This window comes from Bos indicus x Bos taurus, chromosome 6, assembly GCF_003369695.1.
Source record: "Bos indicus x Bos taurus breed Angus x Brahman F1 hybrid chromosome 6, Bos_hybrid_MaternalHap_v2.0, whole genome shotgun sequence".
In the NCBI taxonomy this organism is placed as follows: domain Eukaryota; kingdom Metazoa; phylum Chordata; class Mammalia; order Artiodactyla; family Bovidae; genus Bos; species Bos indicus x Bos taurus.
The window spans coordinates 45654241-45726329 of NC_040081.1; the positions used below are offsets into that span (position 1 = coordinate 45654241).

General features: G+C 46.1%; 1 pseudogene; it reads right to left on the reverse strand.

Annotated features, from left to right (window-relative positions):
* Positions 1-16286: 16286 nt before the first annotated feature.
* On the reverse strand, positions 16287-16363 carry LOC113894835 (annotated as a pseudogene).
* Positions 16364-72089: the final 55726 nt, after the last annotated feature.

The following is a 72089-nucleotide window of genomic DNA, read 5'->3' on the forward strand; positions in this document are numbered from 1 at the left end:
TCAATATTTTACTGGAGCTCCTTGCTAAGGCAATGACTTGAAAAATAAATAAGCAGTATACAAATTGGAAGGAAAAAGACAAAAGTCTTTATTTGCAAGTAGAACAATCATCTGTAAAGAAGTCCCAAGGAAAACCCCAAGAAAATCCACTGTCAAATTATTAGAATGAATAAATGAGTTTAACAAGGCTGCTGCATGTAGTAAACATTTTTAAAAATTATTGTTTTTATATACACCAATAATCAATTCAGAATTTTAATTGGAAAAAAAAAATCCCATTCATACCACCCAGGGTCACATCCTCACATCACCATGAAAAACAAAGAGAAAAGAATATTGTGCCAATAGGCTCCAGTTGGAGAAGGCAATGGCACCCCACTCCAGTACTCTTGCCTGGAAAATCCCATGGATGGAGGAGCCTGGTAGGCTGCAGTCCATGGGGTCGCTAAGAGTCAGACACAACTGAGTGACTTCACTTTCCCTTTTCACTTTCATGCATTGGAGAAGGAAATGGCAACCCACTCCAGTGTTCTTGCCTGGAGAATCCCAGGGACGGGGAAGCCTGGTGGGCTGTCATCTCTGGGGTCGCACAGAGTCGGACACGATGATTGGATCAATATGGGTTCTAGGAGAGAGACGGTCTCCCTCCTTCTGAAGGACCTTGGCTGGAGCAGATGGATATCTCCTTTTCTATGACGTGGAAAAACAGTGCCAGAGAATGAGCCCTCACAGAGGAAAACAAAGCTTATAGCTGCCTAGAGACAGTCCTGATTATATCACAGGAGTGCCCTGGATTCAGCCATGCCTGGAGCCAAATAGCTACATAATTCCAGCACTTGGGCCAGTCCATTTCCCTTTTGCTTCAACTCCTTTGAATTTGGGTTCCTATCACTTAAACCCAGAGTCTTGACCAACTCAGCCTCTAATTTCTAGGGCAGCTCGTTTGGCACGTAACATGGCAACCAGTGAGGCTGGTTGCTCTGAATGTCCCGCTTCTTCTCCAGAAAGCCTTGGCTCATGTCTGCTCTGTGTCAGGGCAATCAGACCAGGCTCCTGGTTTCTCTCAGAATAAGCCTTTCTTTTTTTGGCAAATTTTTCTCCCCATATGGTTGATCAGGCTTTGATGCTAAGATAATTTAGAGGCATATCAGTTAGCTAGAGGTAGCTTAAGCAGAATTTCCAGTACTTACAGGCTTTGTCTGAAGCCTTTCCCTGTACTGATATGTATGTGTCAACACTGTCTCCCTCCTCACCTCTCTATATAGGCCACAGGTACACACGACCTCACCACCCCATTCCCTGCCTCTCAGCCTGATGCCTCACTTGAAGACAGCTCTTGTAGGTTCAGGAGCCCTGCTTGCAAAGCTCTGTGTGAGGCACCAGGGGCCCCAGATGTCAGGCACCCCTGGGTGTTCTTTGGAGCCAGAGATGCTACCTCTCATCTGCGGTCATAGTTCAAGGAGCTGGGGTACAGGGATCTCTACCTTACTTAATCACCCCTTTCATCACACGAGTGGTCTCTCTAGAGGGCTTCCCGGGTGGTGCAGTGGTAAAGAATCCGCCTGCCAAGGCAGGAGACACAGGAGATGTGGTTTCAATCCATGGGTTGGGAAGACCCCCTGGAGTGGGAAATGGCAACTCACTTGAGTATTCTTCCCTGGAAAATTCCATGGACAGAGAAGCCTGATGGGCTGCAGTCCATGGGGTCACAAAGAGTCTGATACAACTGAGGGACATGGACACACACACATCCACTCCAAAACCCGCCATATTTCCCTAGAGCTACCCATAGAAACTGCCCTGCTTGAGGCTAGTTCCTTCCTGCACATTCTTTCTCTACCCTCCTCCATCCTGACTGGTTGGCTGACCTACTCCATTCCTTGTAAAAATGCCAAACTTGTTCTCCTCTCAAGGCTTCCACACTTGATGCTTTCCCTGTCTACAATATCTTCTTTCTTCCTCCACCTTCAATCCTACAAAGCCCACTATATGTTCCACCCCCTCCATGCAGTCCTCCCTGGTCTTTCTGAGTCTCCCAATCTACAGTGTACCTTTTTCCTGAATAATAGTTGTTCCATAATCAGAATCACACAGTTATTGTCTAATTGTATATATGGTGGGTCTGAATCCATCTGCCTTTCCTCCTAACTAAATTACATGCTCCCTGACCATCACTTACCCATCTTTTATTCCCCTCCCTCCATCTCGGCATCTGGCAGAGCTAGGTGTACAGTTTGGAGATAGTTTCTTACACTTACATGATCATAAGTATCACTTTGGGAATTTGTTTTAGAAATACAGATGTCTTGACTTGCCTCCTGGAGATTCTGACTTAGTAGGTGTAGGGTAAGATGCTGGAAACTGTATTTTCAAAAGCACCCTGTAGAGGCTTTTGTTGAGGCAAGTTTAGAACAGAAGCAGTTAGAGTGAGCATATTGTAAAACCCAGATCAAGACATATCTGAAAAACTCAAGTGTTTTTATGAGAACAAAGCATAGGATATTTGACATGTATGTGGGCCTGGAAATTCCAGGACGTGAGGTTCTCCTGGTGATGTCATTCCATTTTTGGGTTTATATTGTATGATGGCTGAGAGAATGGGCTTGGAGTCTGACAAGGGTTTGAATCTGCCTCAGCCACTCATTATGGGACTTTGGACATTACATTTAACTTTTCTGAGACCGTTTCCTTATCTTTTCATGGAAAATAACAATAGGAGCCACTTTCCAGGATTTCTATGAGAATGAAACAAGGTCTTATGTGAAAAGCACTCAACTCCACGCCTGGCACAGAGCAAATATTTGTCACATATTTGTAACAATTACAAGTATTGAAGCTGGGAGATATGCCAGGCTGGAGGTGGTTGTAAAATAGAGGAAACACTTTGTTGGTGGGGCACATTCTCTGCTCCTTTTGGGAGGGACCACTTGAAGGGAAACCTTAGTCCTAAGGCCAACGCTTACCCACCACTAGAGGGGGTGCAGGGGACCCCAACAGCATGAAGTAACTTCTCAGCAGACTGAGAAGTTGTGTTCCATTTATTTTGTTAACAATAACAATTGCAATAATAATATTATGCTCCCAGCTTTGTATCTTTGCTGAGTAAGAGAAAATTTCCTTCCTCAGTCTTTACGGAAAGGAAATTTGCTTCCTCAGCACAATTGAAAAGTATTCCTTGCCTTTGGGAGTTGTGTGTCCCCTTGTCCTACCTTTGATCACAGGAGATTGGGAGGGCAGAAATGGCTAGAAGACAGAAAGCCTGATCTTCTCTGCTCCTAAAGCCAGAGGAAGAGCTGTGACCAAGACTCAGGCTCCCAGGTGGTATCACATAAGACAGAAAAACCCAGGCTATTAAAATGTACTGACTGTGTCTTATGTGAGAAAGGGAGACAGGGAGACAGGATTGCAGTCGAGTGGGTTGGATGGGATTTCTTGTCCAAGCACTAGGTCAGTTGGTCAATGGATAAATGAATCGATGGGACAATTGATCAATGGGCTTTCTCCTACTGGCAATAGACACTTCCATTACCAATCATTCTGGGTCAGGAAAAGGACAGAGTCTTAGTGTAGGCACTGGGAAACTTTCCTTTTCTCTTAGGGGCCAAAGGGCAGTTAGACCTGTACTCTGATGGGAGAAGACACCAAGAAGTGCCATTCTGGGGGAGGTTCATGGCACCACTTTGGGAACAGCGGTGCCATGTTTCCATGTCACCTGGAGTTCTGCCAAGTAGGTGGGGGATGCCGAGATCAAGCAGTAGTCATAAAGCCCTCTCTGGTTTGTGACTCTGTTGTCCTAAACTTCAACAGAACTTTACATGAAGAATTTGGTGGTGGGAAACATTTAGCAGAAAAATCGTCCCCTCTTACTCTAGGGGTTTCAGCAGCAGCCCACCAACAGAGAAGCTAGTGGGGGGAGCCAAAGAGGCCTTCCTGGAAGAGGTGGTACTGGGCTGGATTGTCAGTAACCTTATGTCACGGAGCCAAATACTTCTGATTCGTTTTGGAGGTCACATTGACCCCACAGTCCATCTCAAGATCCTTAGAACTGACATCTCACAGTATCTCACTAGAATGATTTCAAGGACAGAATTGATTTCAAAAACTGCTGTGAACTGGGTCTCCTTCCCCTCCTCATGTAGGGCCATCCCTCTGGCCTTGACTCCCCCTTTGGCAAAACTGCATTCTCCCTCCACATACCCTGACACACACTCAGAAATAACAGGGTTCCTGTGGATCCAGCCTGCCAGGAGCAAGATTTGCCAAAGCGGAACTAGAGCCAAGTGGGTGGCCCATGAGTGAGCAATGGGGACTGCACATGACCCGGTTCCAGGCTGGAAAGGGAGGCAGGCTCCTAGCCATTTCCTCCAACCTCAGAAGCGAGTTGGCGATTGGCAGTTCATATGAGGTCCCCCTGACATCTCCGGTCAGGAATGCAACTTGCTGGTGATTCTGAAGCAAAAAGCAGAGAGAAGTGTTTAGCAGGCAAGACCATCACATGTGCCCATGGACCTTGGTCTGCTTAACAAGTGAAGGCTCTGCCCTCGCCCAGCTTTCAGCAGAGCTTCCTGAGGCTCATGTATGGGTGGACATGGGCCTTCCAGGACTCTTCGACCACCTGAGACCTGGCAGAGCAAGGCTCTGGCAGCCCAGCTTTGTTTTTAAACCCATAAATCCTTGAATCTCACAATAGTGGGAGGGAATGGTGGCTGGAGGCAGGTCCTTAGTTGCAGTTTTGCTGACTGTGCCAACATTTATGGTTTGGAAACATCGCTGGATAAAGGGATCCAAGGATGGGATGGAGGAAGGGCACAAGCTCTACTCTTAACCTCAAAGTACACTTGTTCCTGATGCTAGCTCCTAGTTCTTGACCTTGTGTCTTGCTCCATACATATTTTTATCTCCTCTAACATGTCCCTGCCACAGCCTGGCTGACAGCTCCTGTTGGTTGCTATCACCCAAACCAGGGCTGGCTTAGCTCAATGTGCAAGGGGTGCCCTGGGTTTGGATCGTGTGCTGAGTGGGAGTATATTCAACACATGGGTGCTAGAGGGCACTATAACAGTGCTTCTTAAACTTTAATGTGCCTTGGAATTAATCAGGACTGGTGGGCTGCCGTCTATGGGGTGCACAGAGTCAGACACGACTGAAGCGACTTAGCAGCAGCCGCAGCAGCCTGTTAAAATGCGATTCTGTTTCAGTAAGCGTGGATGGATCCCAAGTTTCTGCAGTTCTAGGAAGTCCCCAGGTAATGCCGATGCTGCATCAACATGACCACACATTGAGAATGAAGCACCAGAGGGCTCTGCAGCTATTGCCATGGGCTCAGGATTTAGAGGGCTTCCCTGGTGGCTCAGATGGTAAAGAATCTGCCTACATTGTGGGAGACCTGGCTTCAATCCCTGGGTCTGGAAGATCCCTTGGAGAAGGTAATGGCAACCCATTCCAGTATTCTGGCCAGGAGAATTCTATGGACAAAGGAGCCTGGTGGACTAGGTGGTTCAGTGGTAAACAATCTGCCTGCAATGCAGGAGCCACAGGAAATGTAGGTTCAGTCTCTGGGTCGGGAAGATCCCCTGAAGGAGGAAATAGTAACCCACAGTATTCTTGCCTGGAGTATTCCATGGACAGATGAGTCTGGTGGACTACAGTCCATGGGGTTGCAAAGAGTCAGACATGACTGAGTGACTTAGCATGTGTGCACAGGACTTGGAATTCCCAGGAACAGGGGTCCAAGTACTATCCCCGGTATAATGACCAGGTGATTCTCTACACAATCTATTGAGAGACACATAAGATCAATGTTTGTATGGGGCCTTAGGGAGTATGATTCCCTTTTACCTGCTCTGGCTTGTCCTCTAAGTGTTTGATTCCCCTTTGCATCTTCCCAGCTTTTAGGGCCAACCAGTCTCCCTGGAATGCCCGGTCCATTGGTAGCAGTACTAATGAGCAGAGATCTCCTCCCCTCCATCAGTCTCAGCTCCAGGGTCATCTTTTCTGGGACCCAACTGAAAAGAGTAAGCACCTCTTCTAAAGATACTACTCTGATCTGGATCATATTAATATAAGTATGATATTTGTCGTCATGTGACTGTGATGACGCATCTATGTAACTGCCATGTCTGCAATCCTTGAAGGCAGGGAATAATAACCCAGTGTCTGGTGCATATTTTATGTTTGTTGAATCAATTATGCCATTATTCCTGATCTCTCTTTCTCAGGAGGCCCCAACCTTACTTCCTTGGAGACATTTCTGTGTTGCTGCTGCTGCTGCTAAGTCGCTTCAGTCGTGTCTGACTCTGTGCGACCCCGTAGACGGCAGCTCACCAGGCTCCCCTGTCCCTGGGATTCTCCAGGCAAGTTTCTATGTTAAATAGCACCAATTTTATTCAACCTCCACTCTTTCTTTTCAGGGCAGTTGAAGACACTGATTGTCAACCTTGGCTTTGCTTTAGAATTAATAGGGAGTTAAAAATTCTGACTCTAACCCTCAGAGAGTCTGATTTATTTGATCTGGGCACCAGGATTTTTAAAAACTTCTCAGTGAGTCTCACGTGCAGACTAGTTTGAAAACCACAGGAGGTGGGAATTATAGGTTTAACACCCAGCACTTCAGTCTCAAGTCAGCACTGCCATCAGACCCCAGTGCTGCAGAGGAGGCTATTATCTTGGGCTTGAAACTAAGCTCCTTCTGATAAACAGAGGCTATAGAGCTACATGGATCAGGCTAACATAAGACTGATGTAGGTTTGAATCCCAGCTCCATCATTTAACTAGAGGTTTGACTTGAAGCAATTTTCTCAGTCTCCCTAAGCCTGATGTCCTAACCAGTAAAATGGGAAAAAGGCCTATTAGTCAGTTTCCAGTAGGTAATGAATGATCCCCAAAACTTAGTGGTTGAAAGCACAACATTTAAGCTTTCTGGCAACTATGCGGGATAGCTGGGCATTCTTCTGGTCTGGACTGGCTTTGCTGGGGTTGGATGGCCTAGGATGGCCTCCTCAGATGTCTGGCAGTTGACTTGATGTCAGCCAGGGTGGTAGGGGTGGCTTGTTGGGTATCTGCATCCCCCATCATCCAGCAGCTAGCCAAGGCTGGCTCACATGGTGACAGTCACGGCGTTCTTGGTGCTTCAGGAGACAGAGCATCACTTTACTTCTCATGCCTCTGTTTGCTAATGTTCTGTTGGTCAAGGCTAGACAAGGCCAGTTCAGCATCAGTGTGGGAGAAAATACCAATAAAGCTCACCTTACTATACCTGTTTATAATTTGAAGAAAAGGTATAAAATAAAAGTCCCGTTGGCACTCCAGTTCCAGCAACCAGGACTTCCCTGGTCTTTTCCTTAATACTCATGCACTCAGAATAATAATGATCACAATATATTTTGAGCCCCAGGAGTTTAGTCAATGACAACAATTTCTTTGACACACAGGCCATAATTTTTGTTGCAGTTATCTCCTTACAGGTTAGGTCATCAATTCATCTTGGTGAAAATTTTTTAAATGGGTGCAAATGCCAGTCCCCTTCTTCCCCCAGAGCTTTATTATCCACTGGGAGAGGCATGCAGGTAAATGGAATCCAGAAGTCAGCTTGAACTTCAGATTTATGTCTGTCTGCATGTGTTTTCTCTGCTTTTGCCTGTGTCGACCTGCACACAGAAATCCTTCCCCTTCAGAGTTCCACATCAGGCAAATGTGTTTGTGAGCAGTGGAGATTTTACTGGAGGCTTTACTAGGAAACGGCTTCCCGGGTGGCTCAGTGTTAAAGAATCCACCTGCTTGTCAATGCAGGAGACCCAGGAGATGTGGGTTTGATCCCTGGGTTGGGGAGATCTCCTGGAGGAAGAAATGACAACCCCTTCAACATTCTTGCTGGGAAAATCTCATGGATAGAGGAGCCTAGCAGGCTGCAACACGTGGGGTTGCAGAGTCGGACACGACTGTGTGACAAAGCACACACACAGTCACTGAGGAAACAAGAAAAGGGACATCTGGTACCCATCAGTCATCAGCTTAAACTTCCCATCTGGATGTTTCTGTTCATCAAAGCTCCTCTTCTGTTGCTCACCTCCAGGAGGGTTTTATCCCCCCATGGCCCAAAACCTTTCCTGGAGCAGCCCCCAGCCTCACCAGCAACTATCCCCAATTCCCAAATTCTCTACCACCTCTTTGAAATGCAAAGTTACCAGCTCTCTTTCAACTACCCTACATCAAAATATTTTCTCTTCCTCTATTTGCAAATTAAACCCACCCAGCTTAGAAGTCAGGGTAGGAACCATCTTAGGCTTCTCAACAATGCACTTTGAGATCTTATCCTTTTCCTCATCCCAAAAAAACTTACCGAATTATTTATTCTGATGATCTCCCCAAGGACACTTCTGTGAGGAAAAATTTTCTCCATCTTATTACAATTATTTCTAATATCAAATATTTTGAATTTTGTGCAAGAGCAAAAGGAAGGAGTGATACTTTCTAACGAAAACATGAAGGAAGGCTTCCTTGAGCATGCGACATTTGAACCAAACTCTGATGAAATTCCTTCAAGAGGGATAGCTAGTAATTTCAAAACTAATCATTTCAAAATGTGTTCATTCTTCTGATCACTTAGCCCAATTCCACAAATCCAGGTTATATCCCTTTATACTATCCCCTACCCCATCCTGATATTCACTCTTAATTGGAGATTTAGACTAAAGGAGTTAACATGACTTTCTTTTCTGGATAGTTATCAAGATGGGGTAAGAGGCCCAAGTTCCCCCTATTCATGTCACAAGAAACATGGAAAAAGCTTATTGGTCCTATACTTTCAATTGCTACCCGCAAATTGTCTATGTATCATTGGTTACTTTGGGTTTTGTTTGGCAGGGATTTATTGTTGTTTTTCACATGCTTTGGATCTAGACTAATCGTGGCACTTAGATGTCTCTGTGGCCTCACAGAATAAGATGCTTGGAATTGGTCATCAGAACAAGCCAAGGACTGCAAAGAAATTCCTTAGTATTTGCTACATTATTTGATTCTTTGTGTCAAAAATGAGTTAGGTGAAAGAATTCATTCATCTTTTACTACACTGAGAGATGAAGGCAATTTTTCTCATAGGACTCAGGGCTAAAGTAAATTGTCTCTTAGACTTCTCTGCCACATTTAGCTGAAACTGAAATTCATGGGGAACAGATCTTCCTCTTAAGAATGTTGCCTCCTGAAACAAAAAGATGAGGGTAACAGTCCACTTGGAAGATGCAAAATTTTAATTTCACACAGCTTTTTGAAAGAGGTGTGTGTGCACATGTGTGTTTTAGGTTTCTTTCAGTTGCAAGATGTAACAGCCCAATTGAAAATGAGGTTGTTCATATAACAGAAAAGTCCATAGTAGATTAGTCTTCAGTCATAGCTGGATCCAGGTGCTCAAATGATGTTGTGCAAGTTCTTTTCCCTCTCAATCACTCAGCTCTGCTTTTCTGGTCAGACAAGTTCTTCCCACATGGTGTCATTGTGACCACCAGCAGCTTTAGACTTAATTCTGCCAGTTTAAAAATGCTGGAGAAATAAGTGTGCTTCTTTCCCAGTAGTCTTTGCAAAAGTTCCAGCCTCTGTCTCAACAGCCTAACGGGATGTATCCATCCCCACATGAATTTTGGTGACACTGATTGGCCAGACCCTGATCACAAACTCCTGAAGCAAGGTCAGTGAGGAAAGCACCCCCCCCACCCCCGCAAAACTACAGGGACTAAAATTTCGGGGAGCACTGATTCTCCAAAGAGAAAATGGGTGGTATTACCAGAAAGGAAAATGACTGGGCAAAACCAAGAGATATCCATTACAATGGAATGCCCACTCAGTGGTGAAAAGTAGAAGAGGGGAAAAGGAAGGCAAGGGGTAGGGTGCAGGCAAGAGCAATGGATAGGTTTGTCCTAAGTGAATCTGGGTTGGCAGGCTTGCTTTTCAAACCAGTTGCTTTGACTTTTAGTAAAAACGATAATGTCTCAAGACCTGGATGTCTCTCTAAATTTCATCCGAGTGTCCAATAATGGCTGACATTTATGAATGTCACCGTCAATCAGGGTTGCTGGTCGACAACAGGCAGCCTGGTAAGCAGGCAGCTGTCCATCAAGACTGACGGAAAGAGGTTCAGAAACCAAGGCAGAGAGAAGTCAGGAACTTGGCCTGAGCGCTGCACCATGAGGGAAGGGGAGAAACCTCGGCAATTTGTTTTTAATATTTTGCTTGTTCTGGATACCAGGAAAGCTGCATATATTGGCTTCTGACTAATGAAAACAGAGGGGGAGCCAGGCTGGAAACCTGGCCGTGTTTCTGTGCACAATTAGGTTTGTTTGTTTAGGTCTCTTTTTATTTGTTTTCAGATGACTCAGATAGGAATACTGCAGGCCTTTCAAAGCGAAGTGTTCTTATGTGTATTTTGGGTCCAGGGCTTCGCCAACTGCAGAAAGCCTTGGCTCCCTGAGGTTATTTTCCTATCCAAGGGTTTTTTAAACTTTCAAGTGGAGCTGGAAGAATGCCGTTGCGAGCCAGGTTGTTTTTCTTAGCAGACCCCAGCCTGAGGTTGCAGGGGGGACAGGGATCACAAACATTTAAACACAGAAGTCCCCAAACGGCATACAGGGCACCCATTGTGCAGATCCTGGGCGCAGCCTCCACTGATGGTTTTACCATCTGCACACTTAGTCCTCTCTGGAAACCTCTTCATGAGTCTGCCTCCTTCTTTCCAGATAACTAGACCCAGAGATGGATTTTTCCTTCCAGACTCTCTGTATCTGTCTAAAAACCGCTCAGCTTTTAAGACTTTCCACTTTCATTGTCGCAGGTTGGAGTCTGCCACCTCCGGGGAAATGGAGAGATATTTACAATCTGGGAAGCTGCCAAACACCTGGTTGGGCTTTTCTATCTAAGAGGAGTGACTCCCAGGGATGGCTGACTCCTGGCCAGTTGACCCGGAGCCCAGGGCATTGGGAAGAGACTTGGGAAGCTCCAGGCAGTAGCCTTTCCCCTCCTGGAGGAGCAAGATATAAGCAGGCAATGGCGAGGACCACTCCAGGGTCCCTTCTTGAGGCTTCTTTCCAGGAGCCCTGCCTCCGTGGGATGAGTCAGAGGACAGAGACAGCCCTAGTGGTCCTGGTTGTTTTCAAATACTTAGAGTTTATGAAGGTGGCAGGAGCAGGTTTCCTAAATTCCTTGGAAGCTGGGTCCCAGCCTAAGAATCTGACAGTGAGCCTCCCCTGCTCAATTTGTCCATGCTAAAATGGAGGAGACCAGCCAACGTGCTGGCCAGAGAAGCACTTTATCCTGAGTCACTGTAATGAAATTTCTGTTAACTAAGATTTGCTTTTTCAATGCTCCTCTCCCTCTGAATAGGGCTTCCCAGGTGGCTCAGTGGTAAAGAATCTGTCTGCCGATGCAGAAGATGCAAGTTCAATCCCTGGGTTGGGAACATCCTCTGGAGTAGGAAATAGCAAACCACTCCAGTATTCTTGCCTGGAGAATCCCATGGACAGAGGAGCCTGGAGGGCTACAGTCCATGGGGTCACAAAAGAGTCAGACATGACTGAACGACTGAGTGACTGAGCATGCACGCTCCCTGTCAATGGGTCTATAAACTCTTCTGCTTCTAAGACTCTCCTCCTTCAGTGTTTGAAGTTTGAAACTTCCCCAAGCCTTTAGGAGAAACATTTGTTCTATTGAAATTCACACATTTCAGGAATTTCTTTTCAAACATTTTTAGAGCTATATCCCAGATCCAAACCATATTCTGCTCTATCTCCTGCACCTGCTCCTGCTTCTCTGCTGGGCCACAGCAGGTGGTGCTGGAACCAGGGTCTTAGAAGGTATGCAGGCAGCAGTTTAGCAGGGAGGTGAGCACGTGAGGGAGAGGAGAGGAGACTCTCGGCAGCTGGAGGTCAGTCCTGCAGGGCACCCTGGGAGAGACTGTGGAACAGGACTCCGATTGTCGAACTGATGAAGCGGTCCTTGTTGGCTGGTTCTGCTCTTGGTGTGCGCTTCCACACACACAGCTAGAGGATGTCCTTAGGCGGAGAGAGACATGGAGCCCCAGGCCAGCATGGAGTGCTCTGCAGGCCACTTCCGGGGTAGGCTGAGAGGATATGGAAGGGGCCCCATCTGTTGTTACAGCATCTGCTGTACCCTCAGGTGATGAGGAAGGACACAGTCATCAGAATGAGATGGGACTGTTCTCATTCAACTGTGTTTACTAAGGCAGGAAAGTGGGCTACTAGGAATACCTGTTAACAGTAGTTGAAAGGACAAGGGCTGAGAAGCAGAAGGTTTGGTTTCACTCGCAGTTTGCTGTTTATCCATTTTCTTAGCAGATATTTAGAGCTGGCCCACCTGGCTCTGCTTGCGGCTGGGGTTCAGCAGAGGGCAAACCAGGCTCTGGCTCTGCCTCGGGGGACCCAGTCTAGCAGGGGACACAGACAAGCAAGCAGTCAATGTAGGAGAGAGTGGCAGCAGGCCAGAGGGGCCCCTCCTCGAGGCTGGTAGGCTCAGGCGACCCTTCCTTAAGAAGGGAGGGGAACAGTATTACAGGGAGAAGGAACAGAATGTGAGAATGCCTAGAGGTCCCAGGGCGGTACAGAGTCGAGACTATTCTCTAGTCAGTGGTGAGTGGGAATGATGCCTGAAAAAAAGAACAAGACTCTATCTTATGGGACCTTGGCAGCCACCTCACAGCACTTATGTTGTATACTGAAGCAATGCTGCTGCTGCTGCTAAGTCGCTTCGGTCGTGTCCGACTCTGTGCGACCCCATAGACAGCAGCCCACCAGGCTCCCCCGTCCCTGGGATTCTCCAGGCAAGAACACTGGAGTGGGTTGCCATTTCCTTCTCCAATGCATGAAAGTGAAAAGGGAAAGTGAAGTCGCTCAGTCGTGTCTAACTCTTAGCAACCGCATGGACTGCAGCCTACCAGGCTCCTCCGCCCATGGGGTTTTCCAGGCAAGAGTACTGGAGTGGGGTGCCATCACCTTCTCCAACGAGGAACGGCTTAGTACTATTGTTGTTGTTATTACTCAATTAACATTTACTTAATTGTTTCATTGCCTCTCGAATCCTACCTCTTCCTTCTGAGTTCAGTTCCCTTCTTCTTGAAGAATGTCTTTTAGTAGCTCTCCCCTAACGAGTATGACCGGTGAACTCGCTCAGTCAAGGGTGGATCCAGTTTTCTTGGGGCCTAAAGCTTATGCAGTTTGGAGTCTTCTTTAAAAGAAACAACACAGCTATAAAAACAAGACTAAGAATGAAAGTAAATATTGACAATGAGAAAAGAAATCTCAACACAGTTTTAAAAGCTGACACCTAAAACAAACAGTATAAAATCCAGAAAAATAACAGTTTTTATTAATTAACTATAATTTTTTTCTAACTTCTTCTCATGGTGGTGGCATTGGAATGACCATGGGCCTTTTGGGGTTTGAGTAGGAGGAAGATGAGTTGGCCTACATTTATTTTGGGTTTCATGGATATATTAGGTGGTTTGCAGTCATTTCCATGTGTAATTTAGTTATTGCCGGGTGTACAGATTTTGGAATAGCTTCCAAAAACACTCCTACCATCCACATGCTGCCTTGCCTGGCACACAGTGTCAGAGGTTGGATGGAGATGTAAAAAACCCTACAATGCCTGGCACTAAAAATATGTGGATGGTTGAGAAACAAGGTTTAAGATGTATAGTTATATATATAATGTTCCAGCCTGTAGCAAATTCTTATAATATCAGAAATGTAAAACTATAAATGGAGGATTCATTCTTATTCAGTATCTAATCAACATAGAAGTTTTTTTCCATTATAAAGATATTTGAGACTACAATGTATACAATTACATAGTATATATTTACAACTTATATGTGAAAGAAATTTTGTAGTGGTTTTCCCAAAGTTGACCACAATCTTAAATGTTTATGTGACACTACCAAAAAGAGTTGTAAAGCTAAAAGAAAAAATTTAAACTATCAATAATAGAAAACAAATTTGATTAATCATGTTAGAGAGGAAAATGTATTATCTTTCTAGTCTATCTATAGAAAATGATAACATGAAATCATCACAGAAGAGGTGATTAAAGAATATGTAACTAAAAATAGAGTAAATCTAAATGGAGTATGGTATCCTGGATTGGATCCTGGAAAATAGAAAGGACATAAGTGGGAAAACTGGTGAAATCAGTGAGTAAATGGTTGGATACAATCACATGGTTACTGATGATGCACAAGTTCAAGGATGAGGCAGATATTTGAACATTTGACTTTCCAAAAGCCAAAGCTAAAGCCAGAGCTGAGGAGCAGATATTAGCCAAATATGGAGGTCAAAGTTTCACTCTGTTGCATCTCTTGATAAAATACAGCCCCTCACCACTAGGTTCCATTCAAGGTCTAATGATCACTCCCAGGACTGCCATGGCATCAACTCATGGGCTAGCCACCCTGGTTTTCAGTGTTTCTTTTTGTTTTTGATAGGAGAGCATTCATCTTTCTTTCCTATGAACTCAGTTATGTATTTAAATTTCTAGGTTTATATATATATATAGGAAATAGATGGGCAAACAGTGGAAACAGTGTCAGACTTTATTTTGGGGGGCTCCAAAATCACTGCAGATGGTGATTGCAGCCATGAAATTAAAAGATGCTTACTCCTTGGAAGGAAAGTTATCACCAACCTAGATAGCATATTAAAAAGCAGAGACGTTACTTTGCCAACAAAGGTCCGTCTAGTCAAGGCTATGGTTTTTCCAGTAGTCATGTATGGATGTGAGAGTTGGACTGTGAAGAAAGCTGAGCGCCGAAGAATTGATGCTTTTGAACTGTGGTGTTGGAGAAGACTCTTGAGAGTCCCTTGTACTGCAAGGAGATCCAACCAGTCCATTCTAAAGGAGATCAGTCCTGGGTGTCCTTTGAAAGGACTGATGCTGCAGCTGAAACTCCAATACTTTGGCCACCACATGTGAAGAGTTGACTCATTGGAAAAGACTCTGATCCTGGGAGGGATTGGGGGCAGGAGGACAAGGGGGCGACAGAGGATGAGATGGCTAGATGGCATCACCAACTCGATGGACATGAGTTTGAGTGAACTCCAGGAGTTGGTGATGGACAGGGAGGCTGCAATTCATGGGGTTGCAAAGAGTTGGACATGACTTAGCAACTGAACTGAACTGAACTATGTATATATGAGGGTTTCCAAGTTAGTTTAGCTCACCAAGTCACAGGCTGATTTTTCAGCAAGAGAGTGGCATGGTGAACATGATGACTTAGAAGATAATTGTAGCTGCAGTGTGGAGAATGGATTTCAGCTGTGGGGTAAATAAAAAAGACAGAAAGTTCTGATGGAATTCCACTACGGAGATGATAAACGGCAATTTGAATAATAGGAATCAGAGCAGAGGAGAGAAGACACTTTAGAGGTAAAGGAACAGAACTTGGTGATAGCACAGCTTTAAGAGCAGGAGAAAGGGAATCTAAGACGTGCCCAGTAGGGCTGTGTGTGTGTGTGTTTTAGGAGGGACTGGGAGCAGCTGGGTGGATGGTACTGCTCTTTCTTTTTTTGTTTTTCTTTTCTTTGCTGTTTCTTGAAATAGAAACAGAAGAGGAGACGAAGGAGAAGCCCTGAAAGTGCAAAGTTTTAGATGCCTGTGTATCATCTAAGCAAACGTCACAAATTTGCAGCATGAAATATAAGTCACAAGCATGGGAGAGGGATCTGATCGACCTGGCCATGTGGATTTGGGACTTGCAGTGGACATTAACTCTATATAAGTGTTTAGAAGGTAGCCTGGTGCACAGTGAGCGTGCACCTGTGATAGTGACCTGTCACTAATGGTCACGGGAGCAGAGGAGACAGGCATTGATGAAACCAATACAAATGTACAACTGTGCTGAGCAGATGCAGAGAAATACGTGTTGTCAGGAAGCCTGTAACAAGGAAATCTGACACAATCAGGAGAGTCAGGGAAGGCTTCTCTGAGGAAGTGGTACCTGACCAGAGGCCTGAAGGATGAACAGAAGGTATTAGGCAGCAAGGGGAAGAAGGAACATTCTAGGCGGAGGGAATAGCAGGTCCAAAGCTCTGCGGAGAAGGGATTTCAGGAAGGGACTACAAGAAGTTAATTAACTCTTATTACAGCTGAGGAAGACCCAGGGACTCAGGAAAGGACTGTCACCTTTCTGGGAGAACAGACTAAACAATTTACAAGGTTCTCTTTTTATATGGTCTCAAATTTCGGAGTTCTGTTTTCCTCTTTTTTTTTTTTTTAATTTGCAAGATGATACTGGGTGGTGCTCCACATGTTGAAAGAAACTTCTCTAGTAATAAATTGTAGAAATGATCCCTGATAATATAGTCTTTGTGACCCTTTCAACTTCTCATTTTTATAAAAAGAATTCTATAGAAAATTTACAAGAATAGAATAAAGAACTCCCATAAGTCTCCAGTAGGATTTGTCATTTGTTGAAATTTTGCCAATTTGTTTTCTCTATCATCTACCTATTAGTCAATACATTGTATATACACACTACAGTACATATTATTATTGCTGAGTCATTTAAGAGTATATTACAGACAGCACAATCTTCATCCTTAAATACTCCAACATGCATTTCCTAAGAATGAGGTTATTCTCTTATATGACTATGGTACAGTGATGAACTTCAAAACTGGGTCTGTATTCTAGGGTTCTATGACCTCTTTAAATATCCAGGGTCATCAACATCAAATCTATACTGAGCATCTGCTGTATGCAAGATGCCATCCTCTGAACTGAGTGTTCAGACTGTTATGAGAAGCAAATCAATAGGCAGATATTTACATTGAAATGTGGAAAGAGTGATAGCAAATGCAAGCAGGAATGCCAGGGGAATGTGGAGGAAGAAAATCTGGGCAGAGACATCTAGCTGTCTATCCCATCTATCCCATTTTCCTCTTCTTTCTCACTAACTGGGCCTTAGGGTTTCCAATGTACCCAACTCAAAAAACTAGATTCTCCAATTTCTCTTTCAAGACATCGAAGATGGATAAGCAAAAGTCATTGGTCAGAACTTCTGGGAAAGCTTATTAAAACAGTCTAGCCACCTGGGAGGCACACACTTTGGTTTTGGATACTTCTTCCTTCCTGCTGCTAGAAATATCATTGTGATAGCTAGAGCTGCAGCAGCCATCTTGCAGCCATGAGGTTGCATTAAAGCTGGAAACAAATGTTAAGAATGGTAGAGCATAAAGCCACAACAATCCCGGGTTGTTGGTGATAAACTAGAGCTACCATATAACAAACTTGAACTGTCAACTCCAAGCTCTTTAAGAGGAAGGAATTAAAACTATCTCATTTAAGCCATTAATTGGGTTATTTGTTACATATAGCTGAATTCAATCCTAATAAATTACCCGATACACTCTTGGAAATCCCAGGGACAATTCTTTGCAGATTATGAAGGATAAGTAAGAAAGAATTGGCTAGAAGGGTAGGAGGAGGCTCCAGAGTATAAATTGTAGTTTAAGAGTGGCAGGTGCAACTGAACAAATTTGAGGAGAGTCTCAGTACTGAATTTTAGTTTGGGGAAGCAATTCAGTTTTAGATAGCTACACTTTAAGGAGGTGAAAGAATGAAGTCAGGAAAATTAGTAAGAGAGTCAACGTGAGAAGCTCTCCAAGGAATGGTAGCATCCTGAAATAAGGCTGCACATCAGTGCTCAAAGAAAAAAAAAAATGGCTCTCCTGTCAGCACAACTTGGGGTCCCCTCTGGGCTTTGCTACTTATTAGCTATATGACCCTGAGCAAATGACTTCGCAATGCCTTGGTCCTCTCCTATTTCTATGAGATTGTTCAGATAATTCAATGAGGACATGCATGCACAGTGCTTAGAGCAGTACCTGGCACCAGTAAATTGTTGCTGAATCCATGGGAGTGAAAGATGGATTCTAAGCAATAACATAGAATAAGATGGACTCAACCTAATGCTGAGACCAGTTGGATGGTAGGAGAGGTGAGTGAGAGAAAGGAATTTAAAATGTCTCCCAGACTTCTATGGAAGAACCAATTTGGGGAGAAAGACAATGATTCTAGTTTCACATCTGCAGAGCTGGTGGTCTCTCTGGCCGTCCACCTGGAGATGACCTGTGTTCCCCTGAATGGGGTATATAGCCAGGCAAGGATCTGAGCTGGAGGCAGACTGGTGCAGATGGAGATGGGGTAGAGACGGATGAGACCACAGCCCGCAGGTGAGTGGGTAGAATGAAAAGAGAAGGTCAAGAGGGAGCCCTGTGGCTAGTGCTGGTGGACAATGGAGTCATCAAGGAAACTGAAGCGGACCAGGTTTGAGGTCATAGGAAAAGCAGAGGGAGTGCCCCAGAAGATTGAAGGGAGAGAACATTTGCAGAAAGAAGTATCAATAGGCTTAAATGCAGCTGCATGTTCTAAGTTACTTCAGTCATATCCGACTTTGTGCAACCCTATGGACTATAGTCTGCCAGGCTCCTCAGTCCATGGAATTCTCTAGGCTAGAATACTGGAGTGGGTTGCCATTTCCTTCTCCAGGGAATCTTCGCGACCCAGGGATCGAACCCGCGTCTCTTACATCTCCTGCATTGGCAGGCGGGTTCTTTACCACTAGTGCCACCTGAGATGGGCAGCAGAGCCAAATGCAGCAGAGCCATCAAATAAAATCTGAGAAGTGGGCTTGGGGTCGAGCAACAAAGAGGTCACTGGGGCCCCAAGGTTAACTGAGGGCCATCAGGGAGTCAGAACTCGGGGTTCTGATCGGGCTGGCAGGCAGAGTGTGGATAGTGGAGCGGGAAACGAGAATTAAGGATCAGGAGACCGATTGTGTGAAGAGAGAGAGTTATGTGGTCAGTAGTGGGAACTAATAAAGAGAAGATGTAAGGAAAGTAAGGTGCTAGAAGGAGCCTTAGGAAAATGAGAGGTGCGGGCTCGATGTCACTGAGAGGATCCAAGGCTGGGCCAGGGTCTTTGCCGCACGCCCCCCGAGCGTGGAAAACGGCCCACTGTGGGGCTGAGAAGCCGAGTGCCCGGCAGGGCTGGGCTGGGAGATGGCGCAGAGAATCTCCAGTCTGAGCAGCGATCAGAGGAGGGCAGAGAGAGCGGGAAGGGGACGGAGGAGAAGGCGGACACTAGTGACCCGAACTCCTCCTGTGGGAGGACCGGAGCCGCCGGCGCTTTGACAAGCATCTTCAGGGAGCACCAGAGACTCAACGACTAGCCGGGCCTGGTACGCCCGGCTGAGCCCGCGGCGGCACCCTCATCACCAAGTTCCACCGTGTGAGGGTCAAGACATTGGAGCCGCCAGAGCAGACGCGGGGATGCGGCCCGAGACGGAGGACGGAGTGTACGATTTTGAAGGCAGATGCGTTAGAGGCGCGGAGCGCGAACAGCGGAGTCGGACACCCGGGAGGGAAGCGGCCCACGGTCCCCGCTCCATCCCTCCCGGATCCCCCGGCCCCAGGTTCCCGGCGGGGAAGCAGCTCCAGGACGCCCAGGGCCTGCAAGCAAGCCGGAAGGGGGCAGCAGCGCCCCGCGAAAGCCGCTCTCAGGGGCCTGAGGGCGCGGGAGGCGAACGGCTGCTCCCCACAGGTGGGTGCGGGCTCCACGGACCAGGCCGGGCCCCCCTCAGCCCCCTAGCCGGCCTGCTGCGACTGCTGCGCCCCTCAACCCCGACCACGGGCCCGGGCATTCCCTTCTGGGCCTCTGCCCTCTGGGGGCAACCTCCAGAAGCTGTACTCCTGAATCTGCACAGAGCGCTCAGTAGTTACGGTCACTAGTGTACACCTTCTCCTGTGCCTCCCTCCCTGCCCTTCTCTGCCCAGGAAGCTCAGACTAGGGAGCCTCCATACCATCTCCTAACCTGCCCGCCACCCTCACTGGGCTCTCAGGGCGCTCCGGCTTTCCGGCCTCACGGTGGAGGCGTGTGCAAAGACCCTGGCCCAGCCTTGGGTCCTCTCACCGTTGTCAGATGAGATGGTTAGATGGCATCACTGACTCAGTGGACATGAGTTTGAGCAAGCTCCGGAGGACGGTGAAGGACTGGGAAGCCTGGCATGCTGCAGTCCATGGGGTGGCAAAGAGTCAGACACAACTGAGGGACTAAACAACAACCACCGTTACCAAGCCGGCATTTCTCATCTTTCTAAGGCTCTTTCCTGCATCTTACTTTCTTTCTGTTTTCTTCTTATTCGCTCCCACTAGTGCATAACTCCCTCCTCCCCTCACCTCGGACCAGCCCTACTCCTAATTCTCACCTTACAGAGCAGAGACCCCACCTCTTGCTTGGGCCCCTCTCCAGAAGGCAACTCCCTCCCCCCCATTATGTGTGAGGAGCCAGGGGTGGCCTGCAGCCCTGCTAGGAAGGCCCCAGGGAAGGCCAGCATGTAAGAGCAGCCTGGGGGCAGCCTTGCAGGCTGACTGTCTGCTCCGCAGGCCTGGGAGCCCAGCCTAGCCCTGATGTCCTGAGACTCAAGAGTAGCGGGTTGCACAAATATAACTCACACCACATATCCAATGTGAAGGGAAAACAGAGTAGCATTACTTTGCTTAGAACTAATCTGGTCTTTTTCCTCTGAGCCACACCCACTAGTTAGTGGGCTGGGGAGGATAAACTAAATGTCAACCCAGTTAGACTTTGAACTGATACTTCAAACCCTGTGGATAATGTTTGGTCTTGACGAAAAACACTCTGTGTCTCCAGGAGCCCCTGTTCCTCCTGTCTGCCCACAACTAGAGGCCCAGGCATATGGAGCAAGGGGCTTTCTCCCCTTTCCATGGCACCAGGGGCAGTGAGTTCCTGGGTCTCATGAAGGCCATGGATGTGTGCCGTCCATTGGTCTTTGGGGAGACATTCTTTTTTTCCTTACTGAGTCATATTCGACCTCCAGGCCCCCAGTACTCAAAATATGCCCCATTCTTCCAGGGGAGGAAATGCTCCCGGTGAGGTTCGTGTCTTGGTCTCAGTTGAACTGCAGCGTCATGGGCTTGCTACTCTGTTAGCTGGGAGGTCCCTTTGTCTCCAAACTGCAGGCCCCCTCCGTGGGCCCACTGGCTTCCAACTCAGCATCTGACCCCTGTGAGCCTGAGGGTAGCCCAGGGAAGCTGAATATCAGGCCTGGCCCAGGCTTTCCAACCAGAGTTTCTTTTCTGTGACTGTGCCCTGCATTCTAAAGGGGCAGCACAGGCAGTGACTTCCTCCCAGAGTCCCCAGGGTGACCCTAACTTCTCCAACACCCTCCTTCTGCAGACCCAGAGGTGGGGATGGGCAGGGCAGTTCTGCCGATGGCCCAGCTATTCTTGGTCTGTTTACTTCCTCCTATTTTTTTTTAAGATACTCAGGTAGAGAGAAAGGGTGGGCTTTTCCAATACTTCTGTTTCCTCCTTTCTGACTGCCATGAGGCCTAAATGACTGGCGTTGGCCTCTTACTGTGTATGTAAGAGAAGTCCAAGCTTCAGGCTTCCTCTCTTTTTTTTTCCTCCAATTATGCATATATTCATTTATTTTCAGATTATTTTCCCATATAAGTTATCACAGAATATTGGGTAGAGTTCCCTGTGCTATACAGTAGGTCCTTGTTGGTTATCTATCTTATATATAGTAGACTTTCTCTTAATGTACTAAGAGAGGTGGGAAAAGAATCTGGAAAATCCCTTCTTGAGATAAAGGTCTGGCTCCTAAGACTGGAATTTCTGCATAATCCTATCTTGAATGACCAAAGCTAAACAGTAGCTGGGTCTCTCTCTGGAATTCCTTCTGTAATCAGTAAGAATCTGTACACAGACTTTCCTCCGCACCCCTACCTCCTCTGCCCCTCCTCCTGTTCCTCCCCCTCCCCACACAGTCATCCCTTCTCCTACAGGCAGATGGATATCTAGGGTGAATCTGGGAGAGTGGGAAACAGAAGAGAAAAGCGTATTACTGGCTTAAAATGACATCCCTCTTCCCCTCTCTTGCAGCCTAAAGAACTCTGTTTTCATTGGGTCCCAATCACTTGGCTTTCCTTTTGCTCTTCAGTTCAGTCGCTCAGTTGTGTCCAACTTTTTGTGACCCCGTGGACTGCAGTACACCAGGCTTCCCTGTCCATCACCTACTCCTGGAGCTTGCTCAAACCCATGTCCGTTGAGTCGGTGATGCCATCCAACCATCTCATCCTCTGTTGTTCCCTTCTCCTCCTGCCTTCAATCTTTCCCAGCATCAGGGTCGTTTGCTCTTACTGTCCTGTTAAACCCCTAGGTCTCTGTCCTTTCTGTTCACTTCCCCAAAAGGGGCTGTCAGCAGCAGCTCTCCTCCGGGCACCAGGTAGAGACGCTTTAGTTTCCTATCTGTTCTCATCACCGGAAGCATGCCCCAGTCTACTCCCGCCCCGCCTGTCCCCCCACCCCACAGCCTCACCTACCATCCTATAGCTGTATGTAAAGCCCAGAGCTTGGGCAGATTTACCATTTGCATCTTACAATTCCTCTGATCTCATGGGAGAGGAAACAGCAACCCACTCCAGTATTCTTGTTTGGAAAATCCCATGGACAGAGGAGCCTCGTGGGCTACAGCCCGTGGGGGTTGCAGAGTTGGACATGGCTTAGCAACTGAGCACGTGTTCCTCTATACACAGAATGCACTTTCCCCTCTCTGTGCCATTGTGCATGCTGGGCCCCTGCCCTAGCTGTCCATCATCTAGCCCTTTTCCAGGGCCCAACTCAATACCATTTCCTGTGTGAAGCCTCTCTGGACTCTACCAAGTCAATGCGAGTTCTCCCAACTTGAGGGCCTGAACCACTTCGAACCTGTCATGTCCTGCCCTGTATTCATACCTATGTTTGTATTTCCCTCCCAACCACACTGATATCTCTCTCAAGGCAGGAACTATTGATCACTCAGTCATGTATCTTCCATGGAGCTCTAGGTGAAATTAAATGGAATATGATTATTGACCAGGAATAGCTCTAGACCAAATTTTAAAGTAGGTCAGTTCAGTTCAGATCAGTTCAGTCGCTCAGTCGTGTCCAACTCTTTGCAACCTCATGGACTGCAACACACCAGGCCTCCCTGTCCATCACCAACTCCCAAAGCTTACTCAAACTCATGTCCATTGAGTCGTTGATGCCATCCAACCATCTCCTCCTCTGTTGTCCCCTTCTCCTCCCGTCTTCAATCTTTCCCAGCATCAGGGTCTTTTCCAATGAGTCAGTTCTTCACATCAGGTGGCCAAAGTATTGGAATTTCAACTTCAGCATCAGTCCTTCCAATGAACATTCAGGACTGATTTCCTTTAGGATGGACTGGTTGGATCTCCTTGCAGTCCAAGGGACTCTCAAGAGTCTTCTCCAACACCATAGGTCAAAAGCATCAATTCTTCAGTGCTCAGCTTTCCTTATGGTCCAACTCTCAAATCCATACATGACTACTGGAAAAACCATTGCTTTGACTAGACAGACCTTTGTTGGCAAAGTAATGTCTCTGCTTTTTAATATGCTGTCTAGCTTGGTCATAACTTTTCTTCCAAGGATCAAGTGTCTTTTAATTTCATTTTTAATTTGACCTAAAATAGGTCAAAGCATATCGACTCACACAAACAATTTGATTTCTTTAGTTCAGTTTCCTCAGTTGTTAAATAATTGAGTTGGTGTCCATGATGCCTTAAATCAGCTTCATCTCTGACACCCTGTAAATCTGCCCATGCTCTCCTGTGACCTCTGTGTGTCTGTGTCTGTATGTGTGTGGGGGTGTGATGGGCAGGGATCACTAACTGGGGAGGCCAGGTGCAGTATCGGCATATCACAGACTTAGATTAAGACAAACCAGGGTCCACATCCATACTCAGGCACTCAGCCACTGGGTGACCTTGGGCATGCCGCCTTCTCCATGTTCAATGGGAAATGAGAAGGATCACTTATCCGCTCAGTACTGTGTGCCTACTAAGTGCACATGTTGGGTTGGCAGCCGGGGATATGGAGTAAATACAACACATTCCCTCTCTGCAGGAGTCCTGAGTGAACTCTGAAAACAAGTAAACATAATCAAGTGGGTAGAAGTTCTCTATGGGGAAGTTCCAGGACAAAGTAGGGGCACAAATGAGGGAGAGATGGATAAGCAAGTTTCAGGAATGATCTTGGTGGGAGGGAGGGAGGCTTCCCTGAGGATGTGAAACAGAAGAGAGTGCTCCTAGAAATTTGGGTGGAGAGAGAGAAAAGCAAGGAGTGCCAGGTCCGTGACTGTCACCGTGAGCCTTCTCTGACCCAGACTAGTGAGGCCTAGGAACCTTGGATCCCATGTGCATTTCCCGAGAGGTGGTCACGGCTGACATTTGGACCACTAGGCTGGGCCCCATCCTGCTGGTCTCACTCCAAGCCCCAGTCCCTTTCTCTGTGGTCTGTGAGTCATCCTCAGTACCTGAGGTGGCCTCTGAGCCACTGCTTCTCCCAGTGACCTTTGCCCAGCTAATCTCTTTCAGAGAAGAGCAGGGCTTTAGAAAAGGCAACTATTTTCATAAGATGTGACCCCTCCTTAAACTGCTGCCTTTACTGGGTTCAGGGGAGACACTTTCTGCACAGCATTCACAGGAGTTTCCACCAAGGGACAGCTAGCTGGAGAAAGCTGTTCAAACGCCATCCATTTTGACACTTAGCAGGATTAGCAAAGCACCTCTTCCCTTGGAGATGGGAAAGTTTCCAGAAGTAGTCTGCCTGCAGAAAGGGAGGTTGAGCAAACAGGCATATTGTTTTCTCATAGCTGTCTCTCTTGTTAATGTTTGGTCGGCCAGCCATGCATTTTTGGAGTGTTACATAGGCTTACGTTCACCCTTCATCAGAGAACAATTAGAACGAGTGTGGGGAGAAGCCAAAGGGTCAGGGACAACAGATGGGCCTCCACTTAAGCAGGTTAGAAGTTCAGTTGCCCCCGAGGAAGAAGACCCCTCTTTAGCTGGAGGAGGGAGGACTTGGATAGAAAGAAGCAGAAATGGAAAGAAAACAGAGGGCCTCTCCTTTCTGAAATATCCCTTTGGGACAAGTCTCTGTATCTTAGGCCGTTGATTTAGTTTTCCATCAAGAAGCATCGGCAGCCCTGGCAGAATCAAGAAGCCAGAGGCCTGATGCCATACTAAAATAGCAGCGTTGCTGTGTTTTCCAGCTGAGGGATTACTTCTTGGTGAGCCAGAGACATTTGGAACATCATTTGGAAGCAAAACCACATTTTTTTCCAAAAAAAAAAAAAAAAGGGAAACTTTGCATGCAATGAAGTCAGAGCTTAACTCTTCAGGGGAAGCCGTACAGGGACAGCTATTGGAACTTTGTTGATGGAACCCATGCTTCTGGGCACAGCACAAATTTCCCCTTGGTGAGGAAACAGCTGAGGTGCCTGTGAGGGGCAGAGGTCAGTGTCCTGCGGAAGGAATGGTTAACAGGGTGAACGCAATTGCAAGCTGGTAAAAGACGTGAAAATGTTAGTTGCTCGGTTGTGTCCAACTCTTTGAGATACCATGGACTGTAGCCTCTGTTCATGGAATTCTCCAGGCAAGTGGGTTGCCATGCCCTCCTCCAGGGGGTCTTCCAGACCCAGGGATCGAACCCAGGTCTCCCACACTGCAGCCAGATTCTTTACCATCTAAGCCACCTGGTAGAAAAGGATAAAAGGTAGAGAGAAAACTGTGTGTGTTAGCCTCTGCTGCATAACATTCTACCCCCAAACACAGTGGCTGAAAACAAACACCATTTTATGCACTCATGGTTCGGGGTGGGGGCAGTCAGCAGTTTGGTTGGGCTCATCGGAGTGGTTCTTCTGTTCATTTCACCTAGGGTTATCTGACTGCAGTTGTTTGGCATCTCAAAATGGGGTTGGGTGGCTTTACTCACTTTTCTAGGCAAGGAGGCTGGTTGTTGGCTGGACTGTGTGTCTCCAGAAACCAGCCTCTGCTTCTTTACATGGTTCCAAAAGCGGTCGGAGAGAGGGAAAGACAATTCACAACCATTTTCCAGTCTCTGTGTTACATTTGCTGTCCCATTAGCAAAGGCAAGTCGCGTGGCCAAGCTCTGAGTCCATGTGGGAGGGGACGACACCAGGGTGTGGATAGAGGGAGGGAGCCCTGGCTCTGTTGGGAGCCATTACTGTAACTGTCTACCCACAAGAAGGAAGTAAATCTGAAATGGAATCGGATACCCTAACCTCAGTGGGATGCAAACCATGCGAGTCAGAGTCCAGATGAGCTCAAGCTGAGGAAAGAACGATCACAGAAGGATCTTGCTGGGTTTTTGGAACAAGCATGCCATTTCCTGGGGATGTTGGTGTAGGGAGATGCTTGGACTGTTAGTAAGAATCGAATAACTCAAGTGAGGGTCATTTTTAGCATCTCATGAAATTTTCTTACATCCTCTTCCTCCATATTTACATATATATTCAAGTACATACAACCTGAGATTCCTTAGGCTATCCCAGTCTCCGGCAAAGATGGCGGTGTAACTACAGAATCTAAGCAGGAAGACAGACACACCACCTTTAGTTTCCACAACAAATGGAATTGGTTATACACATGATGGAGTAAGAGAGAGCCAAATAGGTGTCAGTGATGCACCCTGGGGGTGAGCAACACCAGGGAGCCTTAGAATCTCATAAAAGTAACTCAACCATCATCTTCCTGCAGCCCCTCCTCAAACTCACATCTCTGGGACCAGGTCAGGCAACACTGTCCAAGGCTGACTCCCCCTGGCCCCACCTAGGAACATCTGACCAAACTGTCCCCATAGTCTCTTTCTACCCAAATATCCTTTCACAGATCTGCTCCTGGACGTTCACCCATGTCTTTACCAGGCACAGCCAGTCATACATGGGTGAATCTGAAGAGCTTTGAGCTGGGACCACACGTGCACACACACATGTACACACATGTACACACATGTGCACACATGCACAACCATGTGCTCACTTTGTATGACCCCAGCTTTTACAAGAGTGCTCGAGGAATAGTGAAATTTTTCTTTATTAAGCACCGTTACCAACCAGTCCATTCTGAAGGAGCTCAGCCCTGGGATTTCTTTGGAAGGAATGATGCTAAAGCTGAAACTCCAGTACTTTGGCCACCTCATGCGAAGAGTTGACTCATTGGAAAAGAATCTGATGCTGGGAGGGATTGGGGGCAGGAGGAAAAGGGGACGACAGAGGATGAGATGGCTGGATGGCATCACTGGCTCGATGGACGTGAGTCTGAGTGAACTCCGGGAGTTGGTGATGGACAGGGAGGCCTGGCGTGCTGCGATTCATGGGGTCGCAAAGAGTTGGACACGACTGAGCAACTGAACTGAACTGAACCAAACTGAATGTGTCACATACTCTGTACTTAATTACATCTCTCCTGCGGCAACCCTGCAAGTAGGTCCTAATTTCATCTCCAAGTGAGAAAATTGAGGTGCACGGAGCTTTTGTCTTTGGCCTCAGCTTGCACAGAAAATAAGCAGTAAGGTCAGGATGGTAAGTCATGTTTATCTGACACCAAAGCCCATGCCCTTCTCTTACCATGTTGCCTCTCAATATATATATAAATGACCCTTTATTTCTTGTCTTGGCACCATTTTTAATTTTCCCTAAGAGATTTGAACAAGTGGTTATTTATTTCCAAGGTTTCTAGTATACCTTTGAGGACCAAAGAGTGCCATCTCATGCTGAGTGGTCCTAAGACTGAGTTTATGGGGTATCTGAAAATCATGATACCCACTGGGCTATTTCATGCTCCTCTCTTGTTTTCCCAGGACTGCTATTGTTGTAAGATGGCTGTATGGGAAGGTTAACCTTGGAGGTGATAGAGACCAGGGATCTGGAGGTCATTTAGCGTTGTGGTTGAGAACACAAACTTTGGCACTGGGCATCGCCTTGGGAAAGGAATTTTCCATGTGCACACAAAGATGCATTTTAGCTGAGAGTTTGGGTGATGCCAACATGAGACTCACTGCCCCGGCAGGCCAACCCCGTAGAGTCTTAGCATTAATATGGATCTGAATAGCTTGGTGGCAGGGGCGGGAGATGGGAGGATGCAGGGGTGGACACAAATATTCAGACGATAGCATATACCATCACACATAGATTAAAAACTGAAGTGTTCCCCATAACCTGCCAAGTTCTGCACATCTGGCCTCCCAGCTGGACCTTGCCTCCTGCTTTCCTCTCAGCTTGCTCTACACTTAGCCTGGCCCTACTGTCCATGATCCCTCAAATGCTGCACCTCTACCCCAGGATCTTTGAAGTTGCTAATTTCTCTGCTTGCCATGTTCCTTCCAGAGATAACTGACCTTTCAGCTCTTTCTGGTGTTTGTTCAAATATGAGTCCTTCCCTGACTACCCCATGAAAGTGCAGCCCTGTCCCCTGTTTCTCTTGCTTGCCTTGTATTTCTCTATACGATCTACTGTATAATTTGCCTAATTATTTTTGTATTGTGGGCCTCACCCCACAAGACCCCCAAGAACAGAGATTTTATTTTTATCCTTTTTCAGTCCATTGCTATCTACCCAGTTAAAGAACAGTGTCCTACATATACTAGGTGTTGCATGAATTCATCTGGGATCTAGCGTCTGAGAACTAAAAGTCTCGCCCATGTGGCATGACAAAGCAAGCATGATGGTGGCTGCCTCCATGCCTCTATTGTTCACTCATCCTACAGAGACCCAGCTGTCCCCAGCTGTCTCCATCTGTCGCAGGACACAATGGTGAGCTACTTGAGGGTAAAGGCTGTGTTTTATCATTCCAGCACTCCGTTTCTTCCAGCGTCACCAAGGTATGATTGACAAATAAAATTGTAAGGATGGCTTTAAACATATACACTTCTGCCCTCTTACCCCACAGCACAGGGCCTGGAGCCTAGGAGTTGCTCATTCAATATTTGTTGAACTTATTAAAAAGCAAGAAAAGAGTTGAACATAGAATCTGGAAGCACCCATGACCAGCTTTATCTGTTTCCCAGTTTCGCCTTGGGCCAGATGTTTACTAAATGTGTTCACTTATTTACTTACTCAGTCAACAAATGCAGCTTTGCCCAATCCTGCGAAGGTTATTATTATAAACAGCATTCTCCAGAAGGAAATGGAAAGGCCAAATCCATGCCTGCTTTCCCTAGAAGTGTTTTTCTTCTAAACAGAAACCTCTGTGCCCCTATCCAATCAGCACAGACCCCCAGGGCACTGTGTCTGGCCAAGCCCAGGGCATTTTGCACTCCCCAGTTCCCTCTCCAGAATTTTGGAGAACACTTCCCTGTCGAAACCCCTCCCCTACCCTTTAAGTGCATTGACAGCCACTCACCACCACAGATGTGTGGCCACACGCAATTAAGTAGGTGCAGGCCATTAGTGGACAGACAGCATGAAGCATGCACGAGCCAGCCAACAAGCAAACAGTGGAAACCAGTGTGGTGAGATGTCCGTGCCGCCCCGCCGCTCACAGAAGAGGGAACTTGCTGGCTTTCTTCACCTCCCAACACTTCCTCATTGCAGTGCTAACCGTCCTACTGGTGCCATAATCCTTGTTTGATATGTGAGACACCTAGAGATGGATAGATTTGCTCAACTTGCCTGTGGGTGAGGGCAGCGCCCTTCACAGTCACTTGTCGTGCTCTCTTTCCTGTTGTTGATTCCTGACTGTGGCTGAGTCCTGGGAAGTTCAGTAGCAGTGGATATTTTGGCCAACACCTCCTCATTAGGATTGAGACCAGTTGACTACCACAATTCAAGTGTCTGTTTAGAGGAAGAAATGCTTTCAGAAGAAAATGAAACTTCTGTCTCCATACAGTCTCATTCCTCTTCTCAGAGAGGCCGCTTCCAACCATAGTTTGGGCCTGTGTCCATTCATTCTTTCGAGTTCCTTCTGCGTGGTCCTATTTTGCACAGACAATATGTGGTAGTATTAATAGTTACGATTCTTTAAGTAAAGGGCTTCCCAGGCGGCTCAGTGGTAGAGAGTCCACCTGCCAATGCAAGAGCCGCAAGAGATATGGGTTCAATCCCTGGGTCGAAAAGATCCCCTGGAGGAGTAAATGGCAACCCACTTCAGTATTCCTGCCTGGGAAATCCCATGGACAGAGAAGCCTGTCGGGCTATAGTCAACCTTATATGCAATAACACACGTGATCTAAATGCATTATTCTAGATCGGTGGTTCTCAACCAGGGATGATTTTGACCTCTCCCCACCCACCACCAGGGGACATCTGGCAATATCTGAAGATATTTTTGATATGACAGTTGGGGGGCGGGGCGCGCGTGATGCTATTGGCATCTAATGGGTGGAGGCCAGGAATGCTGCTAAACACCCTACTGTGTACAGGATGGCCCACAACAAGGAGTGATGGGGCCCCGGTGTCATCAGTGATGGGGTGAAGGTCTGACCAAGTGGAAGAAGCAGACTCCAAAGGCTCCATGCTGTGTAATTCCATCATACCACATTCTGGAAAGGGCAACACTAATAGAGGAAAGAAATACATCAGTGGCCATCAGGAGCTGAGGCTGAAGAAAGGCGAGTGACTTCTAAGCAGCACAAGGAATTTGAAGAAGGGTGGAAATGCTTTCTGTCTTTATTGTGGTGGTGGTTACATGCATATATGTGTTTGTCAACACACACAAGACTGTACACTAAAGAGGGTAAACTTGATCTCTGTAAATTATACCTGAAGCAAACAAACAAAACCCAGCTCTGTTTGAACCAAAGCCATTCTGGAGAAGGTAGCAGGGAGAAGGTAGCCACCAAAAAATGAGAAACCGAGGTCTAAGGGTAAGGAAAAAAATGAAAGGAAACCCAGAGAAACATATTTTTGTTTGTTTGTAACTAAATTATTGACTTCTCCTCAGCAAGTGACACCTATCAAAAGCTACTTTGTGGTTATTGACCAAAAATTCTATAAAACATCTTTATTGTGGTATAATTGTCATGCAGTAAGCTTTCCAAGTTTAGTGTTTAGTTTGGTAAGTTTTAACTTGTATATATGTATACACCAGTTAAACAGTTATTACAATCACAATGAAAATATCCATCATCCCCCACATCTCCAGCTGCCTCTTTATAATCTTCTCCTCCCTGAAAAATCATAACAGTACTCATCTCACAGGGTTATTGGGAGAATTTAAATGAGATCTGGGCACAGAGAAAGCCTATTGTCCTTCTTGCTTGCCTTCTTCAGGTAGAGAAAGCTATTATACAATGGGGGAAAAAACCTAATAGCAGAATTCCATGTAAGTGTTCCATGTCCAGATTTACTGCTTATTTTTGATATTGGAGTGGGATAGAGGTGAAGATTGAATAAGTGAATAAGCAATGCAAATGTACTCAATAAATGCTTCTTGAATGAATGAACGAGTGAATGAATGAATGCAGCAGATCTGTGTGCTTAAAAATCTAGCTTTAGGGCTTCCCTGGTGGCTCAGTGTAAAGAATCCACCTGCCAGCGCAGAAGACACCAGTTCGATCCCTGGCCTGGGAAAATCCCACATGCCGAGGAACAAGTAAACCTGAGCACCACAACTATTTAGCCTGTGCTCTAGCGCCTGGAACTGCAGCTACTGAAGCCAGAGTGCCTTAGATCCTGCACTCTGTGACAAGAGAAGCCACCACAATGAGAAGCCCAGGCACCGCAGCTAGAGAGTTGCCCCTGCTTAGCACGATTAGAAAAGAAAAACCAGAGCAACAGTGAAGACCCAGCAGAACAAAAAATAAATAGTGTTTTAAAAAAATACAGCTTTAGAGACAAGAACAGCACCGTGAAAGACATAACATGATCACATGGCACTAAATACAAGGGCGTTTCAAACTTAAACAGGCCTCAGATGTGTATTCTTCCACAGAAAACACATTTTTCTTTCTGAAATCCTTACGCTAGTGGCTGTTCACACTGTCTACTCAGTAACCCAAACCAGAAGCCTCAGACGTGTCCTCAGATTCCCATCATCCCCAACTTCACACTTAATTCTATGGCCATATGTTTCTGTCAATTCAAAGTCATCTCTTGATGCTCCCACCTCCTCTTCATCTCCATGGCAACTTCCAGCTCTCGTCAAATCTTATAAAAAGGCTACTGCAGGAGCCTCTTCCTTAACCTTTCACCTCTTCAGAGCCTTTTCAGCTTCCAAAAGTTAAAACTTTCCTATAACACCTTGGTTCTTGCCTGCTTAAACCTCTGTTAAACTTTCCACTATGCCTAATGTAAAGTCCCACCTCCTTAAATCAAAACTTCACTAACTGGACTAAATTTAGCTGCTCGGTCTCTCACCCACACTTGAAACTTTGCCCATACCCAGACATTCACTGGCTTGAGAAGGACTGAAAAGAGGCCATGTTCACAGGGGATAGAAGAACAGGTTAAATGACATGATGTGGAGATGGCCAGGCTGCTGAATAGCATGGGACACTCAAGGAGATGGTCGAGATAGTTTCTTAAAAAAAAAAATCAGTATCATTTTTTTTTAATTGTTGAGGATGTTCTAAATCTAAAGAGGCTAAAGAAATTCAACCACAGCCATGCATCTGATTGGATCCTGGTTCAGGAAAACATTTTTAAAAACTCTAAAGTTAACTGTGTGGATATCTGGAAGAAGGGCCTTTCAAGGAGAGGAAACATTCAATGCAAAAGCCCTAGAGGGGGCCCTGTCTGGCTTTTTCAAGGAACAGCAAGGAGCCCAGTGTGCCTAGAGAGGGGTGAAAAAGTTGTAAGGACAGAAGAATGTATAGACTCTCTGCAAAGACTTTGGATTTGAATCTATTTTCCACATGTTAACCTTGAAATGTCTATTTGATATCCAAGTGGAGGTGTTGAGTAGGGACTTGGGTACACAAGTCTGAAATTCGGGAGAGAATCTGGGAAAAGAGATAAAAAAGCAGGAGTCATCAGCATACCAGATAATTTCAAAGCCAGGAGACTGAATGAGGTCACCAAGGGAATGATCATAAAGGGAAGGTTCAAAAGCACACTGAGGTACTCCGATATAAGAGGGCAGGGAAGAAAGAGGGACCAGCCAAGGTGGCTCTGAAGGATTGACCATGGAGGAGAAAAGCCCAGAGAAAGAGGTAGGGTCGAGCCAAGTGAGGACAGTGTCTCCAGCAGGAGAGGTGCCACCCCTGCAGCTGGAGGGTCAAAGATGAGGCCTGAGACCTGGGTTTATCCACATATGGACAGAGGGACCACTAACCTTGAACTTGGAGGGCAGTTCTGGCCGAGTGACACACGAATACAACAGATCAGATGGGGCACAGGAGGGACCCAGAAGGGAGTAATTGAACAGCAAGGGTACAGACCATCGAAACAGGAGTCCTTGGATGACGTCACAGCCAAAGGGGAAGGGGGTCAAGAGATGTTTTTGGCTTTTGGGTTTTTTTTGTTTTTGCTTTAAGATTGGTGTAAAAGCCCTGTGCTAATGCGACTGAGTGAGTGAATGAGCGAGTAAGCTGGTGCAAACAGGGTCAAGGAGGGTTCTTGCTCGAGGGGAGAGGTCTGAGCAGGTTTAGGAACTGAGTCCCAGGTAATAGGTGATGCCCCAGGAAGAGACAAACACAGAGAGGCCAGGGTGCTGTTCCCAGTGGCCTCTCTCTGCCTCCACTGGCCGCGTCCTACCTCCTGTTGACACCAGAATCTGGCTTTTCTAACAGCCGCTCTGCCTGGAGCCCAATTAAGGAAAAGATACAAATTCGTAAGGCAAAGATACAAATTCTGCCGGCCATGGCCCCACGGAGTCTGGCCTCAGGGCTGCAGCCCATTTGGAAAACGTTTTAATTTCATTTGTGTGTTTTTTCAATTTGATTATTAAGTGCTGTTTGCACATGGACAGGGGGAAGGCCTGTTTTTATTCCCCGATTCCCCTTCCTCCCTGGCCTGCGTGCCTCCCTGGTGAGTAATGGGGAGGCCGCTTTTCTGGAACACAAGGGAAAACTTCCAGCAAATTGCAAAAGCATGTTCCTTCCTTGAAAAATCCTTTCACACTTGTTTTTTACTCCGTTTGTAAAGTTCATGAAAAGCCTCCATAAATGTACTTTAAAAGGCCTTAACTTTCTTTGTTGTCTATGGCGAACTTTCTTTCTCTCTCTTAAGAGGGTATGTAATTTAAAGGGATAATAAACAAGACATAAAGCCAGAGGGGTGAGTGGTGTGATGAAGGGAATGAAACAAACTTTAGAAATGTCAGGGGTCTGTAGGGAGGGGGAAATTCCATCTGCATTTTCAGGAGGTAACAGCCTAGCACTTCCCGGAGACTCCTCAGATTTGTTTCTAAGGTTATTAACATTTCACACAGGACTCGGGCAGTAGGGCAGACAGAAAGAGCAAAGTCATAAAGGCCCAGGAGGAACGACAAATCCTTTTAGGCACATTTCAGCGGTCTGAAATATAAGGGGAGCTGGAGACGGATAAAATAAAAAACGGTGTTGTCAAGAATTTGCAAAGAAGGTTCTTGCCTGGACGCTAGAGCAGTGTGTTGTCTGGACAGAGAAATGCACACGTTCTTAAAGGGGACTGAGGCCGTATAACGAGTTCCCTCTGCAGAGAGACAGCATTCAGGTTTGGGTCATTGTCAGCCACAGAGTCGGACACGACTGAAGTGACTTAGCAGCAGCAGCAGCAGCAGCCTAAGAAGCTCTCTAAATATGGGCAGGAGAAGGAAGGGGCAGAGAGGGGGCGGGGGGTGGTCCTAGCCTCAGCACCCACCAGGGCCACCCAGGGAACCAGCAGGAGATGGGGGAAGTGCTGTGGGTGCTTGGCAGGCAGGGCTCAGGGGCTGGGGCCTGTGCTCTAGCCAGTCACTGTGGAGCTCCCCGTTATTGGTCTGTCCCCAGTATCTGGGTCTATCCAGGGGGCCATGTCTGATGTATCTGTCGTTAGCCTCTAGGCTCCAAAGTTGGCAAAGTGACGATGGAGACCCCTGCCTGTCCATTTCTCTCTGTAGCACCTGCTTCCTTCCTGGGTGCCCTTCCTGTCAGTTCCATCTTTTACCCATCAACCAGACTCCCGAAAAGAGATCAAGAAGAGGCAGGAAGCTGCTCTGGGACAAAGGCCTGAGATAGAAAACTTCCACCTCTTAGGTGACATGGACCCAGCCTCAGTTGGTGGTGTCTGCCTGGGATTCTGGGAGGTTCCAGTGGGGCTGATGTTCATGGCCATGTAAGTGACCAGCAGACAGAGCCCTAAATCTCCACGAGCCTCAGGAAAACCAGCAGTGCCCCATCCTGTCCCTCAGCGGCTGGGCTGAATGCACAGGCCCTGGGGCTCCTACTGCTGGGGAGGCGGTCCTGCAGACCCTCCTGCCTGCCTAGCTGCTGCCCCACCCTCCAGAGCTGGCCAGTTGCCTCCTCTCTGTTCCGCCTTGTCCTTGAGCCCCGTCTCTCTCTCTTCCTCTTTCTGCTCCTGAACTCTGGATTCCCCCTCTCCCTCCCACTCTTGGCGGAGGGCCAGGGAGTCTTGGGGGCTTGGCCTCAAGATCAGGACTGGTTTCCTGCTGAGCCATGGTTTCCCCAAAGACCATTCACCACACTCCACACTGGGGGCTTTCCCCACCCCTAGAAATACCCTCAGGGGAAAGACGGACAATGACTATGTCTTTCTTTGTGCCTCAAGTGTCAGCCCAGCCTGATACCCTGCTGCCTCCAACACCTGATCTTCTATCCCTATTTCCATTTTGCAAATGGAAAACCGAGAGGACTACAGAGCTTCTGAAGTCATCCATGTACCTAAGGAAACACTTGCTAAATACATCTGATTCTATCTTCTTCTTAGGACAGATCTGGTCTCTAAGGTTGCATCAGAGCTATTAACCTTCACTTCTCTGATGCGCTTGAAATCCTTCCACTGAGAGACCAACTTCCTCTTGCTTCCATGTCCCTTTCCCCACCCCAGTGTAGCATAAGCTTCGTGCCTGCTGTGGCTCTTTCCACAGCCTAGGTTCCACCAGAACCCAGAACCTGTTGAGAGTGAACAAGAGCGTGTTGTGACACAGCTCCCAGCTCCTGTGCTTTTCACCTCAGCCACTTGGACGTGCACAAAGCATTTGTATGTGCTTGCAACAGAATCGGTTCAGCTTGGCAAACCCAAGACCATCAGCCCCCTTGTTTCAAATCTGCTCCCTCAATTAACTTGGGGGATGGGGAAACTAATAAAGAAGTTTTATTAAATGCAAAGAAGATCATCACTTTCAAATGTCCCCGTGGAGGAGCCTGAGCCAAATGGCTGTGATTATTCGTCTGAACTAACTGGTCCTTTATGGGGAGATGAGTGAGAGCAGAGTTTGTGCAAGGCGCCAGGAGAAGCCACCCCCGCTTGGCCCCGGGAAGGCTCTTTTTAGGGCATGCTGGTTTGTACACACACTGATAGCTGTTTCATATCTGGGCTGATGAGCTTGACCGAGCGGTTGCCACACAGCCAGCACACGCGCTCAGCAGGGCTGGGAGGGGGTGTTTATGGGGCTCACCGCTAATGACTCCCATTTATGGAGCATGTGTGGAGCAGCTGAGTGGGCCGGCTAAGACAGGACATCAACAAGGCCTGGGGTTTGCAGGCCGGCTGCACGCACAGGCTTTCCCCAGCAGCTGTTGGGATGGTTCTATGTACAAGCTTCTGGGAGTATCAGAGGCTCCTCGGACTCAGGCCTTTCAGTGCAAACAATAGTCTGATGAGCATGGTTTTACTAAGGAAGCTGCCAGCCAAACCAATTGGATGAGGCCGGGAGTAAAAATTATTGCCTATGAAAATAAGCCTTGTGCCAGGCATTGTGGAAAGCACACGTGTATTTTTTCTCTTTCATATAATCCTCAAACAAACCTATGAAGTTGGCGCTGCTTTTCTGTTGTTTGTTTAATGCTCATGGTACAGAGGAAGGAACAGGCCTAGTCAGGTGATGCTTCTTGCCCAGAGCTGTGGAGCTGCAATTTAACTCTGGTGCTTGAACTCCAGAGCCTGGCTACATCAGCACAGAGAAGTGAGTTCTAGAAGTTGAATCATCATTTTAAATCACAGTTATGGGCAGGATGGCATAGCAATTAAAACATGCCCTTTGGTATTAGAAAGACCTAGATTTGAGGTTCAGCTTTCCCAGTTACAGGTTACATAAACTGTTTAACTTACCCATTGAAAACCTTGGTTTCCTCCATAAAACTGGGAATAGTAGTAAAACCTACCAGTAGGTCTTGGAAAGCTGCAGCACCCAGCACAGAGTAAGCCTTGGGTGAATATGTAGCAACACATGCATACATGTATGCTAAGTTGCTTCAGTCATGTCCAACTCTTTGCAACCCTATGAAGTATAGCCCACCAGGCTCCTCTGTCCATGGGATTCTCCAGGCAAGGATATTGGAATGGGTTGCCATGCCCTCCTCCAGGGGATCTTCCCGACCTAGGGATCGAACCAGCATCTCCTGCGGCTCCTGGATTGCAGGCAGATTCTTTACCTTTGAGCCACCAGGGAAGCCCATGTAACCACACACCCATACCCGTTAAGGTCAGTGGCACTGTGAATCCAGATGTGGACCCACAGAGGCAGGAGCAGATGCTGGAGTGTGGCTTCTGTGATGTACCATCTGTGAGCCCTTAGGTAAATGACAGCCACCTAAGCCTTCATTCCTGCAGTGGAAGGGGAGAGTGACAGGACTGCTCACAACAGAACCAGTGTAATCGGGATGTTGGGACCACACAGAGTGGGTGTGAGGAACTCATCCTGCATCTTCCGAGGCACTGGAAATGCTGCTCTGTGGCTCTGGAAACCCTGGTTGGATTTCTCCCCTTTTGAGCACAGCCGCCTGCACATTTCACATAGTTATGAGCAGTGGAGAAACAGAAACCCGACCTTCAAATTTCTTATGCGCTGCAGGGGGAAGATGGGACCAACAAAAATAAAGCACTCATTAAAAGCAAGATGACAGGTCTGTATACACACATACTTGTAGATAATCACTTGCAGCCATGCGGAGACCCAGGCAGAGGCTGTGGGATTTTGCTGGAGTGCTGGGAGAGACATGTGGGAAGCTTTCTGGAAGGAGGGGCATTTGGGAAAGAGAAGGGAGGGCCCCTTAGAGCAGGGGGTCAGGTTTATTTCCTTCTCATCTTGTACTTCCTGTGCTCAGCACACAGTAGGTGTTCAACGCGTGCTTGCTGAATGAGAACAGGAAGTGGAGAGAGGGGGTTCCAAGCAGGGGAAGTGAACAAACAGTATGGTGGTGACTCAGAAGGAGGGCAGATGCTCCGCTAACTGCCGAAGGCATGAGTTTATTTTTCTTTAAGTATTTTCTGCCAAGGTTTGGTCCACAGTACGTCGGAGTCAGAGAGAGAGAGGAGACGACCTTCTACCTAGGCAGTGCCGGTGTAGTCCACCTGCACATATCCACCATCACGCCTTATCTTTCTTATCTTTCTGCTCTCATCCGCTTTTTGCTTTGTGATGCTGGAAGGGTCCCTACAAACCACTTTTCACAGACTCTGATGACAGCTGGCTCTCTGTGAAGTTCTGCCGATAGGAAGCATTAGAGGAATATTGGGAGGTGAGAGAGAAGGAGAATTTCATTTCTGACTTTCAGTTCCTGTTAGAGTCTCTCCAGCAAGAGTAGACAGTGGGCTCCACTTCCCAACCCCTTTTGATACTCCCCGAGGCCCCTCACATGTCCCTGTAGGGAGTCCAGAGCCTCCCATCAGCCATGGCACCTGGGGAAGGGCTTCCTCATCCACTGGGCATCAGACAGCCCCTGGCACCTCCTTGGGGATGTGAGCACCTGTCAAATCTCTCGCTCTCCTCAGTGGTCTGAGGACTTCAAGGGTCTGACTGCAAGCCACACAGCTGCCCCCCTGGAGCCCAGTATCAGTCTCGTGAGACCGACTTCCAAGGTCATAAGCTCTGTTAACCGCCCTCTGCCCCTTTTCTGCTGACCTCAGGTATTACTAATCTCTGGGTTACCTCAGCATCCTCTTTTTGATCTCTCACTTGTGTAACAAATTCTTTTATTAAGCCCCTGTGTTTTGAAATATCTGCTGTGGTTTCTCTTTCCCTGACTAGACCCTAACTGATAGAGTAAATTTATCAGATCACATAACCCCAACGTCCAGCTTGAGAACAGTCTCCAGGCACAATTTGTTCCAGAGGCTCTAATCTCATTAGGGCTCCTTTCTGTTTTCTAACATTTTCTCAGCACTGATCTGTTCTGTCTGTATATTGTCTTGAGGATGGCTACCTTCCAGGTAGCAAAAATTGGCTGTAGTACCTTTATTCCTCATAGAGATAAATCATACTGCCTGTGAGGAAAAGAGGATGTGTTTGTCACAGATTTTTAAACTAGAGTCCTGAGCTTCACTCTGCTCACACTGGCTTTAGCCATTTGCCCAACACTGAACCAGTAACTGTCAGAGAAGGCAACGGCACCCCACTCCAGTACTCTTGCTTGGAAAATCCCATGGACGGAGGAGCCTGGTAGCCTGCAGTCCATGGGGTCGCTAAGAGTCAGACACGACTGAGCGACTTCACTTTCACTTTTCACTTTCATGCATTGGAGAAGGAAATGGCAACCCACTCCAGTGTTCTTGCCTGGAGAATCCCAGGGACCGGGCAGCCTGGTGGGCTGCCATCTATGGGGTCGCACAGAGTTGGACACGACTGAAGTGACTTAGCATAGAACCAATAACTGTGGCCAAGGCCTGGGTCCATTGATTCGCTAGATCACATGTTCTGTTTCTAAAGCTGGTGGTGTCAACTTTCATAGAGATACAGGGCTTACCAAATGGAAATCAGGGTTTCTGGGAGGTGATGGACTGATGCTGATGAGATCAACAGACACCTGTGCCCTGAAACTCATCACAGATTGTACAGGGCAGCCCCACTTTCACATTTCTCTTATTTTGTAAATACAATGCCTTTTCAAATATAAAACGAAATGTACAGTGATGGCGTTTTAGGTATTACACCTAAGGGACACACCTGAAAGAAATAATTGATAAACTGAAGTCCATTAAACTTAAAAACTGTATATGAAGGACATCGAATAAGAAAACGAGTCACAGGTTGGAAGATAATACTTGCAAGGGCACTTGTGAAAAATCCTGCTAAGCAAAATTTACAAAGAACTCTTAAAACTCAGCAATAAGAAGACAAACAATCCAATCAAAACAAGGGATTAAAAACCTTAACAGACACTTCACCAAAGACAAATATGCAGACTACAGTCAAACATACAAAAATATGCACGTCATTATCACAGAGATGCAAATTAAAACAATAGTGAATACCGCTACGCGCCGACAATGTTAGAATGGTCAAAATCCAGAACACTGATGCCAAATGCTGGTGAGGACGTGGAGCAACAGGAACCCAAATTCTTTGCAGGTGGGAATGCAAAATGGTAGAGCTATTTTGGAAGATGATTTGACAGTTTCCTACAAAACTAAACATACTCTTACTATTCAATCCGGCAACTGTGCTCCTTGGTATTTACCCAAAGGAGCTGAAACCTTATGTCCACACAAAAACCTGCATATGAGTGTTTATAGCAGCTTTATTCATGATTGCCCAAACTTAGAATCAACCAAGATGTCATTTAGCAAGTGAATAAATCAACTGTTGTACATCCAGGCAATGGAAGATTTTTGCACTAAAGAAATAATTTATCAGTGGGACTTCCCTGGTGGTCTCATGGCTAAGCTTTGAGCTGCCAATGTAGGGGACCTGGGTTCAGTCCCTGGTCAGGGAACCAGATTGCAAATGCCACAACCAAGAATTCACATGCTGCATGCCACAGTGAAGGTCAAAGATCCCAAGTGGCCACAACTAAGACAGCAACAACAACACAGGCACAGCCAAATAAATAATTAAAAATAAAATACATATTTTTTTAAATTATCAAGCCATGAAGAGACATGGAGGGAGCTTAATGCATATTACTAAGTGAAGAAGCCAACCTGAAAAGGCTACACACAGTTTGATTCCAACTTAATGACATTCTGGAAAAGACAAAACTATGGGAACAGTAAAAAGATGAGCGCCAGGGGTAGGAGAGGAGGGATGAAAAGGCAGAGCACAGATAACTTTTAGGGGCAGTGAAAAAGCTCTGTATGATACTATAATGGTGGGCATATGACTTTATGGCTTCCCCGGTGGCTCAGTGGTAAAGAATCCTCCTGCAATGCAAGAGACGCAAGAGACATGGGTTCAATCGCTGGGTTGGGAAGATCCCATGGAAGTGGGCACGGCAACCCACTCTAGTATTTTTGCCTGAAGAATCCCAAGGACAGAGGAGCCTGGCAGGCAGCAGTCCGTGGGGTCACAAAGCGTCGGACACCAAGCAAAGCACAGCATAGCACGTGTATCTTTATACATTTGTCCAAGCCCATAGAACGTACAACACCAAGAGTTAACTCTAAGGTAAACCATGGACTTTGGATTTTGGGTGACCATGTGTCAATGTAGTTCATCAACTGTAACAAGTCTACCACTGTGGTGGGCCATGTTGGTAACAGGAAGACTATGCATGTGTGGGAGCAGAGAGTATATGGAAAATCTCTGCCTCCCTCTCGAATTTAACATGGTCCCAAAACTGCTCTGAAAAATTAATCTTTAAAATAAATAGAATAAAGTATGTGTACCCAAGTGAAACTTGATTTCTATTTCTTTTTCAAATATCTTCACAAATGAGAAATAACCCTTCGCTTAACATGTGTCGCAGTGTAGGGTTCAAAAGCAGAGTTCCAAAGGCCCATGAGGCAAACACAGATCAGGGAGTTCTGAGCCTCAGATAAGCTGTCTCCACTCCTTTGTGGTCAGAGAAGTGATAAGGAAGATGCTGAACAACCACAGTTTCCAGGAAATACTTTTCTATTTTTAACTTACATGAATTCACATTCATTGGAAACATCACCAGAAAAGGTTCATTTCTGTCTCATCGACAACAAGCTCACCCCAGGTGCTCAGGAGTTTTCAAGACAATATTAATAGACGAAAACCACCATCCTCCAGGGTCAGCTGAAAACATCCCCTGACATTGTTTAGACCCTCTAGTCCTCCTTAGGGACCAAACTGCTCTGTGAAATAAGACTATACGATGTTCTTTTATTTTGTTTTTCTTCTCTCTCTTTTATTTCTGATAAAAAGAATTAAGACCCAGGGAGATCAATTGGTTTGCCCGGGGTCACACAGCAAGATCAAGATGCTGACTAAATTCAAACGTGAGGGCATTGGCTCCTAATGTCCCAACACAAGGCCATCTTGTTTCCAGATGATCTTCATTCTCCCTGCAGAACCCCAGGAGCTTGGGCAGCATCCTTTCAAGGGCACCATTTAATCATCACAAAATGCTCTACCAGGAAATAACATTAATGAACCCTTGTGCAGCCCTTATTGTGTTCCAGACAGTTTTCTGAGCCTTGTACAGTTGTTACTTTATTTAATCCTCAGACAGCCTTGTGAGGTAGATGCTATTAGCAGCAGCATCCACAGGGTACAGATGGGGATACTGAGGCCCCGGCAGGTTCAGTAAGTGGTCCATGATTTCTGTACCAGCAAGAGTGAGCTCTGAGCTGGGAACCCCGGCAGCGAGCTCCTGGAATATCACATTACCTCTGAGACTCAAAGGAGAGAAAACCAGCCTTGTCAGAGGAAAAACAAAATAAGCCGAGGGAAGGCTGGAGGCAGGCAGTGGAGCGGGACAAAGGTGAGGACGGTGTGAGGAAAACCCTCCTCACAGAATTCTTGTGCTTACTGACCCATAAGCACATTTTCCACCTTAAAGTTTTGCTCCAATATTCTCATTTCCTCTTAGTCAAAGTCCTAGACTAATCCTGGCCACTCCTAGGGCAGCCAGAAAGAAGGTCCATGTCACAGGGAAGGGCCCAAATACAGTGGCCCTGTTGCTCAGGAGAAGATGACTTTGTTGGGGAATATCAGTCACTGAACAGTCACTGGGCCCTCCAGACGCTCCCAGCCAGCTGGAGCTGAGCACCTGTACTATAGCCAATGAGCCCTCAGGAGTCACAGCCGCAGTGAATCCACTGCTGGGGCTGCTGTCACGTCGCGATAGTAATAAGAGCCCCGGAGCCACAGCATCTGCCCGGGGGATGCATTCACTCAGGTCACCAGCCATCCCACTTGTCTGTGATGACTGAAGAACAACCTTTCCATTCCCCTGATCCAATCTCACTCTCAGGGAACGTGCTGGAATGCAGAACATTTCCTTCTGCATTCTATTCAGCACACATTGATTGAGCTCCTCCTGAGTGTCCAGCACTGTGGTGGGACATAGACTTTCTAAAATACATGGAACATGACCCCCAGCCTGCAGGAACCCATGCCCTGAAGACAAACTCTCCCCCCATCTCCCTGATATAACACAAGTGATACAAGCTATGATAGGCAGTGGCTTCCATGTTGCTAGACTTTGCATCTCTATAATTTAACATTTTTCAGCACACAAGCTACCTAGGAACACCACACACCCACCTGGCCATCCCTCCTGCTCCTGGATAAACCCCTGACTTGGTCAAAGGCCCCCACCTCACCAGGTTGCATGTTCCCTAGGAGGCAGGATCTTGAACATGGCTTCCAGGGTCCTGCCACCATCCATAGCCACCACCTCGGGCACAACTCCAGGCTGCCCCAGGACAAAGCTCACCTCAGCGTGGTGCCTGGCAGGCCAGCCCTTTGGAAATCGGATGAGTGTCTCCATTTGCTGATGCTTTCTTCTCATCTTACCATGCCTGGAAGGGAGAGTGTGGAGGCACAAACCTGATCACTCACATACATTTATTCTACCTGGTCCAGCCAGGCCCGAGCCCCGGTGCACACCACACACAGGCTAGTCCATGAACTGGAAATTTTCAGCCCTCTGGACACCCGTCCTCATCCTGCAGAGTCTTGGCCCCAGTATTAGTCCCCCTCAAAACTCTGATGGCAGTTGCCTTCAACAGAGCACCCTTCAAGAGATGATCAGTTTTCTTAAGAAAATAATCAATGGGCTTCCCTGGTGGCTCAGTGGTAAAGAATCCGCTTGCTGATGCAAAAGACATGGGATCAATCACTAATCTGGAAATATGCCACATACCACAGGACAATTAAACCCATGCACCGCAACTGTGCTTTAGAGCCTGGGAGCCACAGCTACCGAGCCCACATGGGGCAACTACTGAGCCCACTGCTGCTGCTGCTGCTGCTGCTAAGTCGCTTCGGTCGTGTCCGACTCTGTGCGGTCCCATAGACGGCAGCCCACCAGGCTCCCCCGTCCCTGGGATTCTCCAGGCAAGAACACTGGAGTGGGTTGCCATTTCCTTCTCCAACTGAGCCCACTACTGTGCTGCAATTACTGAAACCCGTGCACCCGAGAGCCTGTGCTCCACAAGAGAAGCCACTGTAATAAGAAGCCTACACAACAACGAAGACCCAGCACAGTCAAAAATAAACAAATAAACATTATTTTTTGAAAAATGAAAATAGTCAACAATTTTACATGATAATTTAATTCTTGGTAAGCTAAAGCCAAAATCAAAGCAGGGCATTAGTGAGAAAACCTTAATGAATATTTACAGTTATTCCAAACATGAGCCTTGTTTGTTTCAAATTGCAACACTTCTATTAATTTTTTTAATGGAGAGCTTTAGCTATTTATTGGCTACACTGGGTCTTTGTTGCTGCTCTCAGGCTTTCTCTAGTTGTGGTGGGCGGGGCCTACCCTCTAGTTCCGGTGCACAGGCTTCTCACTGTGGTGGCTTCTCCTGTTGCAGAGCAAAGGCTCTAGATGTATGAGCGTCATTAGCTGCAGCACAGTTGCTTATTAGTTGTGGCTCATGGGCCCTAGAGCATGCAGGCTTCATTAATTGTATTGCACAGGCTTAGTTGCTCCGCAGAATGTAGAATCTCCCTGGGCCAGGGATTCAACCTATGTCTCCTGCATTGGCAGGTAGGTTCCTATCCACAGGGCTCTCCTGATAGCTCAGTTGGTAAAGAAGCCTTCTGCAGTGCAGGAGACCCCGGTTCGATTTGTGGATTGGGAAGATCCACTGGAGACAGGATAGGCTAACCACTCCAGTATCCTTGGGCTTTTCTGTGGCTCAGCTGGTAAAGAATCCGCCTGCAATGCAGGAGACCTGGGTTCGATCCCTGGGTTTGGAAGATCCCCTGGAGAAGGGCATGGCAACCCACTCCAGTATTCTGGCCTGGAGAATTCCAGGGACTATATAGTCCATGGGATCACAAAGAGTTGGACACGACTGAGCAACTTTCACTTTCCTATCCACTGTGCCACCAGGGAACCCCTAAATCACAACACTTTTAAAAATGTTGCTCAGAAAGCACAACTGTTTAAATGCTCATGTGCTCATTACCTGATACCAGGCTTCTCTTTGCTCTGTATCCTGGGATTCCCAGAGCACTCTGTGCTTGGCTCCAGAGCTTTCTTCAGCCTGAGTGTGGAAAGAAAGTTTGTCCTCTTGGTCTCAGCTTTAGGGAGGGCTTTTATCAGCGAGAGTTTCTGAGGGCAGCAGAACAGAGGGGTGGAGGGAGTCAGGTCTGGTTCAGGTGCCTGCCCCTTCACTCTCGAGGGGTGTGACTTTGATAGGGCTGGCCTCCCTCAGAGAATGACCTAGAGATGAAGACACGAGAGCACACAACCCATCTGCTTGGTGATCGGAGGAAACACCAGGAGGGGAGGAGAGAGGTGAGAAAGGGAAAAGAGGGAAGCCATCCCACCATGCCTTAAGGAGCAGGTTACGTCAGAGACCAGCTAAGGATTAACCCCAATGGGACTCGGGGGAGACTGTGTAGTGCTGGCCTTAGAGATGTGTCAAGGCAGGGGTGGTGGAGCCATCAGCTCCCATCAGGCTGCTCCCAGGGTTATAACTCCTCAACATGCCTGGCAAGGCTGGGCTAGTGCATGTGGCCAGGGAGCCCTCAGGAAAGGCCTTCCACTCTTTATAATAAGAAGCCATGAGGTTGACAGTACCCAGAGCCTAAGGGAGGGCCAGGGACAGTGCCTTCTACAGGTCATAGAAGGAGACATTAAGAAGAATCATAAAAACGTGAATGCTGACTTCACTGTATGCTGGAGAACTCAATGAGCTAAGATGTGTGAAATCACCGTGTAAATGGAAAAGCACCACACACATGTTCCATTGGATGCTCTCGACGGTGATGATGATGATGAAAACAGCAATTTGGGGCTCATTTACTTGCTCCATCTTCCTCATAGGAACCTCTGACTAGGGACTGGGTGCCTGCGCAGAGTTTACACCTTTCCTCCATAACTTTCCAGGGCGTCTGCAAGTGATGGCATTTCTTCAGCGTGGTGTGTGTTCTCTCGGAGTGAAAAATGAAACCCATCCCAAATCTCACAACTTTCAACCAATAAACAAGAGTGTCTTATTTTATTGTTAACATTTTAAAACTCAGTCTTTGGACAGGTTCTACATTTGCATGGGGCACAATTTTGAGATAGATCAAGAGGTGTACAGTGATACTGTCCCTGGCCCCCACTCGCTTCCTTTCCTGTGTAACTTTAGAGTGTAGGGCTCTGTGTTGTGAGTTTAAATCAGTTTACACTTATCTAACCTAAATTTTTATTTTTCCTTTTTTTTTTTTACCTAAACAGACGATATCAACACATGCTGTTCTTCACCTGGTTTTTATCATCGAACACTGCAACCCTTACCCATCTGTAGAGTTTTCTCTCTCTCTTTTTAAACAGTTCTATAGTATTCCACACAACTTTTTGCTGCAGAAAATAGTTGTCTTCAGTAGTCAACAAGCCTGTGATGGGCCAGTGCCATGCACATGGCTCGCACACATGATCTTATTTAACCCTATAAGCACGAAGACAGAAAGAGAGACTTCCTTGGCAGCTCAGTGGTAAACAATCTGCCTGCAGTGCAGGAGACTCAGGTTCAGTCCCTGGGTTGGGAATATCCTCTGGAGGAGGGCATGGCAACCCACTCCAGTTTTCTTGCCTGGAGAATCCCATGGACAGAGAAGCCTGATGGGCTACAGTCCACACAAAGAGTTGGACACGACTGAAGCAACTTAGCACACGTGCACAACCCTGTAAGCACAAAGAGGGACTGCAGTTGTGAAAGTGTTAGTCTCCCAGTCGTGCCTGACTCTTTGCAACCCCAGGGACTGTAGCCTGCCAGGCTCCTCTGTCCATGTAATTCTCAACCTACTCCATGGAGTGGGTTGCCATGCCCTCCTCCAGGGGATCTGCCCAACCCAAGGATCCAACCTGGGTCTCCCACATTTGCAGGCAGATTCTTTACTGTCTGAGCCACCGGGGAAGTTACGATCACCATTTCATTGTAAGTAACTGAAGCTCATTGAGAAGTTAAGTTCCAGGCCTGAGGTTACACAGCAGCCAAGGGGGAGGCCGACCCTGGAGGTGAGGCTAGTGTGTCCCTTGTCCTCTGAAACACCCTTCCTCTCATGGAGAGATGAAAGCAGCCATGAAGCTTGTGAGTTGTTCAGAGGAAGACCTCCATGCCTACTGGGACACTTCTTTGGTAACATGCCATAGTGCATTTTGTGAAGTTTGCTTTATTTGGATATTTGTATTATTTCCTGCATTTTGCCCCTGAAAGGATTCCATCTGAGGCAGGAGGCCTGAGTGAATGGCTGGAAGATGTTCCTTCTTTAAGGACAGGCCTGAGAATGTGTGGGTGGTACTGGCGGAGTGTAATGGAGCTGCAGTCCTAGGTGAGCCGAGCGCTAGCGAGTCCCTGAGAGGCGGGCACTGCAGGCGGGGGCTGAGCCTGGGGTAGGAGCTGTGCTGAGGCCAGGGAAAGGTCCAGGGCTTTGGGCCAGGGGATGTTGTTAAGGGAGGAAGCTGGGGCTGAGGGAGCTGGAACCAAGAACAGTATGAAAAAGAAGTTTGTCTGGAATCATCTGGCCCATGGCCATGTCTTTTAGGTGGAGAGTCAGACCCAGAACTAAGTGTTGGTGTTCACAAGTTCACAGGAGTTCTCTTGATCCCTGGGAGATTCCCTCATGGCTCAGCAGGTAAAGAATCCACCTGCAATGTGGGAGACACGGGAGACGTGGGCTTTATCCCTGAGTTGAGAATATCCCCTGGAGAAGGAAATGGCAATCCACTCCAGCATTCTTGCCTGAAGAAGTCCTTGGACAGAGGAGCCTGGTGGGCTACAGTCTACGAGGTCACAAAGAGTCGGATTCAGTTGAGTGACTAGACACCCATGCTTCTGATCCAGTGCTCCATCTACTACTCCTCTGGAGACGAAAGCAAAGACAGTGTGTGTGTTGGAGGAGGGGTCTGGGGAAAATATATCTGTGCCTAGAACTGTGTGTGAGCCTGCAGCACAGGCTGAGGAATGGAGAGTAAGAGGAACTCAGGGCAAGGTAGAAAGAGGACATAAAACTCAGAAATCCTTCCAATAATGCATACAAGTCCCAGGGATTTCCAATCTGAAGCTTTGCCATCTTTAATCCCATGACAATGTTTGACAATATAAATGGTATTCATTCGGGCGGTGGTTGTTAATTTTTACGACTCCAGCAACTGCAGATTTTGGAGTTCTCTGGCTCTTTGGCAGCTTCACACAAGTTAGTTCTTCACAGCCTCTGTCATTCTACACATGCCTGCTCTGCACTCATTTGTCCCTTTTCAGATAAAGTTACACTAAATGACTGAAAGTGGAAGAAAGATGGTTCTCTAAAGACTTTTTGCTAGAATTGGGGCGGGGTGGGAGGAGGAAAAGGTTCTTTCCTCTGTAGTTGCTTAGTAACAGAACGTAAACCTAGAGATGAAAAGACCTCCTCACCGGAAGAGCATCTGAGAGTGAAGCCAGCACAGAGGAAGGCAGAACACAGAGAATGACTCCGCTGATATCTTTTGATAACCTGGCTCCAGCTGTGCCTGAAGCAGTCTACATCTGGACTTTCACAGGGCAGGAAGCACTAAAGTATCTTTCTTGTGAGATCTACATAGTGATTAGGAATCAGGTTGCCTAGATTTGAATCGTGGATCTGCCACTTACTAGCTACAGAACCTTGGACAAGACACTTAACCTCTCTGGGCCTCAATATCCTCAACAATAAAATGGGATAATAAGAGTATCTATCTCATAGGGTTGATATGAAGATTAAATGAGTTAACAAATGAGACACATTTAGAACAGTACCTGGCATGCTAGTGCAATTACAAAAAATCATTTGTGTCAGTCAGTATGTTGCAGCAATAAACAGCCCCAAAGTCTCAGTGGTTTAAAACAGCTGTTTTTCCTTTTTGAACATAGGAGCATCCACTGTGGATCAGCAAACACAGTACTCATTGTACTTAGGAATCTGAGCTAATAGAGCAGCTGCCATCTCTAATGTTGCTGGTCACTATGATAGAGGGAAACAACTTCAAATAGGATACAATGGCTTTTGCCCAGGAGAGGTATATGTCACTTCCACTCACATTTCATTGGCCAAACCAAGTCACTTGGCCACACCTAGCTTCAAAGAGAAGGGAAGAGCAGTCCTGCCAGGTTCCCAGAAAGGGCGGCCCTACTGACCACCACATGACTATTGTCACATCATAGCTGGTTGAGCATTGGACACATGCAACTGAAAGATTCCCAAGTAAATAAGAAATTGAGAGGACCCCTGGTTTTATTCTCAGCAGCAGCCAGGTGCCATATGAAGCCATGTTCTTACTAACTCCCCGTTCCCTCATTCACTCCAACCATTTTTAAGTCTGTGGCTCCTGGCTATCTGTCTTTCGGGTGTCAGGACCACATCACTGATATTTTCAGTGATCCCTTGCTGGTTAAATCCCAGAAAAGTGGAAAGAAGTTGTGTGATTGGTCCAGAGTCACAGGTGTACAAAAGAAAGTACTGAGGGAGAAAAGATGGGAAGGTTTCCTAAGGAGAGGAGATGTATTAGGTCAGGTTCACTAGAAGCACAGCTGAGATGAGCATTCAGGAACCTGTGATTAAGCAAGGGGGTCTCTCCGGAGAGAAGAGGAGTGAGGGAAGCTGGAGAGGGCAGAGGCCAGAGCTAAGTCAGCCTGATCCCATGGGCAGCTCTGGAGTGTGAGTTCCTGCATGGAGCCTGTCCTGCCTGGAGACAAGCGACCGGCCTTTTACCGCTTATTGTGATCAGTCATTGGCATCAGGCTACTCTAAAGCGGAGAGTCAACCTTCTGGGCGAGGCAACTCCTACTGGGTTGGTTAAGGGTGATTCTGGGAGAAGGGGACAGCTGTGAGCTGCCGGCAGCTGGGAGCAGGGTGCAGCAGGCCAGTCAAGGTGATTTGGATGGGGCACCAACAGCATCTACTAGAAGCCCTGAGAAAGCACTAATAGGAACCATCTCCCCTTTCCTCCCACTAGTAAAAGCATGCCTCAGAAGCCTGGAAAATATTGACATTAGCGGGGTAAGAAACAGCAGCCAGTGGTTCCCCATTTATCTCCTAGATTAAATAGAAATTTTACCATCAACCCATATTTCCAGGCCTATGTCCCAAGACCCTCACAAACCTAATCTATATGAAAAGTCACCTGGAACCTTGATATTTTGTGAACAACTTCCATGCCTTTGCTCTGACTCTTTCCCCTCTTCTGCCAAGAGTACACAGGTCCCTCTCCAGACCTCTGAAATTCTATCCACACTTCAAGGCCCTCTCAAATACTGACGGCTTCACAAAGCCTTTCCTAATCACTCGACAGGATATGAGCTTTCCCTTCTTTGAAACCTCAAAGCCCTTACTTTCAGCAGTGGGTTTCATTCTACGAATTTGAGTCATTTGATAAGTGTTAGCCTCCAAATCTTTTATGGACTCTTTAGGAAGAGTTCAGTCTTTTTCTCTTTGCTGCATCTGGCAAACACCTTGAATATGAAGGCACTTAATTAATATGTGTGTAATTGAATATCTACTTAGGTGAGATTAAATGTCCACACATGATCAAAGCTTTTGTCTATGTGCATCACCCAGAGCTGACATTTGCTGAGCACTTCCTACGTCCTGTGCATGAAGTATTTTCTTTGCATTAGTGATCTTCACCCCATAGATAAGAAACCGAAGCCAAGAGAGGTCAAGCAACTTGCCAAAAGCCACACAGGTAGCAGGTGGTAGATTAAATAAAGTCTTGCTGCTAAGTCACTTCAGTCGTGTCTGACTCTGTGCGACACCATAGACGGCAGCCCACCAGGCTCCCCCGTCCCTGGGATTCTCCAGGCAAGAACACTGGAGTGGGTTGCCATTTCCTTCTCCAATGCATGAAAGTGAAAAGTGAAAGGGAAGTTACTCAGTTTCGTCCAACTCTTCACGACCCCGTGGACTGCAACACACCAGGTTCCTCCGTCCATGGGATTTTCCAGGCAAGAGTACTGGAGTGGGGTGCCATCGCCTTTTCCGGGATAAAGTCTTAGGTTCGTCTAAATTCGGAGCCCACACTCTTAACCTCTATGAGAGACCTGCAATAGGGACAAATACGGACTTGCTATCAGAAGACGTGACTATACGTGCAGGCTGTCACTCACCTTGAGCACTGATGTGAACAAACCTGAACAACACTGGAGAAAACTAGAAAGCTGCTCGCCCAACTCATCCCTTTTTCTTCCTGGGTAAAGAACTAGACCAATGCTGCTCTGGTTTTAATGTGCACACAATTCACCTGGGGGAATGGGGACACCAGCCGAAAACACACACACACCCCCCACATAACACAATGTGAGAACATCTATGATAGAAATATGCCCTAACTAGAAAGAAGAAGGTGAGAACCCAGCAGGGGTGGAGATGGAAGTGAGAGAAAATGCCCCAGAAAAGGTTACCACCAAGCTGAGTCTTAAGGATGAGAAAGCTGACCTGGTACAGAAAAGAAAGGGAAGAAGGACTATTTCAGGTGGAGGGTCAGCACACCAAAGCTAAGGAGGTAAGAGGGTCCCAGAGGCACTTGGGGAGATGCCAGTGGCTGAATATAGCCAGGAAAGAGAGGGAGGGGCCCCTGGCAAGAGCCTGGCTAGAGAGAAAGAGTGCAGATCCAAGAGACATTGCCATCTTGTACCAAGGTTAAGGGGGCTTTCCTGGTGGTTCAGTGGTTAAAGAATCCATCCGCCAACGAAAGACACACGGGTTCAATTCCTGGGTGGGGAAGATCCCCTGGAGGAAGAAATGGCAACCCATTCCAGTATTCTTGCCTGGGAAATCCTGTGGACAGAGGAGCCTGAAGGGCTACTATCCATGGGGTCACAAGAGACCCCATGGTCTCAACTTAGTGACTCAGGACGCAACTTAGTGACTGAGCATGCACACACATTAAGGATAAGGGAAACCACCGAGGACCTCAAGGTGAGTGACTGTTAACCTGACCCCTGGAAGTTTCCCTTCTACTGCTCTCAGGGAGACTCTGTCAGAGGGGTGCCATCAGATTATTTTAAATGAGGAGGTTTCTAGGTCCCAACAAGCCTCACTGCTTGGGACCCCAGAGCAAATGCTTCTCCCCAGGATTCAGATTGTGGATCCAGGGCATTTCCAGAGTCAGGGAGGCACAGAACCATATAGCCCATGGGGAAGGACCCCTAGCTGTGGAGTAGAAGAGAAGCAAGAACAAATCAAAGGGGAATGTGCCGAGACAGCACCCCCCCAACACTGCCTCCCCAGGATCAGTCTTAGGTATTTCTTTATTAGACCATCATTTCTCAACCTTTTTCCCGATGACACATACATACAAGGCACTTGACCTTCACCAGCCAGACATATGTCTTTGATATATCCAGAGTTCTACTCATTTCCTAGAGCCATAGTACCTGTGATTGGGAGTGACACTCATGGAGGGAGAAGAATGAGCTCACTCTAATTCATGAAGCAGATAAACCTCACAGAACACTTGATGCCTTCTCCATGGCTGGGAATAGATTATAAGCTTGGATGCCAGACAAACTCAGGTTCTTATTTGGACTCCCTCGCTTATGTCTGTGTGGCCTTGGGTAAGGTGCTTAAACCCTTTGAGCCTTAGCTTGCTCATCTGCAAAATGGTTATGATAATAAAATCCTACCATGGAGGGTTTGTCATCAGCACTGGATCTGCTTATGCAATCTGAATGCTTGGGTATGTGCCTGATACATGGTGAATAAGCAACAGATGATAACCTGGTGAATACTCAGTAGATGATAACTTCCTTACTACTAATGTTGTCTTATTCTTTTAACAACATGCCTGGAACTTCCTTGATGGTCCAGTGGCTAAGACTCCAAGCTCCCAACTCGGGGGGTCTAGGTTCAATCCCTGATCAGGGGACTAAACCCACATGCTGCAACTAATAAGAGTTCCTATGCCAAAAAATTAAATAAATATTAAAAAATAAAAGCAATATGCCTGACTGGAATACACCACTGAGTAATGACACTGTGTTGCAAATTAATGTATTAGAGAAGGGAAAATCATTTTGTGTATATGACTTTTAATTGATTTATCTTTACCCTTGAATGTCATCACACTGTTTCTTTCAAAACATGCTGTAATTCAAACTTTGAACTAATTCGCTACCCTGCCCCGCTACTCCCCATCAGCAAGACTTTTAACAGCTGTTCACAGGTTCTACCCAAAAACTCAGTTTTAATTTCCTGTTATAGACCTATCATTCTCAAGATCTGCTGGGTGAAAACCACCTCAGTGGTGAGGCAGAAGGAGGTAGAAATGGCTTTTTGAGCCCTGCCAAGGGGAGCGTATGGCCCCCAAACAATCTCTCAGCAGCCCACACACCTGGGCTCCATGTGGCCTGTAGTCTCTTGGCTTTCAAAGAACTTGTTTCTTTCTACTATGGATATGGGGTAGAAATACCCTGATCAGGACCTCTTCTAAAGGGCTCCCCATCTGAGAAACGGGAACACTGCCCACCCATCCCTCAAAGGTTGTTGGCAGGTCCCCTAAAGATGAAAAGACAAGAGAGTCCACTTTCTGATCTGAGCCAGTCACCTCCAGACAGGGCTGAGGAAAAAGGTTCCAAACTCAACCCGCCAAGCCCACTCTGATCTACCAGCTCATCCTCTCTACAGTAGAGATCACCCTGACAGCATGAGCTGGCCCATCACTCCCTAGGTCAAGAACTCTCAATATTGAGTCCCATGGCTCAAAGACCAGAACCCTCGCTAGCCCACAAGACAATGGGTCTGGCTGCTTCCTGCTGGTTGCGCCTCTGCCTGGGGCTCTTTCCATCCTGTGGGCCCAGTCATGCCAGACTGCAGGCGGTCCTTCCAATGTATGGCTCCCCCACCCACCTTTGCACATGCTGGCATCTCTCTTGGGGTCTATCCATTCCTGTATCCCACCTCTACTCACCTTCTGCTCTCACTGTTAACATCACATCCTCCAGAAGGTCATCTGTGACCCCCAAATAGCTCCCATAATCTCAGGGAGATTTAACCTTCACTGGCCCCATCACTGTCTCCCCAGTGGAATATCAGCTTCACAAGGGCTGTGTTTTGCTTCTCTCATTTTCCCAGTACCTATTGATCACGGTGCCCAAGTGACCATTATATTAATATTGAGGGTCTCAGATGAAGAGCTCCATTTTTACCAGGAGAAATAGAGTAGAAGAGTTAGTTCTTTCATTGATGTGATTGTTGTAGACTGAATTATTCTAATGGTAAATGCAGCTTTCCTTATTCCTTTAAAATATTATGCTGTCAGGGGTTATTTCTCTTAATCTCTATGTTCCTTTCATGTCCCTCAAACTGACTCTTTCTTAGGAGCAGCTGTTCATTGCTTCCTCACCCATGAAGTCTCAGATCTTTTTGGTGATAATTATGTTACAAAGGGGAATCTTCAATGAAATTCAATGGAATGGAGGCAATTGAGGGAAAGAATTTTCTCTCTCACTTAATTACCATCGTATATCTCTCTTGGGTCTGGGAGTAAGTGTGGATTTGGGGAAAAGGAGGGAATGCTCTAAAACGTGCAATCAAAATATTACTGGTCCATGTCAAGTACAGAAATGTTAAGTACAAGATATTACCAGCTGATATTGAGCCTAGAAACTTTTAGGGCAATTTGATGTTGCCATGACATTCAAGAACATGGCCAGTGGGGCTGTCTCGGTGAACAGGGCAATAGCAACCACTTCCGTGCTGTTGAACTTGGTTGGTGGGTCACACATATACAACAACAGATTCTTCCTCATTTTTGGGGAAATTCTCAAACACTGGCCCTTCACCACAGACAGTTTGGAAAACGTAAAAGATGATGTAGCTCTAGTCATGACATAAGTGAAAGTCAAGGCTTCAAGAAATACCTAAAAACTAAGAAACATCTAAAGGTAGGCGTGGAAAGGAAAGCAAGAAAATGGTCACTGTAGATTGTAGTGAGTCATGGGAAGAGTCTTTGGAGATGAATCATTGGGTCTTGAAAGAAATTATTGTCAAATATTGAGGGACAAGGGTAGGAGGGCATTTCAGAGATGAAGCACACAGGCTAAGGCATGGAGGCTGTGCGAGACATGTCCTCACACACTCAGCTGAAATAGTTAAGTCAGGAGATTGGGTTCTACCATTCGGCAATCATCACCATGATCACTGATTTCTGGGAAAATATGACAGTGGTGAGAACAGTGAGCAAGTTTGAGAAATAACAGAGAATATCTATACAGTCTCAAAGCGGCTGCCCTCCAGATGCTTATCAACGACAAAGCAAACACAGCAGTGGAGAAATGTAGCGGGCACCACCTCAACTAAATGATCAAAGTTAAATAGGTTAGGTAGGTCATGAGAAAAATGGGCATCACGTACCTCCTGATATGCACTGGGAAGAACACAATATGAGGTTCATGCTATTCCCACTAAAAATGCATCTATCGCTGAAACCACTCAGGAGGAAGCAGCAGACAAATCCCAACTGAAAATATTCTATAAAATAGCTGAACTGTATTCTTCAAAGTGTCAGTATCAGGAAAGACAACTAAGGAACTGTTTCAAGTAAAAGAGGCTAAAGAGGTGTGACAACTGAATGCAATGTGCAATCTGGAATTTTCTTTGCTTTAAAGGATCTTATTGGGACAACCAGTAAAATCTGGATAAGGTCTGCACATTAGTCAATGATATTGTATGAAAATTCATTTCCTGAATTTGATGATTATGCTGTGCCGCGCTTAGTTTTCGGTTGTGTCCAACTCTTTGAGACCCCATGGAATGTAGCCCAACAGGCTTCTCTGTCCATGGGGATTCTCCAGGCAAAAATACAGGAGTGGGTTGCCATGCCCTCCTCCAGGGGATCTTCCCAACCCAGGAGTTGAACCCAGGTCTCCAGCATTGCAGGTGGATTCTTCACCATCTGAGTCACCAGGGAAGCCCTTGATGATCATACTATAGTTAATAAAGAAAAACTTCTTATTTTTAGGAAATACCCACTGACACATGTAAAGGGGCATTGTGTTTCAAACAGTTCTAAAAAATATATAGTAGGTATGAAGATAGGGCTTCCCTGGGGGCTCAGCAGTAAAGAATCTGCCTGCCAATGCAGGAGATACAGGTTCCATCCCTGGATCAGGAATTTCCCCTGGAGAAGGAAATGGCAACCCACTTCATCATTCTTGCCCGGGAAATTTCATGGACAGAGGAGCCTGGTAGGCTACAGTCCATGGGGTCATAAAAGAGTCAGACACAACTTAGTGACTAAAGAGCAGCAACAACAAGGTATGAAGATACAGGGATAAATAGAGACAGAGGATAAAGCAAAGGGGTAAAATGCTAACATTGGGACATACTGGTGGAAAACATATGTGGACATTCTTTATACTATCCTTATAACTTATCTATGAGCTTGAAACTATATTTCTAAAAAGTTAAAAGAAGAGAAGAGCACCCAGGCTTTAGCCCTCACTTGGTACTAAGTGAGTTAAGTCTCCCCTCCCCTCTGGATCTCTTCCCGCCTCCTCCAGCCCTTCCAGTTGGAGGCTGCATGGCTTGGCCTTGCTGGTTCCAGATCTTCCTAGCTAGTTTCTGGATTTATGCCTTCTCGCCTTTTCCTGTCTAATGTTTCTTTCAGACTACACCCTGAGAGCTGATGTCTTTGGTTGAATGCCCCTTGAGATCCAGGGCAGCACAGCAAAATCCTGCTCATGTCCAGTGCTTGCTCACTGAACCAAACCCTGCTTATGCCCCAGACAGATCAAGACAATTAACTTTTCTTGAAGACCTACTATGGGCCTTGCACTGTGCTTCATCATCCCAATGACCTAGAGGGTAACTTTTCCAATGAATCATTTCCATCTAAATTCCAGTGGCTCTAAAGCTCAAAGCCTTTTTGACCATAGGAAGTGCAATATTTAAAGAGTTCCCCTACCTATATAATTCTGGGAAGACTCAGGACCACTTAGATGTCCCATAGATCCCATTTGGTTGTCTACTACCCTCTATGGATTATAGAGCTAGAATTTTTGGCCTCAGGTCCTCACTGTCCCATGAAGGTGTCACACCAAGCTGGCAGTCCCATCTCTGTCTCCACTGCCAGGGTACCATCAGAGCTGGAAACATGTGTACCTCAATGCCAGAGACCTTGCAATCCTAAAATAAACAGGGGGATGCTCCTTTTGTAATACATTCCATTGCAGTGGGAGTCAGGGGGTCCCACAATCAACTGCTCAAGCTCTCGTGCTACGGTGTACATGTCAAAGCATTTTAATCTCTGGTGGGGCTGAATTCTAATGATGCCCACAAGACAGTAATGAGTCTACATCTGTTTTCCAATTCCCAGGCTGGTTTCTGGCCCCATCTCACCACATGAGATCACTTCCCTTAGGGTGAGTTCCTTCTTAGCCCTTGTGGACCCTTCCTACAAACTGAAATTTTGTAAATATCTGAGGTAGATTGTGGATGAAAGTGGATATGTGAAGGCTGTTGCCTATCGCCACCGGTTGAAACACCTGGGGGCCAAGTCCTGTGCCATCAGGAAACCCTGTTGATGTCTGTGGCTCAGAGAAGTTGTTCAAGGCCTAGTATGGGCTCCCACAAGTAGGTGTTGAGATTCGAACCAGATCTGCAGGACTCTTTACTGTCCATCACCTTATCTTCTCTGCAAAGTGGAATGCAGCTAACAGTTTGGTAAATGGAGGTTCTCTACCAGAGGGATTGTTAGCTAAATGTAGCTTTACTGGATCAGATTAGGATTCCAAAACTTTTGGCGGCAACTGTTCAGCATTCGGCTGGTGCTACTGCTGAGTTCACGCTTGGCTTATCCAGGCCAGTTAATTTTTTTTTTCTTCCTAGTATCTCTTTCTTCACAGGCATTTTATTTACCCAAAAAAAGGTAGCATCAAGCATGGCCCATTTTTATATAGTTCTGGAAAACGCTTGAGGGAGGTGGGAGGGAAGGTCAACACTACTGGTAATGTGGTTTTATAGAAAAAGCGTGGGTCTCAGAATCAGACGGACCTGAGTTCAAATCTGAGTTTGTTACTTACTGTTTGAGTAAATGTTCAGCAGTTCAAGGCCCTTTATATGTAAAACAGAGATAGTGCAACTCTCAGGGTTAAAGGAAAAACCTTATTTAAAATTATCAGTCCCAAAGAGGGGCTCAATGAACCTCAGTTTCCCTCTCCTTGACTGATATTTTTGGATCATATGAGAATTTTAGCTATCTCTATGTTTCTATTCATTCCTCTTATGGACAACCCTAAAGACAGTTCAGAAGTGGGTCTTGTTTCCATGGAGACGTATCAAAGCTAAACAAATTTGAAAAGGGGAAGCACAGACGCTCACCCCCTACGCCCACTCACCACCAGTGCACAGCCTCAGCAGAAATGTTTCCAAAGAAATGCTTCACCAAGCTTTCGGGGAAGGCACAAGTCCTCTTTCAAAGTCCTTACATGCTTTTTCACCGTGTGGCTCTTGAAATGAACAATAATTTGAAGCAGATAATGATGAACTTCACACCGCAATGGATCGAAAGTGGAATTATTGAGCTCACCGTTGTCTAATACAATTAGGCTGACATGCTTTTGAATCTAAATAGATGAGCTCCCCCACTCCTTCTGTACATGCACATTTACTTATTAATGGGTAAAATATTACAAAATTTCTGGGCCCCACATGGTTTCAGTTCTAATCCAAACAACTTACTTTCTTCTGAAACTCTGATTTTCCTCTTTTTTGGCAAAGTTATTTTGTATGTTTCAAAGGGGAGTTGCTTCCCTGAGTCTGTGTGGAAGTACAAGCACATAAATCACACGCTGGACTGACTTAACAAGGAGGACTAATCCCACTGTCACTGCCCACTGAACAGTGCCTTCTTAGGAAAAAATGCTGCACATCCTTTAGAAGACCAAGATCCATCCAATCGAACAACTTTTTAAAATTCCACAAAATGATTTCTCTGTCTGAAATAATAAGCTTAAAAAGCTCATTAAACATAGCAGCAATTAGATAATAGAGATTTCTTAATTAACTAGCTTTGGATCTCGCTCCAATCATGGCAGAAATCAGACTAGCTTTCTAGGGAGGTAAGCATGCATTTGAAAACCTAATAACAGTATAGTTTCCTCTACTCCCTTTAACACAAGGGCCAACTTTTGATCAGTGAAAATCAACTCATGTCTTACCCAAAGCATCTGTCCTCAAGATGCAACACCTCAAATGATATGGCAGAAACATAAGTTACCAAATAACAACTCATAAAATTATGGCTAACAGTGGTAAACAGTCTTGTTGCCATCAACCACAAAAGAAAGAGAAAAGGCATCTAATAAAGCCTTTAGCATCATGAGAATTTGTCTTGAATTTTCTGAAGGCTTTTACAGAAGACTTGATGTGGTCCGTGCTGTAAAACCACAGGCAGACAATTCTGTACCCTGGAGGATAAACATGGTGGTAGGAAGAGAGACTTAGCAGGATGATTTCCCCAAACGTCTAGATGTCCTTGTGGACAAGTTAAGCCATTATCCTCAAGGTGGGCTCTGAGTCCTGACTAGTGAGATAAAAGCAACCACAGTTACTGTGGAGGAGGGGCCCAGCCAGACTTCTAATTATTAACTTCACCAGCTCCTTCCTTCATCATGAGATCCAGAGCAGAGAAAAAAGAGGGAACTTAGGGAGGCCTTCCCTTTGTCATATAAACAAATCTTTTGAATGAGACGTGATAAGTGGCCACAAAGCCATAGAATCTCTGAACATTGGAGCTGGAAAAGTTGTAGAAGAGGAAACTGCAACTGATGGTGTTGAAATGACTCGCCCAAGGTCACAGAGAAACCACCGCCACCCCTTACCACTTGTGACTTGAATGGAAATAGTCTTTTTTTCTGACATGAAAAGAAAAAAAAAGAAAGAAAAGAGTGAGTACCCTATGTGTCAGCAAAAGTTATGCCACATGCAGCTAGATCATTGCCCAACAAAGGAAATGTGGATTCACAGAACTTGCTTCCTACTTTGAACACTATTTTTCCTGTAATTGGGTAAGGTTGGGGGCAAACTTTGGTCAAACACCACAAAGATGAAAGAGAAGCTCCATGTTCTTAGGTGCATAAACAAGAGACCCAAACATTTAGCAATCCAGTATGACTTGAAGCATGCCCAACATGGCTATGCATTCTGTAAAACAGAGGGGAAAAAATCATACAATAATGGTCTTTTCCCTCAAGAAAAATTTAAACAACTGTAGCCAATCATCAGAGGCCAAGTGCAAAGACTGAGTATTGACAATAACTCCCAACAGGCATTCAGACATGGGAGAAATCATAGGATTTTGGACAAATAGTTAAGGATGGCTTGTTTGACCTGACTTCCATGATATCTTGAAGGCTGGGTTGGGGAGGGGAAGGGGAAAGACAAGTTGGGAGTATCTATGTGGGAATACATTTTCTGAAGTAGGAATTAAAGTGGCTCCAGAAAGTCTGGTAAAGAGACCCAACTAAGTGGCCTGGAAGTTGGGTTTAAGGACACAATGGAAAATAAGATTCCAGAGGGAAAGCATGATGAACGACTCAACAAATTGTTCAACTGGAGTAACACAAAACAAAGCACCAGTGTCTAGACCCATTTCCTTGGAGACACTTGTCTCACTGGTGTAAGAAAATCACATTTCCAGTTTTTAGATATACATATGCCAGAATCATCAAAGGGTGATATTATTCATATTGTGATTAATATCTTGACCTCTGTACAGATACAAAGTTGCTGTGAGCCATATGAGGGATCACAGTCTCTTTTACGCCACCACTCCCCAAGAGGAAATAGACCAGATAGTTTTAGAAGCCATTTCTAGACCCACAAGTTACTGACTCAACAAAACAAGGTTTTGCCAATGCTATTAAATATCCAAGATGCTATCCAAATGCCTTTGTATGCCTTTGAACATTCTTTCTCCTTGACCTTAAAGGCTTTATTAGACTTATCAACTCCTCCATCTGAAGGCTTGCCTGTGGTCTTTCTATTTTTACCTCCAATTTCTGGTGTGGGGAGGTAAACTGAGGTGCAGGGTAATCATGGAGTCATCTAATTAGAAGACTGTTTCAGCGTTAAAAGATGGCACACCCAATGCCTGCTGTACACAAGGCTATTTAATAATGTCTAATTTTCAAGTTGGATTTACAATGAAATTTGAAACAGAAAAGAGCAAAATTCCAGACTGAAGAAAAATTACAGCTGGAAAAATAATTTAAAAAAAAATCCAAGAAAGCCTTCCAAGCAGTTACTCAATTTGGGAATTTAAGGAAGGTGGAGGTTTGTGTCCAAGAGGAAACTGCTCTGGGGACACAGAGGAATGGAAATTCCTGCCTTCAGCCTATTTTTGTAGCCCTGTCTTCAGCCATACACACATCTGAATTAGAGAAGGCATTCCTCTCCACTGCTTCCAACAAGGCACACGCCAGCAGAGGCCTCTGGTCACACTATGCATGAGCTCATGCAAAAGCTTCCAGCGGTGAGAGTTTGTGGGAGGAGAGGTATTAATTTGCCCCTGGCTGCTGGTCTCTAGCAAACATGTGCCCTTCCTGCCCGCCTGCTTGTGCCTCCAAGGTACACACAGCGTATGGCTCCAGGTCACTCAGGAGTTGTGTTTGGACAGGGTTTGTGATATATATGATGGACAGAAATTCTCTCCCTCTTTCCTTCTTCATCTGAAGTAGGAAGAAGCTTTGGGTTCATGGTTGGTAGCCATTCAGCATCTGAAGATTGCAGAGTTTAGCCACAGGAGGGCAAACATATAGCATCAATGCTACTGCTCCTTACTCACCTTCCCGAGGCGGACACCACTGATCAAGCAGAGCTCCCTTTTGTTTCCAGCAAAGACTCAACTCTAGAACCCTTCTTGACCCAACAGTCCAGGCTGCCATCACCAATCAGAGCTGGCAAGTGGTTTGAAATTTATTTGCCAGTCCCAGGGTAAAGAGAAAGAAAGAAAAAAAGAGAGAAGGAAGAAAAAGGAAAGTAACATGTCCTAAGCACCAACTGTATACCAAGTAGTGGCACATTGGAGGGCGTGGACATCTGCCTGAGGAGAGGGATGTTTTATCGCTGGTACTGTACAGTGATCACAAAAATCAGACTTTCATCAGCTCTCTATTGTGCTTAAGTTCTCCACAGACAGTAAGTGCACCCCTTACTGCCTGCACCCCAGTGCTCCCGCCGGCTCCCCTTGCCCTGCTCATGCACCGCTGAGGCCAAGAACTGCCAGTGGCCTTGACACAGCGCTCTGCTCTGAGAACAACCTGGTGAAGCAGCAAGGCACTGGAGCCAGAGGCGCATCCCTCTGTCCGCGCCTCACATGCAGTTGTGGGGAAAGTGCTTTCCAACTTCCTCATGTGTTAAATGCAGACAACAAAGCTGTCCCTTTCTGAGAGCACTGTAACGAGAGTTAGTTCTTATGTGCTTGTGAAAGAACCCAGAGCCTGGCATTTAGGAGGAATTTTTAATTATCAGGTTTTTTTCCCTGAAGTTACGGCCCTCACCTGCATTTTAGGTCATTATAGTAATAATTAAAACAATTCATCATGTATCAAATAAAGCTTTCAGATTTATAAAAATACAGGATGTCCAGCTAAATTTGAATTTCAGATAAAAAAATGAATATTTTCAGTATAAGTATTTCCCCAATATTACATAGGACATACTAACACTAAAAAATTATTCCTTTAAAATCTGAAATTCAAATCTAACTTGTCCTACATTTTATCTGGCAATACTAACATCAAATCTGGAGGTGTGGGATGAGTAGAGAAATAACTCTTCCGAGATAAAAATGTCATACTGCAAGGAATGTTTCTCAAAATGGATGATTTTCAAAACTTCTTCAGCTATATTCCACAGTAAGAAATATATTTTGCATCATAATTCAATGCACATATACATATGTTAATTAACTGAAATAAACATTCCATGAAACCTTTTATGTGTACATTGCAGGCTGGCATTTTCTGTCTTCTTCATTCTACTGGATTCTATTTCTTTTTTTTTTAAGAAAGTCCTGAGCCAACCTCACTTAATTGATTTCTTGACCCCCTGATACAAAGGCTTCCCTGGTGGTTCAGTGGTAAAGAATCTGCCTGCACTGTAAGGAGACACAGGAGACCCAGGTTCAATCCCTGGGTCAGGAAGATCCCCTGGAAAAGGAAATGGCAACCTTCTCCAGTATTCCTGCCTGGGAAAGTCCATGGACAGAGGAGCCTGGTGGGCTATAGTCCATGGGGTTGCAAAGAGTTGGACACAACTGAGCACACTCACACACACACAGTCATATACAATACAAATTTCAGCAAACTACAGCCCAAGGGCCGGTTCCACCCAGTCACCTCTTCTGTGTATGTCCAGTGAGCAAAGGCTGGTTTTTCATTTTTTATTAGTAAATGGTTGGGAAGGATCCAAAGAAGAATATTTTATGATATTTGAAAATTAGGTGAGTTAAAATTTCAGTCTCCATAAATAAAGTTTTATTGGAACTCAACCACACCCATTCATTTATGCCTTATCTATGATCACTTGCACACAATTACAGCAAATTAGAGAGCTGCCTATTAAGTAAAATCCTAAAATACTTATTATTTGCCCCTTTACTAAAAAGTGTTGCATACTCCTATGCTAATGTCCTAATGGTTTACAACTTGTAGTTTGAAATACTCTGCTCTAAACAGTTTTGCCTTGAAAGCAAAACTATTCATTCTATTCATGCTCATTTCTATTCATAAGCATGACTCTCAGGTCAACCTTATTCTTATTCAATTCCTCACAAGATAAAGCCAGATGAAGAGACTCTGGCCAGGGAATTTCTTTTTGGCTGCCCTTGGAGTATGGGGTTGAACTTGGTCAAGGATCAGACTTAGGGAGAGCGGAGAGGACATTTACCATTGTGCTCAGTCACTGGGGGTATCAACTGCTCCCAGCAAAAGGAAGGATTATGAACAGCATGGGGAAGAGAACATCAAGTTCTTGACCTGGAGCCACATAGTCTCTTGACTCTTATTACAGAATTTAGAGCTTCAAGTGCAAAGGTCTGTAATGTGTAGAGCTAAGTGTGATGGAATCTAAAGACTAACCCCCTAGAAAGCATGACATAAAGTTTATACTGTACACAAGAGAATGGAAAGAGAGGAGGGAAGGCTGCTGTGGCTAGAGAGAGAGCAGAAGAAAGAAGACAGTCTGGAGACTGATGAATACCTTGGGGGCCCTGTCCCTTGCCTCCTCCCCGACCTTGTGATTTTCAGGGGGAACAATAAATCTATCCCCCAAACAGATTTAGACAGCACCAAGACTGAGAGGATTTGTGCCTTGCTCTCTGGGAAATGCCAGAAGTTGGAGGAGGGGATAACATCAATAAAGTTTTATTAAAGGAGTCATGCTCACTTGTACACAAAGTGTCTATGGCTGCTTTTGTGTGACAATGGCAGAGTTGAGGACTTGCCTAAAATGTTTACCATCTGTCCCTTTTCAGGACATAAATTGCCCACACATGTGCATCAAAATAATACAGAAGACAGAACAACAGTCAACACAGACAGAGGGGCTCTGAGAAAGCTCTCTGATAGTCCCACAACCAGAAATTTGTAGGGGCATCTACTGATAAAATTTCCTTTGCTGTCCCCCCTCCCCTTGATGGACACAAAATGAATACCAGAGGATCATCAGACTGAGCAGGGCTTGGAGTTGGGGTGCAGAGGATATATTTGAGATGGAACGTTTTTTAACAACCAAATCTAGGAAGCCAAGTGGGGCTGTTGGGTGCCAGAATGAATAGATGCCCATGGCCAAAGACCAGACCTGCATCAGACTAAAGATGCCTATGGACTGACGACCCCCACCCAGCCTTCCTCACTACCCAGCTCACAGTTTCTGTACCTGAACAATCCTAAGCTTCCAGGCTCTTACCTGCAACCCCTAGAAGAAGGAAAAGGAATGAAATCTTGAAATAAGTCACTGAAATCCAAAGTAACTGAGTAAACACCAAAGTGAGAGAGTTTACTCTGGAAGTCCCTAGATATTAAGTTTCTGCTGCTAGTAGAATGTCGGCTTAAATCAGAAATTAGGTTACAGAAAAATGAAGAAAGTCATGCTCTGTATACAGAATAGGAAGAACGGGATACTGATTCTGCCCCTGTAGGAAACTGGAACTTCATTCACAGCAATTCAGAAGACCACAGAAGTTCAGGTCCCAGTGGCTCATGACTCAGTGACTCCATACTGAATTCTTTTTCTTTCTGCTTCTTCCTGTGTGTGTGCTTAGTTGCTCAGTAGTGTCTGACTCTTTGCGTCATCTTCTTGCTATGTATCCATGCTAACTTGTCCGACTCTTTGTGACCCCCATGGACCATAGCCTGCCAGCCTCCTCTGTCCGTGGAATTCTCCAGGCAAGAATACTGGAGTGGGTTGCCATGGCTTCCTCCAGGATCTTCCCTACTCAACCTACGTCTCTTAGGTCTCCTGCATTAGCAGGCGGGTTCTTCTTTACCAGGGGCTTCCCTGGTGGCTCAGATGGTAAAGCATCTGCCTACAATGCAGGAGACCCGGGTTTGATCCCTGGGTCAGGAAGATTCCCTGGAGAAGGAAATGGCAACCCACTCCAGTACTCTTGCCTGGAAAATCCCATGGACCGAGGAGCCTGGTAGGCTACAGTCCATGGGATAGCAAAGAGTTGGACACGACTGAGCAACTTCACTTCACTTCTTTACCACTAGCGCCACCTGGGAAACCCGTACTTCTTCCTAGAATTTGTTGTTCAATCGCCAAGTTATGTCTGACTCTTTGAGACCCCATGGACTGCAGCATGCCAGTCTTCCCTGTCCCTCACCATCTCTCGGAGTTTGCCCAAGTTCATGCCATGAATCAGCGATGCCATCCAACCGTCTCATTCTCTGTTGCTCTCTTCTGCCTTCAATCTTTCCCAGAGTCAAGGTCTTTTCCAATGAGTTGGCTCTTTGCATCAGGTGGCCAAAGTATTGGAGCTTCAGCTTCAACATCAGCCCTTCCAATGACTATTCAGTGTCGATTTCCTAAAGGATTGACTGATTTGATCTCTCAATAGTCTTCTCCAGCACCATAGTTCAAAAGCATAAGTTCTTCAGCACTCTGCCTTCCTTCTGGTTCAGCTCTCACATCCATACATGACTAGTTGAAAGACCATAGTCTTGACTATATGGACCTTTGTTGGCAAAGTGATGAAGACAATTTAAATCCGTCCGGTTCTCCCAGTGACTTCCTTCATTCAGTCTTCAATTTTAGAGAAACTCCTGTGCAAGCTGAAATTTTCACAGTAGGTGGCGCTAACACGGAGAGTGCTGGTCCTCCTTATTGAATGATAAATTAGCCAGACACTAATTAACATTTCCTTCATTGACTCTTCACTCTACCACACATTCATTCTGGTCTAATTCAGCCCTGTTAGTAAGTAGGCCCTGAGTGGTTTCACCCCAGGCTAACTCTTCCTCTCCAGAGTACTATAATGGAAAGAATTCCAGAGTCAGGAAACATGGGATATGAATTTTGGCTGCCCCCTAATCAGTCAAGTCACTTAATCTTTCTAAACCTTAAGATCTTTATCTTTAAAATACAAGAGTTGGACTTGAGTCAGTCCTTGTTTTCCAGGTCTGAAAATCAGTTTAAGGATCACAGCGAGATAGTTTTTTTTAACCTGTCAATAAATTTTAGGTAAAACTCAAGATTTCAAGAAAAAGGCACTTTGACACAAGTGCTGTGGAGAATGTAAACGGGAACAGACTTTCTGGAGGGCAATTCAGGAGTATGTAGCAGAAGTCCCAAAAATGTCTGTACCCTTTGTCCACCAATTCCATATCTAGGAATTAATCTTAAATAATTACAGTGCAAAGACAGAGCTAAAAGGATGTTCAATAAAGCAGGGCATTTTTGCTTCTCTGGAGGCTTAATGTATCTTTTTTAACTAGTTTCTGAAACTTTATATCATCCTTAGCACTACAGTACAATACCTGTGTGAGACAACGAAGCAAACCACTGCTTAATCACAAAGAGAGGAAGAAGTAGAGTCTAGGGTTTCTTGAATATTTTTTATTGCCAGGCGCCATGCTAAATAATTTTCTTAAGTTCTTTCTTTAAATCATCTTACAATAACCTTCTTCAAAAGGTATTATTAATCCTATTTTACAGATAGAGAGTCTGAGGTTCAGACAAGTTAATCTTCTTCCAAGTCACGCAGCGCTGGTACATGGAACAAGAAATGCCTCAAATACTGTATAAAGACCAAGTTCCCTATGGGCTGGAGGAAAAGGAAGGGGAATTCAGTACATATGCGGGCTTTGATTCTATCTCAGAATTGGATCTAGGCTCTTCAGAGCCTTTAAGGAGAGACTGTAATTTCGAAGCTTCTGCTAATTCTTTGTGCTGCTAAAAATGGAAACCCGAATTGGTCTGTGGGGGCCAAGGCTTTCTCGAAGGGAAAAAACACTTAATTGGGCTTTTATCTGTGTAAAAGGAGATTCCGTTCTGAACTGGGAAAGCCTAGACAAGGAGATTCTTAAGTTCTGTGTATACCCAAGGAGAAGACTGGGGAGTCGTTCCCATATGAATGGACATGGAGCTTCCCCTTCTGAGGTGGAGGAAAGAGGACCCTGGGGCTAGCCACTGGGGATGAAAGACACGGTCGTAATGAGCTCCTCTGTGGAGGTGAGGAGGGAAGAGAGCTGTCCTCAGCAACATGTTGGGATTCTGTGTCAAGGAAGAGCAGCAATAGGGACTGCATGGCATGGGATATAGCCCAGCGTCTTGGGTATAGTCATGGCCAGCTCTGAGCTCGTCTTGGGTATAGTCATGGCCAGCTCTGAGCTTAAGTTTCCCTTCTGTGCACTGAAATTCCTTCAAATTTTAAGTCAAGCCAGAAAACAATGCCTTGGGGATGAAGGAAGACACTGAGTCTATTTTGAGGTCAGGGACACCAGTCTGATGGAAAATAAGTAGCCACCAAGACTATGTCTACAGTCCATAGCGGATTCCTGGGTTTCCTGGAGCCTTATGTGTTGGAAGTTGGAGTTATTTTTTTCACTTTTTTTTTAAAGATGACCCTGGAGATTGTAATAAACTCTGGGACATATGAGTTCTATGTAGTTATTACGTTGCAGGGAATGAGACAGGCGGGTCTACAGGACAGCTGAAACCATGTAGCAGGATGCCTTTTAACAGGGTTCACCTGTTGTGGGGCCTCGGCCTGACCACAAGCACTTGGCTGCTGGCTGCAGACTAGGTGATTACAGCATTAGATCATGCTTATAATGGGAAAAAAGGCTTCTGCTCCCCGGCTGACTAATCAGCTTGCCATTTTTATTGCACGATCAGTATCTAGAGACAGCGATTCTGAACTCTGTCAGTGTCCCGGGTGTCCACGGGCGTGACAGAAAGAATAGCTATATTAGCAAAGAGAACAGGTGGAGGGATTTGCAAACTTGCTAAGAAGGTCAAGACAGCGTGGTCCCCAGAGGCACCGGAAAAGGCTGTCGGCTCCCATTAAAACAAAAATAGTTACTAGAATAGAGTTCCCACACACCGAGTCCTCTACAGGCTCCGTGCTTTTCTTTCTTGTTATTATATTAATGTCAAAAGTATTTCATGCTCTTTATCCATCTAAATTAGTTTCCTAGAGTTGCCTTACAAATTATTCCACACGGGGTGGCTTAGAACAGCAGAATATTATTCCCTCACTGTTCTGGAGGTCAGACTGTCAAAATCAGGATATCAGTAGGGTTGTGGTCCCTCTGGAGATTCTAGGGGAGAATTCTTCCTTACCTCTTCCAGCTCCTGGTGACTCCAAGGAAATTCCTTGTGACCCTTAGCTTGTAACTGCATCATCAGGTCATTGTCCCCATCTTCACATGGCCTTCTGCTCTTCTCTCTGTATCTCATATGAGGACATTTGTCACTGGAGTTAGAGCCCACCTACACCACGCAGGATGATCACATTTTGACATCTTTTACTTAGTTACATCTACACTTAACTTTTTCCAAATAAGGTCACATTCAAAGGGCTTAAGATGCAGACATATCTTTCCCAGGAACCACCATTCAATTCACTAACATTATGTATTTATTTATTTATTTATTTTTATATATCCCCTCCCTCTTTTTTTCATAATTTTATCTATTTGCTGGCTATATTGGGTCTTTGTTGCTGTCCAGGCTTTCCTCTGGTTGCAGCGAGCAGGCGGCTGCTCTCTAGTTGCGGTGCATGGGCTTCTCACTGGTGTTTTCTCTTACTGCAGAGCACTGTCTCTAGGGCGCTCGGGCTGCAGTAGCTGCCACAAGTGGGTTCAGTGATTGTGGCTGCTGGGCTATAGAGCACAGACTCAGTAGTTGGTGGCCCATGAGCTTAGCTGCCCCATGGCATGTGGGATCTTCCCAGACCAGGGATTGAACCCATGTCTAATTCAGTGACAGGAGGATTCTTTACCACTGAGCCACCTAGGAAGTCCTCAATCCACTAAAATTATTAATGAAAGAATTCAAAGGTGGGTCTAAGGAAGGGATAATGTTTAGGAAAACCTTGCCAATGTGTTTTCAACTTTCAATGGTCTCCTTTCTCTTCCTACAGCCCTTCCTCGATTTTTGCCTCAGGAAAAGCAGAGCAAATACTGGGTTGGCAAAAAAGTTTGTTTGGTGATGCTTTTTCCAGAAGAGGTTATGGGAGGAGAAAGGGGTAAGGGATCAAAGTAGGACAGAAGGGCAGAAAGGGAAGAGAGAGAGTCCTCCCAAATCCCAGGAGAGGTAAGAAGGGACAAGAGGAGGAAGAAGACCAGAGGACAGACTGGGGCACTGTCTGGACCCCCAATCTTACGGTAGAAACCTAGGTGGAGAGGAAGTGAGAGGAGTCATAAAACCCAGACCAACCGGGAACTCCAAGTGCAAGGGGCCTGCTGCTCACCCCTCAGGGTACAGCTCAAGACAGCTGGAAATCCTCGAAGGAGCCCTGTGTTTATCGTGGTGCCCAAGAGAAAGGTGCCACCCACAGATGGCTGAAAGAAGGCTGACAGAGTGGAGACATCACAGATGGAGCAGGCATCCAGTTCCCATGGCTTGGGGCACCGGAGTTTTTGTGCAGCTTCATGGAGGGGACTTGGATGTACAGATAGACCAGAAGATGCCTGGACACAGTGGGACCAGGAGGTTTCTGAGTGCAGGAATCTCAGTAATGAGTGAACACAGAGGTCCATGGACTTCCGCAGATGGTAGAGGTGGTTTAATCTCTAAGTCATGTCCAACTCTATGGAAGGAGGAGCCCACAAATCAAGAAACCAGATGATTGAGCTATACCCCAAAAGGCACTTGTGCCAGATGCCCAGGGATGGGATGGGACCCGGAAAGATCACCTCCCATCCCATTCCACCTGGATATCGCTTTGGGAAGGAGCCAGGGCAGAGGGAGCTCTCTTTTAAATAAAAGAAGCTGTTACCTTTAACTGTCAAGATGCAGGACTGTAGACGGGGAAGCAAAGTGGCATGAAAAAGCAATCGGATAACAAAGACAATTAGCAAAACTAGCTTTGAGTGCATTTGTGTGTGGCGGGGGTGGGGTGGGGGAGTGGTATACACACCCCACTATGGATGTTCTTCCTTTAAAAGTTGATCATTATCACCCCTTGAGGGAACAAATTTCATTGGTTGACTGTGTATCTCTCTATGCTCACAGAAACATACATACACACACAAGCACGGATATGTTTATTTTTTTAATGGGAGGTAGATTATGCCCAGCTACTTTTCTTCTTACTACATCATAGTAATGTGTCAGTCTGTGCACATTAACACACATGTACACACACACATACACACAGCCTCTTTTAATTCTAATCTATAGTACGCAATATCCACAAATCATAGCCACAATTTACTGTTTCTCACCACCACTACCTTGCCCATTTTTTGACCATCCTAAACAGTGTTTCAATAGACATCTACACTCATTTTTTCATCTAATCCTCGTAAGATTCCTGTGAGATGAAAGTCTCTCTGATACTCACGGCACAGTGACAGTCCTGGTTATGTCCTGATGCCAAGGTCCATGTGCCTTTCTCTGCATTACATCAAGCTCACAGAAACATCTTTCCTCATGACTGCCCACAGTGTCTGGAAATCCCACCGTCTCGGGTGGGCTCCCATAACAAACCGCCACAAACTGGGTGGCTTCAGACAGCAAAATTTATTCTCTCACAGTTCTGGGGCAAGAAGTCTAAAATCAAGGTGTCAGCAGGACTACACACCCTCTGAAGGCCCCAGGGGAGAATCCTTCCTTTTCTAGCCTCTGTTGGCTGGCAGCAGTTCTTGGACTTCTGTGGCTTATAGACTCATCTTTCCAACCTCTGCCTCTGTCATCACATGGTCTTCTCCCTGAGTGTGACTGTTTGAATGTTCCTCTATTTAGATATACACCAGACATGGGATTAGGGCCCACACTAATCCAGTATGACCTAGCCTGATGACATCTGCAAAGACCCTTCTCCAAATAAAGTCACATACGCTAGTTCTGAGCAGACATAAATTGTCACTGTCGTTTAGTCACTAAGTCATGTCTAACTCTTTGCAACCCCATGGACTATAACCTGCCAGGCTCCTCTGTCCATGGGATTCTCCAGGCAAGGATACTGGAGTGGGTTGCCATGCCCTCCTCCAGGGGATCTTCGTGATTCAGGGAGCGAACCTGTGTCTCCTGCATTGGCAGGAGGATTCTTTACCACTAAGCCACCAGGGAAGCCCTAGACATAAA